Genomic DNA, 72089 nt, shown 5'->3' on the forward strand with positions numbered 1-72089 from the left:
CTCTCTCTCTCTCTCCCTTTCTCTTCCTCTTTCTCTTTTCTGTTCCTACTTCTGTCATGGCCATATCCAATCTACTACTTTCTCTCTCTGCTCTGGACCCTTACATGATGTGGGATTCCCCTCTGTAAGTTGTGAATGCCATCGGTTAATAAAGAAGTTGTTTTGGGCCTATTGCAGTGCAGAATAGGGCAAGGCAAGGTGAGTTTGTCCTCAGGGTCAGGGACATCAATTAGAGATTGATTAGAAATGGTATAGGGTGAAAGTTTTGTAGGCTCAGGGATATCACTGAAAAAAAAAAGAAAAAGAAATTGAATGGGATGACAGGTAGATTAGAGTGAGCTTACTCACACTAATAATATTAGTAACAGAGTGAATACTTGTGAGCTATTATTTATAGACAATTTACATTGGTACAGATTCTTGTATATTGATACAAATTCAAATTATATTTGTTATATTGAATATGCCTCTACTTCTGTTTACAAGATTTGTACACCTATGCAAAGCTATTTTGTCATATTGTGTGCATGCATGTTTCTAACTCTGCTTAAGACATTTTGTATATTGATACAATTTTAGGATATATTTATCATATTGCAATATACATTTCTACCTCTGAACAAGATACTTACACATTGTTTACATTTTGAGGTCATTGTCCTCATTTGCTGCACAGTTGTTTAAAGATTGTTTGATATAATATGAATAGTCTTTAAGCTATACAGGTGTTAAGTATTATAGGTCAAAAGTCATCCATGTTTGTCATACTTACAGTTAAACTAACCAGGTTCTTTAGATACAGAGAGACTGTATTCTACATAGGTAGGTAATCTTCAACCACCTCAGAGAACTTTAGAATATGGCATTTAAATAACTTAGGGTTCTGTCGATGTGAGACACATCTCCTCCTGGCAGCACCAATTACTTCAACAGGAAGATGGGCATCGAAAAGGCTCCTTACAGAGTTTGCTAGCCATTTGGGCAAGAAACTGTGCTTGCCTGGACCACTTGATGTTATGCTGGAAGAACTAGACATGCAGAACCCAAAGAAAAATGACTGTTGAACTTGCCTAAAGGTAAGATGGTCCTTTGGGGTTCATGCTTCATGAATGAGTTTGCCAGACATTCTGCAGCACACAGAAGAAAGTGATTTACAAACTGCCAATATAGGTGGAACTGTCTTTGAAATTTCCTGCTTCATGGAAAATCAGCTGGATACTATTGGTCTTTAGCCTGAAGACGGATGCTCCAATGATACAGAAGATCTTTGGGTGACTGTCCGGGCAGCGAGATGTCTCTGTCAACTCTAGAGTTTTGGAAGTGCTTACAATGCACTTCCTGCTAACTTAGGTAATATTATATCCTTCTGGAGTCTTTGATGGAGTTGAAGAAAGATGGTTATAAAAGATAGATTAGATATAAAACTTTAGACTCACAAAGATAGGATAAATGATAGAATGTTTTCCTTAATTTGCCACATGTAAATGAACAAAATATTGTAATTGTAATTCTTGGTTAATAACTTTTTGTATGTAATTTTACTATGTTAAAATTAAAATCTTCCTTTTTATTTAGACAGAAAATGGGAGATGATGTGGGATTCCGCTCTGTATGTTGTGAATACCTTTGATTAATAAAGAAGCTGCTTTGAGCCTATTGCAGCACAGAGTAGGGCAAGGTGGGAATTCAAAGCAGATAGAGGAGAAGAGAGTAGAAAGGCGAAGCCATACAGCTACGGAAGGAGACAGACACCCAGGAACTTTACCAATAAACCATGAGCCTCATGGTAAAATATAAAATACTAGAAATGGGTTAATTTAAAATATAAAAGCTAGCTAGCAATACGCTTAAGTGATCGGCCAAGCAGTGTTGTAATTAATACAACTTCTGTGTGGCAGTGTAGGAGATGGGGAAACTGTGGAGTTTGATGTTGTTGAAGGAGAAAAGGGTGCGGAGGCAGCAAATGTTACAGGCCCTGGTGGAGTTCCAGTTCAAGGCAGTAAATACGCAGCCGACCGTAACCATTATAGATGCTACCCACGTCGTATGGGGCCTCCACGTAATTATCAGCAGAATTACCAGAATAGTGAGAGTGGGCAAAAGAACGAGGGATCGGAAAGCGCTCCTGAAGGCCAAGCCCAACAACTGGTCCTATCGTAGGCGAAGGTTCCCACCTTACTATTTGCGGAGACCCTATGGGCGTCGACCACAGTATTCCAACCCTCCAGTGCAAGGAGAAGTGATGGAGGGTGCTGACAACCAGGGTGCAGGAGAGCAAGGTAGACCAGTGAGACAGAATGTGTATTGGGGTTACAGACCACGATTTCGCAGGGACCCTCCTCGCCAAAGACAGCCTAGAGAGCATGGCAAAGAAGAGGACAAAGAAAATCAAGGAGACGAGACCCGAGGTCAGCAGCCACCTCAACGTCGGTACCGCCGCAACTTCAATTACCGATGCAGATGCCCAGAGAACCCTAAACCACGAGATGGCAAAGAGATCCACCAGCTGAGAATTCGTCTGCTCCCGAGGCTGAGCAGGGCGGGGCTGAGTAAATGCCGGCTTACCATCTCTACCATCATCCGGTTTGGTCATCCAACAAGAAGAAACAAATATGAAATTCCAGCAATAAGAAATGAACAAAGATTGGAGCCGAAGACCTTAAGTGCTTGCTTTTTGCCCGTTGACCAGATACGCTAGAACTATCTGTATTATCTATGCAGCATGGGCTCTTTATTATTTTTACCTAAAGATGTCTCTTTTTGGTAATGACAAATGTGTTTTTTAAAAAATAGGTCTGGTTTTTCTCAATACACCTTTAATGGTTTTTAAATTGTTTCATATCTGATCAAGTTAAGATTTTTAAGAGCTTCATTTTTAATTTGTAATAAAAAGTTTACAACTTGATTTTTTCAAAAAAAAAGTCAACAAACTGCAAGCACCTGTTAATAAAGGTCTTAAATAATAATAAAAAATGTAAACAAAACTGTTGCCCTCACAACATAGACATTTTCTCCCCTCAGAGCCATTGGTCAGTGGGCCCTGCTTCTGTCAGGAAGAATGGCCTCTCACTCCTCCTCATATGGACCAATCATTCTCTAACCACCCTGAGGCTTTTTAGCACGCCTCCTCAACAGTTTTTCTACTGTAGCACAGCCTGGTCGTAGTACCCATCATAGGGCTGCTGCTGGTCAGAGGGCAGCATGTTTGACTTCCAGATTCAAAAGGACCTTACGTTAACACCATGGAATATGGCCCAAGACTTCCTGCGGTCAAGCCTTTGCCCTTTCCAGCTTCTGTTCTCTGCTCATCCCATTCCACTTTCAGGCTGTCTTTCTCCATTAATACCCTCCCAGCCTCTCTCCGGGATCTGACTCTCCTAATTTGCCCGTTCTATGTTCTTTCTCTTGTCATAAACACTGCCTTCTCTGGTAATTGCGTGCTGCTTTCCCCCACCCATTACTAAAGATCTACTTCTCAGGAAAACTCTGTCCTCTCGCTGACTAGTGTCCAGCTGCTACTTTCCTCCCTGTACCAAACTCCTGTTCCCTATCCAAATCCTTCTTCCTTACCAAGCCTCTGCTCCCTTACCAAACTCCTGCCCTCTCTGCTCTTCCTTCCCTTCACCCTGAGAAGCCTCTGAGTTCTGAACCCCTGTTCACCATTCATTGAGCTGATCTCTAAGTTCACCCATTTCTTTCTCTTTCTTTCTTTCTTTCTTTCTTTCTTTCTTTCTTTCTTTCTTTCTTTCTTTCATTCTTTCATTTTTTTTTCGTTTTTTGAGACAGGATTTCTCTATAGCTTTGTGGCCTGTCTTGAAACTCACTCTGTAGACCAGGCTGGCTTCAAACTCACAGAGATACACCTGCCTCTGACTCCCAAGTGTTGGGATTAAAGGTGTGTGCCATCACTGCCCATTTCTAAAAGAGTAAACTGAGGCCCACAACAATGTTTGTATGTTCCTTCTCCCATCCATGGTTCCAATTGATTTACCAAACACCCCTCCCCAATGGGCACCACTCAACAATGGGCACCACTCAATCTCCTCTACCTGGGGATTGTGTTTGGCTCACAATCTTAAACTCATCTCTATAAGGTAGCTACACTTATGCATGCTTTCTAGGTTTTTCAGCCGCCATGTAATAAGGCCAATAGCTTTCCTACATAAGGCTCAGGAGTTGTTCATTACCAGACCTCCACAGTTGAGTTCATTGATTTGTGAGAAAGTTGTTCATGTAATGTACTTTCTGGATTCTTGTCACCTGCCCAGAAGGGAGACTGGAGATCCCAGCCCCACTGAATCTCAATGCCTGCCCTCTTAGCACAGTCAGAAGCCAACAGTTAAGTGTGTGATAAGAACACCCAAGATCAGTTCTCTCAGGAAATTTCAAGTATCTAATACAACCATTCTCAACCTGTGGGTCGTGACCCCACAGGGGTCACATGTCAGATATCCTGCATATCAGATATTTATATGACAATTCATAACAATAGCAAAACTACAGTCATGAAGTAGCAACGAAAATCATTTTATGGTTGGGGGTCACCACAACACGAGGAACTGTATTAAAGGGGTGCGGCATTAGGAAGGTTAAGAATCACTGATCTAATAGAAAACCATTAGCTATGTAAGCACACTAGACGATTCATCTTATGACTGAAGTCCGGATCTTCTCACTGCATAACAGATCCCCATTTCCCTTCGAATTCTTCCCACGTTCTGATAGACGGTATAAACTTCACCTCTGAGGCCTCCACCTAAAGCCGCCTTTCTAAACAGTCAATGCGGCCCTCCCTCACAGACAGCCACAGTTTTCATTCTGGTTTGAGGACTATAACGTTCTCCGTCTGAGCTGGAAAGTCACCAAAGTGAATCTCTTCTGCCTCTGCTCTGCAGCAGTTACGGCTCTGGTCACTCCGTGGCTGACTCCTTGGCGGGTGATGAAAGCAGCGGTAGCTGATGACAGATATCAGCCTCTTAGGAGGGACCCTCTCAGCCAGCCCTGCCAGCCTGAGGATCTGCTATGATAATCCCCAGCACCGGGCCAAGCCCTGGCGCCCGAGTGGCACCTGCTCGCCCTGGTCAGTCCTTTATCAAGACAGTTAGATGGTATGACAGTTTGTGATTTGCCTTTCGGCTGTCTCTCCAGAATCACCCTCTCTATCTGTCCCCACCTGCTCTGGGAGTCTGGCACTCCACTGACCTATGGCCTTGGCCAATGACGAAGGACGTTGGAGGACAGAGGATAGGAGCCAAGGTTATCTCTCTCCTCGACCCCCTTTCTGCAAGATGAACCAAACTCATTTGCTTCCCAGGGTCTGATGGCCACCTTCCCCCACCCTCAGGCCTAGGCTGTCACAGGCCTGCCATGGCATTCCTGTACACACCCTCCTTGCACCTTTATCCTCTACGGAAGGTGGGGCCATTGCTCACTCTGAAGCAGACAGCAAGGCTAGTGTAGCTTAGCAAACCATGCCGAAAAACCTTCTATTTTTATCCATGCTCTGGAACATGTTAAATATTTAACATTTTTTTCTATTCTTTGAAGGTCAGAGAACTAATCTCTAGTGCCCTCTTGGCCTAGTATTTTTAGGGATGAGACTGTACTTTAGCAACTGTTTAAAACATTTTTCCCATGGCGGTGTCTTTATTTAGGTTTCTCATCAGTCCAATATAACTGATATTTCCTAGAAGCAAAAGTTATCACCTCATTTTCTTAATCATTTAAAATAATTAGCATGCAACCACTTGTAGAATGTCTTTAACTGTTTTTATCGTGGGGAAATTACCATCCAAGAAACAAAGGTTTGTACCATGTTCCAAAGAAGTCACAATTGCTCAGGAAGGAAACGACTTGCGATCTGAGGCGATGGGTCCATGGGTCACACTGTGTTTGAGTTGTTATTTTTAACCACGCAGAAACTTTGTGCCTGTTTCTTCTGCTTGAGAATTTCTGTGTCGTTCTTCCACATGTTGTATTGTAGCAGGCAGATGTCCACTTTTCATAGAATCCCTTGTTGCTAGAATAGACACAGGACCTGAGATTCACCAGTGATATTTGCATAAAGAGACTTAGGGAGTTTAAGCTATGAAGTATGACCCCAGGGATGTTAGCTTAAATCTGAAATCTCTCTCAAGGTTTTGTGTCCCTGGGGGGTGTCACTATTTTAGAGCCTGGAAAGTCTGTGGAGGAGGTATGGCACAGGAGCATGCCTTTGAAGGGTATATTCAGTCCCTGGTCCCTCTCTCGCTCTGTCTCCTGTCACAAGGTGAGCAGACACTGCCACAGGGTCCAGTTATCTCAATGTTTTGCCTCACCATGGATCCAGAATCAATGGAGCCAAGGACCATGGACAAAAACGTCCGACACTGTAAACCAAAGTCAATCCCAGCCCCTCCCAGAATTTACTGGAAATAGTTGTTGGCTGCCACCCTCCCCACCCAACACTTTAAACCAAAGCTTGTCTATGACAAATGTCCTTCAAAGTGCCTTGTCTTGGGGGTGGTCTGGCCCCTCTATCTCCATGACAGGGGAGGTAGAGAACACCCCAAGTGTAAAAAAAAAAAAATCACGTCCTTACAAACAGCTGGAAGGTAGATCATTTCCAACAGCTGTGATTTGTTCACTCTATGAGATAAAAGTGTTTACAATGGGGAAGAGAAGCTTGGAGCCCAGCCACGGGAAGGTTATCAGTGAAAAGCAAGCTCAGCTGGCAGCTCCAGATGACAGCCGAGACCGTGTTAGTATCTGCAGGATGTTGTGAGTGCCTGATTCAGTGGTGTCCTCCCTAGCTATTGCTATTCTTGTACTTGGAAACCTCACTTGAGGGGACTCTCACGCTGTGTGTGTGTCTAGGTCTCTCTCTGTTGGAAATTCCGGCTGATAGCTTCAACAAGGCTTCCCTGGTCAATTTCTTTTGGATGTCTTGAGCACCTAATTCAATGATAGTTTGCTGTCTGTTTATCTAACTGCTACTTGTCATTTATTCTTTATTACTGTGGTTTCCTATATACTTAATAAACCCACTTGTTCCAAACTAAAAGGATGCCAAGTCTGTTCTGAGAGACTTGGCCAGAACCTTGATCATGGATTTTTGGCTTGAATAATCATAAGAAAGTAAGTGTCTGTTGTTTGTCATAATATATTTGATAGTTCTAGCTAGCTAATACATTAATAATATATCATATACTTGTTTCCTGTTTGAATTTGCTGAAACATACTCTGTTGTTCAAAACCAAACACAATAATGCACTTTTTGTGATCACTGAAATGCTTTCCCAACTGATATGGCTGCACTTCTACGACGTTTACTGTAGACAGAAGTTTCTGTCCCACCCAGTCCTGTAGCCGTTTAGTCCCAAAGAAACATATAAAGGCTTATATTATTTATAAACTGTTTATCCTATTAGCTCAGGCGTATTATTAACGAGCTCTTACAACTTAAATTAACCTATAATTCTTGTCCATGTTTAGTCACATGACTTGGTATCTTTTCTCAGTAAATCATTCTCATCTTGCTTCCTTTATGTCTGGCTGATGACTGCCTCTCTGCCTTTACTCTCCCCAGAATTCTCTTAGTCTGGTAACCCCACCTACATTTCCTGCCTGGATACTGGCCAATCTGCATTTTATTAACCTAATATAAGTGACAAATCTTTACAGTGTACAAGAACATTATCCCACAGCAATTTACCTTCTTGAAGATTATAGATATAAACTGAGGACATTTTTTTTTCAAGACAGAGTCTCTCTGTGTAACAGCCCTGGCTGTCCTGGAACTAACTCTGTAGACAAGGCTGGCCTAAACTCACAGAGATCTGCCTGCCTCTGCCTCCCAAGTGCTGGGATTAAAGGCATGTGCCACCACCACCTGGATTAATTTTTTAAAATGAAAAAGAAAATTAAAAAGCAACTTCAAAACACTAGAAAGAGATCAAAACTAGGAAAATTTGGCAGGTGTGGTGTGTGATGCATTGAACCACTTTACACAGCTAGATCTCCCGCATCCTTCTCCAGGGTCTAGCCCATTGAGTTTCCTTGACCCTCCCCACCCATTCCTTCTTCCCAAACCACCAGATTCAGCCCAGGGTCCCCTTTGATTTATCTGACTGTCCTTTCCTGTGCTACAACCAATCCCAAGCTTCTGCCAAGACCCACCCCACCTTCCCACTAACCCATAAGCCCTTCCTTGGCTACATACAACCTTTCCACCCATTCAGATGTTCATGGAGTGAAAGAATTCATATTGTGGAAAATGTCCACACTACCAAAAGCTATTTACAGATTCAATGCAACCACAACCAAAATCTTGATCTCATTCTTCACAGAAATTGGTTGGGGGGAATACCTACTATAAAATTCATATTGAACCACAAGAGACCCTGGATAGCCCGAAAAAAAACCCTGAGCAAAAAGAACAGTGCTGGTTGGATTATCACTCCAGATCTGAAGGTTCTTCCTTGATATAAGACTTTCAATTTAGGGTCTATGCTTTACACTGTGATATATTTGATACTTTGTCTTTGCTACAACTCACCTAAAATGTGAAAAATCCAACTTTATTGTTTAATAAACAAGATGAAATTCCTAGTGCTGCCCCACATTTACTTCGGCATAAGCTGTTAACTGAACTCTCCGGAAGCAAGGTGACTTCTTAAAACGTTCTGCGACGGCGCAAGCTGCAGGAATGAGGTTGATGATCCTCTCCAGCCAGTGGCTTTGCACCTGTTCCCCAGTGTCACTCCGAGCCCTGGACTCTGAGGAAATAGGGCACTGGGTTCCTATGTTGTCAGTGCAGTATCTGAAACCCTAGCTGGCATGCAGGATTTGACCGGGTCATTAGGCCTATTAAGGCTAAGTAAAGTGCAGGGGACTGCTGAGCTATGAGTGTACCCAGGATCACCAGTGTTGATTTAATATGAAAAGAGCAAAATACTGCATCATGCGCCCTCGGGATCATGTAAATTCTTGGGTTTTTAAAATACCATTTCTCCCTCAAAATACACATGATTTTTTGCATACTAACCCTTTTGAAATTGGAACATACCTACAACATTTAGTGAACATATCTCCTTTTCCTGGGAAGATTTTAAGTCAATGGCACCTTTTCTTAGAGCCACACAAGTTAAGGAAACAAAGTGACAGATCCCTCTGCACAAGCCGTAGACTGCTGGCTCCACCCTCAGAGGGAGTTAGCTCGTCTGATAGTGTCCAGGCTCGCAGTCTACTGAGGCTGGGCACAGGAGATCTGCAGGGGCTGAAGGAGAGCAACCCAGCTCCAAGCTGGGACACAGCCCAAAGCAGTCTTAGCTCACTGCACTCTGCCGGCTAGGTTCTCTGGAAATAGCAGGATACTGAGAACTCAGACGAGGGCTCTGAGAAGGTTGACAGAGCTCCAGGAAGGGGAGAAGCACAGATACCTGTTCAATCAGATCCAGCTTGCACTGTTGGTTTTCTTTCCCTCTGCTTTGCCCAGACTAAAGGCCTGAGACCTTGGACTTGCTTAACATCCTCCATAGGAAATGTTGCTATCATTATAGACTCAGCCTCTGAAAGGGGATACAATAAGAAATCAGAACACTAAAGGGTCAAGTCCATCATTTTTGTTTCTCTCTGACTTTCAACCAAATGTGTTTCTAAACATCATGTATTTCTGATCACATTCCATGGTTAAATGTCCTGGCATCACCAAGTACTCTTTTTTTTATATATAACAATCTTATTTTATATACCAATCTCAGCTCCCTCTCCCTCCCCTCCTCCTGCTCCCCCACTTTCCTCCACCTCACTCCCATCCACTCCTCAGAGAAGGTGAAGCCTCCTATGGGGGATCAACAAAGTCTATAAAGTCCTTGCTTGAGGCAGGCCCAACGCACTCCCCAACACACACACACACACACACACACACACACACACACACCGTATCTACGCTGAGCAGGGTATCCCTCCATAGAGAATGGGCTCTAAAAAATCATGCACTATGGACAAATACTAGTTCCACTGCTAGTGGCCCCACAAACTGACCAAGCCACACAGCTGTCACCCACATTCAAAGGGCCTAGTTCGGTCCTATGCAAGTTCCTCTGCTGTCAATCTGGAGTAGGTGAGTTCCCATTTGCTCAGGTCAGCTGTTTCTGTGGGTTTCACCATCATGGTCTTGTCCCCTTTGCTCAGATTATCATTTCTTTCTCTCTATGACTGGACCCCAGGACCAACTACGCTTATATTAACCCACGTTAGTGCAAGCATCGCTTTAAATCGTGTCATTTATTTATCTCGTTCGATTCTCACTATTCTGCAAAAGGAACAAATTTTGATAGTTCTCTTTTCTTAGTTCACTTACTTGGAGGAAACCCTCTGGTTATTTACTACATAGATAAAAAGGAAGAAACTGCAATTCAGTGTGTGTGTGTGTGTGTGTGTGTGTGTGTGTGTGTGTGTCTTGCCCGGGGTCACTCTTGTCAATAAAAGTGAAATCTGTTTTCTGGTACCTGGCCAGAAAACCTTACCTAAAGATAGTACGTATGCCTGGAGTGACTGGTTGTCCTGGCAAAAGACCAAAATGAACCCAAGGTTAACAGTTGAAGGATCAAAGGGAGAAGCAGGCTCGTTCGTCCTGAACTCCTGGTCCTTGGTCTGCCTCCTGGGTAGGGCATGTGACATGGACTATGACTTTCAGCCATATCAGCAGGCTGGTGGTAAGAGGGCAGAAGTCTCCACTCTCGTATCTCTTGATCTTCTGGGAGATATTTTAATTTTCATCCACACAAGACTGTGTCCCAAACCAGAAGGGTTTTGCCTAATTCATCATGCTCCAGGGCCACACAATGGAACCCCTGACAAGCAGAACATTGCAGAGTAAAAGGAAGGGACACCGTGAGTGCTCATGAATTGCAAATACCTCATCATTAAAGGATGCTGCCCTGCTTGGGACCATCTGCTTGATATGCTAGGGCCCAGGACCTCAGGCTAGCAGCATCTGCTGCTTTAATCATTTTACCTCTTAATTAAAGCACAGGCGAAGGGAAGCCAAGCATAATCGTGACCCTGGACATATCGCAGTTTGGTCCTATAGATCGGAGATCACATCCGCCTTGGTTGGGCATGAGTGAGAATACACAGGTGTGCTGCTCACTCAACACATGCGCTCCCCACTGAGATAAAGCAAACAGGGGTTCCTGAATCCCCTCCCATTGATGTGATGGACCATTTTGAAGACATTTTGTTTTGCGGTTTCATTGATCCTTCACTGATGCATCCTTCCTGATGGTTAAGCTGCTGTGCCCTGAGGCAGGTTGGTCAAGCAGTTAATGATCCATAAGTAAACACTTTAGGGCACAGGGGAGATGCTTTTGAAAGGAACCCCACTGCTAATCCTTTTGTACTGCAAAGAGCCCTTTTGTAATGGACACAGACACCCTTTAATTGAACTGTTTGGTAAATTCTAATTTTCATTTCAGTTTTCACAGATATTATCAAAGTGGCAATGTATGGAAATGTATACTCAATGTGTAAACAGCAAACACTAAGTAAACCATAGGCAACATTGTTATTTCTTCATTCACAATGCACCAGCATTATTTTGATCCCAGGTCACTTTTAAAGCTGATCCAGCCATTCTGGGCTTGAGTCTTCCCCTCTTTCCCTTCCCATCAGCCTGTGATCTCTCCAGAGCCTAGCAGGCTATTTCTTTGACTTTGTTGTCCACGTGGCTGCCTTAAGTTGGGTTCTGCACATCAGTGCTTAAGTTAGGAGCGAGATTCATCATCATTTTGTTGTTGTTGTTGATTTATACAACCAGTTATTACAAGTATCATTCTGCACTGGACAAGCACAGTCCTTCTGGGGGAGGTGCACTGCACAGGGCACATCCCTATCTTCAAGGAGAGAGGAGACAAGTACTTGTTTATTTCATTTCCGGGCTCAATAAAATGTCAGTATGAAATGCTATCCATGCTGCAGAAGCACAGCTGGCAACGAAATGGGGTGGGGAAGCCACGGAAGATAGGATCAGCGGAAGCAGCATCCCCAGCGACCTGAGCTAACTCAGACCCACATGTTAGAAGGAGAGAGCTAGGTCTCATGAGTTGACCCTTGACCTCGATAAAAGGTTTTCTGTCATGCGATGATAGGTTGGTTTCTCTGCCGTCACAGTAAGCCAGATCAAGCCGAAGTAAAAAATCAAAAAAAACACAAAAACCAGGTTTATTTGAGCAAAGCGACACCCAGGTGAGCTCTCCAACCCTAGAGATGGAGGTAGGAGAAGTCACGTAACCAAACTAAAGAAGAGAGCTTATATAGCCTATAGGTGAGAGGTGATGAGGTATCTGCCATAAGCCGACTTTATGCCCAAGTATGGTCAAAAGCTGAGCACTTTGGGTGGGTACTTGGGCTGCTGGCAACTTCAGGAGAGGAAAAGAAAATCACTAAGAGGTGCAAAGTGCATAAGGTTGAGAGACATTAAAAGATAGTTTTGTTAATGCAAATTAGAATAGAAAGTAAATTAAGTACAACCTTTGGACTCATCAAGGCAGGTTAGCTATGGAGTATTTTCTCTAAATTTGTCATTTGCTAATGGACTAGATATTATTGATGTATTTGTTGCCTGTTTATATTCTATATAGTTATTGTACTTATTGTATATGCTTTTCTTATACTACTTATAACCTTCTTTTTTATTCTAGACAAAAAAGGGAAATGTGGTGACATTTTATTTGTGTTCTAACAAATACAGCTTACCTGAAGACCAGTGGAGCTAGCCATTCTATAGAGGTACAGACAGACAGGAAGTGATAAGCCTGGGTGGAGAGAGGAATATAAGGTGGGAGGAGACAGGAGCTCAGCCCTTTTATGGCTGAAGACTCAGCAAGGTGAGAGTTGGCTGTGACTTGCTCCTTTGTCTCTCTGATCTTTCAGCATTTACCCTGATATCTGGCTCAGGGTTTTTATTATTAACACCAATTAAAAACCTGTGCAACGGTAATTTTTGTCATCATCATTATTTGTTATATTACAAACAAAACATCACCACACATATGAGCAAAGGTCAATAACTCGCAATTCCCAACTCAGATACAGAGCCACCCCATGTTATTTTATTCCTTCCTTGAATCAAAAACAAATGGCAACCGCAGGCAAGCATAGTCAGTCTAAAAAGACAGCTGATTAGAAGCTCCCACTGCACCCACACGAGCAAGTGAGGAGACCGGCGTTCTTCCCTGCTGGGCTCAGATAGGTCTGCCCAACTCAGAGGCTTTAGAATGATGGCATACTTCTGCCATTCACAACCTGAGACCCCTCCTTCATTGAGAAACCTCAATCAAACCAAAATGCAAAAGGGGCCCTACCACAACAAACACATGGGTAGGCAGTGCTTTTTGTCCCTGTGAGTTGATACCCCACTTAGAGACAGCAGGAGATCCCGCCCAAAGACACCCCAGCCACCTCTTCAACAACAGTAGCAGGGACCAGTGCTGCGACCTAGACATCAAATAAACAACAAACCAAAGTAGCACTGCAGGCCTGTGAAAATTAAATAGTTATTGGAGTCACAGCCTACAGAAGAGGTTAAGATCTACATGCTGGATTTGAATGTCTTAGTGTTCTATTGCTGTGGAGAGATATAGCAACTCTTACTAAGGAAAATATTTAATTGGAACTGGCTTACAGTTTCAGAGGTTTAGTCCATTTTCATCATGGTAGGAAGCATGGAGGTACATAGGCAGACATGGTGCTGCAGAAGGAGCCAAGAGTTCTATATCTGGATCATCAGGCCGCAAGAAAAGAGACTGACTCTGGGCCCAGCTTGAGTTCTAAAACTTCAACTTCCTTCAACATGGCCATACCTTCTAATAGTTGCACTCTTTGGGTTTATGGGGGCCATTTTCATTCAAACCACCACATTGAACAATGGAGCAGTCTACTCAAATTTTTACAAATTTGACCTGTAACTTAATAGCCAGCATAGCTAGGTTAGCAATAAAAAATGTCTTGCCATACCAATAACCAGCAAAGCTTGGTTGATATGTGAGAGATGACAGTTGATATTAACAGAAAGATAAATCAGAGGCTAGAATTATCTGACATGGGTTTTAAAACAATTACCATGAGAATCAACAAGAACATTTGGAACATTCACGAAACAAGACTGTTTCAAAATTCTTGTTAACAAGTGAAATAGGACTGGGAATTGGTTCCATAGTTAAGAGCAATATTGCTCTTGAGAGGACCCAAATTTGATTCCTAGTACCCACTCTGGGAGGCACAGAACCTGTAACTCCAGCTCCAGGAGATGAACACCCTCTTCTGACCTCTACAGGTACCTGCTTTGACATGTACGTATCCCCAACCACATATACACTACACATATACACACAATGAGATCATTCTAAAATCTCAAATATAATATCTTATTAAATAATTATCTCATGAATCAATGTATCATTAAATGATATGAATATTAAGAAAAGAATAAGTGGAAATTGTGGAACCAAGGCACGCAACATCAGAGACAGAGCAGAGAAACACTGCACTTGAGGACAAAGTGACATAACTCATTCAACATGAACACCAGCAAGAAAGTAGGCTAAAATTAAAATGCAGACAAGCAGAGGTTCAGGAAGCTGTGAATAATCTGGAAAAAAAAATCTCAAAATCGGCTCCAGCAGGAGCCTAAAAGGAAAAAAGAAAGAAAAGATTAAAACCCTACTTGAAGAAAGAAGAAAACTCTTCAAAATGAAAAGCACGTCGATTCAGTCATCTAAATTAACTTCAGTAGAATGATCCAAAAAAATCTATACCAAGAAACGTTTACCTGAAATTCTTCATAACTAACATCTAGAGAACAACCAGAGATCGAAAGAACTAACCACACTAGAAGTTCCACACGAATTACAGCTGACTTCCCTTCTGAGACAATTCAGGGCACGGAAAAGTGGAAAAGCTGGGGACTGTTATTCACATGCTGCAAGATTACTGTCACTTACAAAGTCAGTATATATGCTGAGGCGTGGAAATAGCTCAGTGTTTCCTGTTACTGTTGACTGCAGTCTGCTGGCACAAAAATTGATAATTGCTCCTCCACATGCAGATCTCAAGCTTGGATTATGGAAAATGCTTAATTAAGCCAGTCTATATATTTTAGGGATATCTTGACTTCAGAGTGAAAGTTAGAAAATGTATTGCATTGGGAGAGAGGTTATGCTTTTATTTCCACAGTTCTATGAATTTCTTCAAAATTAATAAAGAACAAATTTGGGGAATACCTCTTAGAAATTTTGACTACAGACATGAAAAAACCCAAGAAAAACAAGACAGGTAACATATAGGCTGTTGGAAACACGAGAACTGCTCTGAGACTGGGTGAAACATGATAAATCTTATTGGCTACAGAGTCTTCATGACAATTTGGTTATACAGTCCAAACAGACTTATAATGTTGACAGATGCCTTTACCTGCACCAGCACATACAAGGAACACTACTCAGTCCAATGTGAACATGCTCAGATTGCCCAGTTGCTGATGGGATGTTGAGCCAAAGTGAAGTCGCACAGGAAAATGATAATGGGGTCACGATGGCCTCAGTGATTCCATACACTGAATCAGGGTGTTAAGATAAACATTTGAAGTCCTACTTTCTTCCTTTAGTAAGTTGAAAAAAAAATCTAGAACGTGTTAGCACAGTCTTGAATGACAAGACAAAGTGCAGGTTTGGAGATAAGATGGCAAAATCCCAAGAACATCACTAAATCAATATAAGCTTTGTTCTCACCCAAGACATTCCCTGCAGTGAAGCTTTACTATAGCAACAATGTTCCATGGAGATTTATTATGCGGAAGAATAATCCTTGGGCAAAGTTCAGATATTTCTGGCTTTCAGGTATTCATATGGTCATAACTCTATTTTAGAAGGGGCTGAAGAGCTGGTTTAGAAATAAATATCACTGACTGCTCTTCCAGAGGACCAGGGTCGATCCCCAGCACCTACATGACAACTCACAACCGCCTTTAACTCTAGTCTAAAGTGATCTGATACCCTCCTCTGTACCCCTTCTAGACCCTGTGGGCATTGTATGCATGTGTTGCCCAGACATACATGCAGGCAAAACACCCTTGCACACAAAATAATAAGATAAAAACAAATTTAAACCTTTATACCAATACACTCTCAATAAACAAGCCTTATCTTCAAGTTTACAAACTCCTTTATGGAAGAACTACCTGTATTTTGTCATCTGCCTGGATATCTGTAGTGCACTGTTCATAAATGAGTAAATAAATAACCATTGGCCTACAATCAATTTAGCTGTCTGCTCTGCTCAACTCTTGGCAATTATGTTTTAGTGATACCATGGTTGTGAGCATAAATTTATTAATAATGGAAGGCGATTAAATGCAGGGGATGATTTTGTGATATTTCTATAGTATTTGAAGTGTAACAATTGCCTAATCATAAGCTCTCCTGGTGTTATCCAGCTCCAAGAATGAAGCAGAGCTTGAGGGAACAAGGAAGGGAATTAAAAAACTAAATTAAATAATGTTAAGTCCCAAAGACAAGCTATAATGAGGTAACCCTAGCAATGAGATACAGTGTTGACCATGGCTAGGCATATGTCCCCATTAATCACTTAACACTCAGCCTTGTATACAAGTACCATAAGTACCGGAAAGACTGAATACATGAGAGTTGTACAGTTAGTAAGTGAATGAGCCATGATTTGAAGACCCAATTTCTGAACCCCAGGTTCTAATTCTACCTGCATCTGTATGGCTTTTCATTGCAAGTTAAACAAATTTCTAAAATGAATCAATTCAAGAATGTATATATATTACATATATAACACATTACATATAATTAAATGCATAAATATATAAATGCTAACAATATTTGTTCTTTGGTGTAGAGAAGCCACTAAGAAAACATTTTCTGCCCTTTCAAAGGCAGGCCTTTGAGTGTCTGCACCTCCAAGGACAAAATGAGGCCCAGCACATTTAAGCATTCATTCAGTTACTCAGTCTGCCCGTTTGTAGCTTTTTCTAACTAGCAGGAGAGTTGGAGAGATGTTGGGTCACAGAAACACAGAGTTTTGCACCAGACACTCACTGAACTTTTCATCCTGTGAGGAAACACACATCTTAACTGCAAAATATATACAGTGGTGCAAAGCCCAAATGGAAGAAATTTTAAAAGTTTCTAAGTTCTTCTCAGTCAACTGTCAGCCACCAGGGGGAGACCTTCAGAATGTTTTTGCCTTGTGATCTAGAAACACACACAGAAATCTGGTCAACTCAGTACAAAAGAAAAGCATGCTGGGGCCAGAGAGATACCTCAGTTAAGAGCACCCGCTGCTCTTCCAGAGGACCCAGGTATGATTCCAGCATCCGTATGGTGGCTGATAGCTATTTGTAACTCCAGACCAAGGAATGTAATGCCCTCTCCTGGTCTTGGCAGATGCCAGGTGTGCACATAGACATACATGCCAGTCAAATAGTCATACACACACATGTAAAAATAATGAAGTGGTTTGGGGGGGAAGCATCTTGGGTTTAGTAAAGCTGGGAGGAAAATGTCTACTCCTTCTTGAGTAATCTACTCAGTAGTGGAACAAATGAAACACTCATGGTGTCGGCTTCAAAGGCCAGCAGCCCTTCTCCAGGGGCTAGCGAAAGCTTTACAACGCTGGAGGGTAGGAGGAGCTCACCTCTACTCTGGAGTGAACGGGATTAACATAGACAGTACTGTGTGTCTCACAAGAGTGTTTTCAGGCAACCTGCTTGGTGTTGTTACTATTCTTAGTTTGGCAGAGCCACAGAATTTTCCAGGAACACAGACCAGAATGCAGAGAGCAAAGATGAAAGGAACGGTCCTTATTCTGCACAAATGGCAAGGGCTGCTGGGCTGCTCCAGCCCCAAACCTGAACCCAATGAATATGTATGACTATTGTATAAATAAAATTAAGCTTGAAAGTGAAATGCTTTGAGTAGCCAACTTTTATAATTTCATGATGTACTATGATTATATTACCAACTGGATAATTATTCTTCTACAAAAGCTTACTTTAGTTTTATACATTTAGGGTGTGTGTGTGTGTGTGTGTCGTGCGCACGAACACATAGGAGTATGCTAGAGTGCATGGTGCATGTGTGAAGTTCAGAGGAAAACTTGAGAAAATTAATTATCTCCTTCTACCATGTGGACTCTAGGGATCAAACTCAGGTCACCAGGCTAGGTGGCCAGTGCCCTTATTCACTGAATCTTTTATCTAGCTCTTTTTATAGCACTTTTAAAGTGCCGTTCGGCATCATTATATGGATGCACCATTACACGCATGTATACATATGTGTGTGTGTGTATAATTTCTTTTTTTTTTAAATATATTTATTTATTATGTATACAATAGTCTGTCTGTGTGTCTGCAGGCCAGAAGAGGACACCAGACTCCATTAGAGATGGTTTTGAGCCACCATGTGGTTGCTGGGAATTGAACTCAGGACCTTTGGAAGAGCAGGCAATGCTCTTAACCGCTGAGCCATCTCTCCAGCCCGTGTGTATAATTTCTTGAGAAAGCCTTTTATTATTGTTTCCAGGCTTTCTTCTCTGAAACAGAAGATGGAATAAGAATCTTTGACTCAGCTAAATCTTTGCATGTGGATTTCCTTAGAATAAAACCCCAAAGGTAGGCTTTCTAGACATGAAGATATTGTCATATATAATAATTTTGATACATATTTATGAATTGCCCCTCAAATACACTGTATTAGATTATAATATTGCACTGATATTTCTTCCAATTGCGTATACATTAATGTGTGCTTGAATACAGGTTCCTCAGTAAGAGGAGAAGCATCTTACTTTAATTAGTATTTTTGAACACCTTACTACCTTTTATTATTCTTCACTTGCAAGGTGCCTGGTTACATTTTGCCTTTTTCTTAGTGTTACAGTATGTTCACTATTATTATTTCTGTATAAAGTTAAAATAATAATAATAATAATAATAATAATAATAATAATAATAATAATAATAATAATAAAACTTAGGGGCTGGAAAGGTGGCTGAGCAGTTAAGAGCACTTGCTGCTTTTTCAGAACACGAGTTTGGCTACCAGCATCCATACTGCTTGTCATAGCTGGGGTTTCTATTGCTATGACAGAGCACTATAACAATAAATGACTTAGGGAGGAAAGTGCTTGTTTTGGCTTACAACTCTCAGGTCATAGTCGGACACCGAGAGAAGTCAGCGCAGGAACCTGGAGGCAGGAGCTGATGCAGAGGCCATGAAGGAGTGCTGCTTACTGGCCTGTTCCTCATGACTTGCTCAGTCTGTTGTCTTATACACCACAGGACCACCTGCCAGAGACAGCGCCACTCCTAGCGGACTGGATCCCCCAGCTCAGTCAAGAAAAGGTTCTGCAGACGTACCTAAGGCCAATCTTCAGTCTAACTCTCCCAACTGAGCTAAGTCAGCTGTGTTATAGGCCAATCCTATCTCAGCTGAGAATCCCTCTTCCCAAAGGACTCTAGCTTGTGTCAAACTGACGAAAAGCTAACCAACACAGTGGGCAATCACAGCTTCCTGTTGTGTAGCTCAAGTTCTAGGGCATCTGACTCCCTTCTTCAAGGCTTTGCGAGAAGCTGCACTACACCCAGACACAGACACACGCTATTTCAAAACTTAACACACTTATACACACACACATCCATACACCCCCAGGCTCTATATGTAGTGAGGTACATGAAGTGTCACCCTTCTGTAAGGCACATCGATACACTGTCTACCAGGATGGAACTAGAGAAAAGTACAGAGGCAAGAAGGTCTCTGTGACCGAAACCGCTGAAGCCCTCCAGTGACAGGTGTCTTTCCTCAGACTGCCACCTAAACCTGAGCAAACAGGTCTGGCTAAGTCTCCATCAGGTATCCCCGCATGTCCACTCATTTTTCAAATCTCAGAAGAACTCAGCATTCCTGGCTCTTAAAATCCCTGTCTCTGAGGGCTCTGGTGCCACAGAAAACTTTGGGTAAATAAGTGTGTCATGAGCCATGCTTTTCTCCTGTCACCCAGTCTTTGTCATAGGGGTGTGAGACACCAATCTCACGTAATTGGGAGAAGAGATTGGCTTTTACTCCTCTGTGTATTTTAAAACATGAAATTAGAAGATACATTTCTTAAAAACCGAAAGGGTTCACGGGATGAAAGAAGAAAGCGTGAGGTCAGAGCTAAGTAAGGTACACAGGGCATGTCTCTACTTTGTTCAGATATGAAAATTAAATAGCTATGGGTTCAAGAGTTTTAGGAGTCTAAATGTCATAACAAACAGGGAGAATAAAAAGGTACATGGTCAAGACACTGAAGAAGTGCTTATAATAAAAATTATATAGTTCATGTCAAGGTGGGGTCATTGCAAGATGTTAACTCTTAAAAGTAAAGGCATGGATGAAGGAACATTGCAAAAATGTCAACAAAAAAACAGGATTAACACAGAGTCACGCTACATTCTGAAGGGCACAATTAATTTAAACAAGGAATTCTTAATATAACGACTGTATCATGATATATTTATGATGCTCGTTATATTATTGAATATCTAATATAAGGAAAAAATACTACAGATCAGAGGACCAGTCAGTAAAAAATTATAAACTGAAGGAAAACAGGAAAATACAAGTGCTAAAAATGCAGAAATGATAAAAAAAATAACATTTTTATATCAGATGAGAGAATTAAAGCACTACCAGGCCTAGTCTGGAGAAAAGTTAAAGATAAGAAAGCACAAATGTGCACAATTAAAAGCAATAAAATTGACACAATAAATTAGGGTGACTCTTAGAGGTGTCTACAGTGCTCCACAGAAACAAACTTGAATACAGACAAGGCGGAGTGCTTTCTCTAAAACACACAAAGTATCCAGATACATTAAGAACTCCAAAGTCTACACAAGACACAGACAATGAAACGAGAATTTGAGGGAGGGGTGGGGGTAGCAGTCCCTGCTTGATGACTCCTCAACACCAATCCTATCAAACTTTCAAGAAAACCAGACTTACTCACCGCCCCCTGCTTACATATATTAAAAACAAAACAAAGCAAAACCCTTGAATTTCTGTCTTCAACAGAAAGTCCTGTATGAAGCCCTATCACAGATAGATTCGTCTACTTTAAAACTAGTCAAAATCTGTATTAAAAACAGAAAGCAAAGCAAGCTCAAAACCAAAAGGAAACATGAGGGTTGGGTGGTGGGGTGGTGGATGGGAATGGGATCAAAACCTTCACATGAGGACCAGCCAATCAGAAAACGGGAAAAAACAAACAAACAAACAAACAAACAAACAAAAACCCTAACTCTAGTTTGCCCAAACTAGATATCAGAGATCAGATATTCTTCTGATATCTCCTTTAGGTATTTTCTGGTCCATGAACAGCAGATAAGGCTGTGGAAAAGCCATGTTAAAGGCAGAAAAATTAAGCAAAGAATTAAATTCCCAAAAGAAAAAGAGGTAAACAGATCTCAAGGCTACCAGGACGCATGCCCTGCACAACTGCAGTAGGCAATGTCCGCCCTTCTGGAGACAGTCGCTCCAGGAGGCCCAAGCAAAGCAGAACGCAGTGACTAAAAGGGCAGCTTCTAATCAAAACTGTCCTGCTGTGGATTCCTACGACTGACGTATTTCTCAGAAGTGCTCAGGGTGGGAAGAAAATGACACAAAATCATCCCCTAGGGAGACTCAAGATTCTGCTGGGAAAAAAAAAAAAAGAAAAGAATGTGCTAGCTGTTCATCTCCACAGTTCTGACTTTCTACTGCTCTTTCATAAGGAAGACGACTGCCATCTCTTTAAAAATAAAAATTAAATAAACCGAGAGCCGGAGAGATGGCTCGGTGGTTGAGATCACTTGCTGTTCTTAAAGAGGATCCGAGTTGGGTTCCCAGCACCCATGTCAGGTGGTTCCAGCTCCAGGGGACCCAACACCATCTTCTGGCCTCCATGGGCACCACACAGGTATGCAGAAACCCACACTCAGAGGCACACATATTTCGTTTGTTTGTTTGTTTGTTTGTTTTGAGACAGGGTTTTTCTGTGTAACCCTGGCTGTCCTGGAAGACAGCTCTGTAGACTACACTGGCATGGACTACCAGACCCACACTGACACGTGGGCATCTTCCCAGTATATTGACCTGTGTCTGACCCACAAGCCCCTCACTTACTTTGGAGTTTTGAAATCAGGAAATTTGAAACTTTAGTGTTTTGTTCTTTTTTGAGATTGTTTTGATTAGGTTCTCCTCTGGCTGTTGTCATTCTTTATGATTTTAGAGACAGCTTGCTGGTTGTTAAGTAATTTTTCTTAGCTGACAAACCTCTCTGCTGATGCAATAATCCCAATCAAACCAAATCAGACCGAATTAGAAGATGCCAAGGTTTAATGGATGACAGTACTCCCGGGTGGTCCCCCAGGAAAACACTAAGAGGGGAACAGAGAACCGAAAGACCACGGAAAACCAGGAGACCATGTGTTCAGTCTCTGGGGGGCAGTTTAAATAGCCTGTGGGAGTGGCCTTGACCTTCCCTGGGGAGGATTCACCATTTTGTGGGCTTTCTTGACCCTCCCTGAGTTGGGATCACTGGTTGGTGGACTTTCTTGGAGGTGGAGTTTGGACTGAGGCAACTCCCAGGGGAGGAAGCTTGTGCCAGGAGCTGGGGTGAAGCCCCCAGCTAAACATTCCAGGCATTTTTGAATAAAGATGTTTGGGGCTGAGGTGATGTATTTAACTAAACATGTTGGACTCCTTGTATATATGGATGCCAAGGGGCTGGGGTAAATCTCCCACCCAAACATTTCACACTCTTTGGATAAAGGGGTGCCAGCAAGCTGAGATAAAGCCCCTCAACCAAACATTTTAGACTCCTTAGATAAAGGGGTGCCAGTGAGCTGAGGTGAAGCCCTTCAACCAAACATTTTAGACTCCTTGGATAAAGGAGTGTTAGGGAACTGAGGTGATGCTTTTCACTAAACAGTCCAGACTTTCTTTGGATAAAGGGGGGCCAGCTCAAGTCTGAGTACTTCCTGTGGGCGTGTGGCGACGTGGGAAAAGGGAGAACTGGGAGTTGGTGGCCTCACGCTCAGCAAGAGGTGTGGCTGGAGCAACGTCCAGTTTACTGTCATCCTGGAGCCCTCAGGCGGCTGTTTCTTGAGGGAGATGAGAAGGCAGGTGGCTAGGAGAAAAAATATATTGTTATTATTGGCTCTATGAATGGTGCTAGCCATGGGAAGGGTCATTAACTGCCAGAAAGAACGGGACAGAGAAGTGCCCTGGTTGTACAGGTGAGGTTTGAATGAATAAGTGAGACACAAGAGCTGATATGTCCTTTTAAAACCAGATTTTAGTTGATAGGTGTCCTTGAGCCCGGAGAGTTAGTACCAATGGTGAAGTAACATTGGAGCTGGTGAAGGTGTTGGCATTGTCTGGAGGGTCCTTGGTAAGTTGGTCTTGGCCCAGACAGCAGGAATAATATGCTTAAAAATATGCTTGAAAAATATGCTTAAAAATGGGTGGGGTTAAAATATGTTCTGGAGACTCTTTTACCAGACCAGAATTCTTGATAAAGCAGCAGGACTTGTATATTTAGGTTATTCTTGGCAATTTTTTTTCCCTTTTGGATTGAAGCTACCATCTAGAGTTAGCCGCTATCACTCTAAGGCTTCTGTGGCATTTCTTGTAAGGCAGTTTGCTAACAGAAAACTGCCTTTGTTTTGTTTCTATGAGAAAGTGTTTTGCTTTCATTTTTAAGACATAGCTTTGTTGGATGGAAGACTCTTGGCCGCTAGTCTTTTTGTTTTATTTTGTTTTTTCTTGAAGAATTTCACTAGGCTATCCAATTGCCTGATATCCCTCTTCTGTGGCTCTTCTGGGAAATCAAGTCTTGATTTTTTAATCAATAACTCAAGTAAAATTTTATCCTTCTCAAAAATCTCTGATACAGTTGAATAGCTAAGAGGTTTTGTCAGCTTAAAAGAACAACCACATCAAACAAATTTCAGTAAAACACAAATACAAGTTTTTAAGGTGTGTACCTGGAAGTTATAAAGGTGTGAGGACAAATACAAGTCATCAAATTTCTCTCTCATGCTGCTTTTCATAGTCTTAAAAATACTTTTCATTGTGCAAAAATATCTGTCACAGTCATTCTGCTGCTGTTTAAAACTTATGTTTTCACAAACCCAAAACATTTTTTTGAGTTCCAGGGAGCCAAATTGAAGGATCCACCTTAAACAGATCAGTTACACCCCTCTCAATTTTTTGGTCCTTTTTTTTTTCCTTATCTTAACTTTGTCCTCTGTTCCGCCCATATCTTGAACAGGTGTAAGAGACAACAGACATTTCTATACACTGGACAGGAGCAAAGAGACCATCTATTCCAGGACATGACCAGCACCCAGTCTTCTCAGCCCCCCCCCCAAGACGAGGCCCACAAATAAGCAGGAGAAGTGTCCTGCAGTCTTGAGAATCCACCTTCCCAATTCCTTTAACCTGTTGTGCCTAAACTTCGGCCTTTTTATTATAAAACAAAAAGAAATGGGAATGTAAAGGTCTGCTCTGTCCCTTTAAAGATAAGCCATGCCCACTCCCTCCCCCATCCACCAAGACAAGCTGATCTTCAGCTTCCAGCCTAGGTCCTTCCTCTTCCGGTCTCCCTCTCGAAGTGATAACTTCTGTCTCTCCCTTCTCCCCACTTCTCTCCTTTCTCTCTCTCTCTCTCTCTCTCTCTCTTTCTCTCTCTCTCTGAATCTGTGCCTCTCTCTCTGCTCTTCTCCCTTTCTCCCCTTTCCCTTCCATAACCCACTAAATAAATATCCAACCTTACTCTGCATGGAGTGCCTATCCATGTCTCTGTCTCTCACCCACCACATGGCTCCCTGCAACCACTCGGGGAACTGCACCATCCCTGCCTGGGACTGGTTGCTCTCAGGACCTGCGCTGTGATCTCGGGACCCGCTGCCCACAACTACTTCAGGGACCTGTGGTATAGTCCCATGGTCTGCTACCCACTGCAGCCCCTTGGGGATCCATAGCATTTTACTTTTACCATTACAGTCTGGTTTCCTTTCAGTGCTGTGCTGAAAGCTCTCTGACCAAAGGCGACTTACAGGATGAAAAGGTTTCTTTCCATTCCCAGAACACAGGTTATGTCACTGAGGGAAGTCGGAACAGGAAATCCAGCAGAAACTCGAAGGCCTGCTTGCTCTTCCACACAGCATCACCTTTCTACAAGGCATGTACTGCTAAGGAAGCACAGGAGAAACTAGGATCACTCACATAGGTCATGCTGGGCTAGGTGAAGCACAAACCGTCCTGCCCAGGACATAGTACCACCTGCAGTAGACTGGGCCCACTTACACCAGTGAACAGTCCAAACAGCCTGATCTGGGCAGTTCAAAGGAGATGCCTTTCTCAGGTTAGTGTAGGCCAATGGTTCTCAACATGTGGGCTGCAACCCCTTGGTGGTTGCATATCAGATAGCCCGCATATTAGATATTTACATTTCGATTAATGACTGTAGTAGGAGTGGTGGGCTGTGTTCTGCCCGGATCCCGGCTAGCTTACCCCTGAAATAATTACACTGAAACTGTATTCTTTTAAACACTGCCTGGCCCATTAGTTTCAGCCTCTTATTGGCTAATTCTCACATCTTGCTTTAACCCATATTTAGTAATCTTTGTAGCACCACGAGGTGGTGGCTTACCGGGAAAGATCCTAACCTGTGTCTGTCTCGGAGAGAAGAGTCATGGCAACTGACTAATTGCCTTCTTCCCAGCCTTCTGTTCTGTCTACTCCACCCACCTAAGGACTGGTCTATCAAAAAGGCCAAGGCAGTCTCTTTATTAACCAATGAAAGTAACACATAGACAGATGACCCTCCTCCATCAAATGACCATTGCAAAATTACAGTTATGAAGTAGCAATAAAAATAATTTTATGACTGAGGTCACCATAACATGAGAAACTGTATTAAAGGGTCATGACCTTTGGAAGGTTGAGAACCACTGCTTTAGGCTGTGTTGGTAACAACTAACACTAAGTACCACCTGATGATCAGGAATTCTTTTTATCTCACAGATTTCAGCGATTCCCCCATGTTCTTGTTGATGTGCATTTGGGGATCTCTTTGTGTTTATCATAATTAGTTTGTTCCGCTTACCAAAGGTTTGAAATTTATTGATTGGGAAGCTGGGAAAATATTTTATTAAAATTATGTTTCTAACAACACAGTATCTATTTGGATCTGACTCATAACTTCAGTCTTTGTATTTATAGTCTTTACTTAATGCTGTACTGTAATGCCTTCCTTTCTTGATTATGTTTAACTTTTGTTCTGTGACATCTTCATGATGGCTGCTTAGAAGTCCTGTGTGTGTGTGTGTGTGTGTGTGTGTGTGTGTGTTCTCTTGGATACAGAATGGGTAGCCCATGTCCAAAATTTCTTTTATGTTATTTAAGTTACTTATTGTCAAGAGAAAATGTTAAATAAATGGTACAATATTTGGAGACAGGGTCTACATTCATGCAACTTTTGCTACCATAATTAATAATATTGTTCAATTACAGTATTATTAATGCCATACTGTATATAGTTTATAATAGTCTTTGTTATGAGTATATTTTACAGGGGAGAAGAACATAGTAAACATTAGTCTGGTAATGTCTCCTACTGTCCACTAGGGGGTCCTGGGGCAATATTCCCCATGGGTAAGAAGAAACTATTATACACAGTATCAGCTTTATTTCCAAAGTGCATGGGTTGTATTTTTCATTTTCTTTTCACATCTCATAATTTTGTGTGTAAATACTAAATTTTACTTTGTATATTATAGCAACTATGAGTAGAGAGTCTACTCTCTTACCACTTAGGGCTTTTGGTCATTATTTTCATACTTATTTGCTTAGTGATTGGCTGAATTATTTTGGTGGATCTGTTTCCTGTCTACTGTATGTTTGGTCAGAAGCATCACTGCAGCTCCCTGGCACGCCTTTATACAGAGTCTGGACTGTTAGTTGGGAGCTTCATCCCAGTCCTCTGGCATCTATTTTACAATGTTGAGCCTAAAGTCCCATTTCAAAATTCCCTTCCCTGTGAGTTGCCTCAGTGCAAACTCCACCCCTGAGACCGCCCACCAACTGGTGACTCCTCCCCAGGGAGGGTCAAGACTATTCCCACAGGCTATTTAAACTGCCCCCCCCCAGAGAATGAACACATGCTCTCCTGGTTTCTCATGGTTGTTCTGGTTCTCCTTTCCCTACTCCATGTTTTTCTGAGGGCTACCTGGGACCAATGGCAGCCATTAAACCTGGACATCTTTTAATTTGGTCTAATTTGGTCTGATTGGGATTATAGCATCAGCAGAGAGATTTGTCAGTTAAGAAAAATACTTAACACTGTAATCTGAATACAAAGTGTCACCATCCCCAACTCCCCAAGGCTCATGTGTTGAAGCCTCGATTCCCAGTTGTGGTGCTATTGGAGGGTGATTGGACCATAAGGATGCTACCCATCAATAGATTGGCACACACTGGACTATTAGAAAGTGAGACCTGATTTATGGACAGAGGTCACTGGTGTTGTGGAGTATTTGTACACCGTGTAAAGATATATTGCTATGATTGTTTTACTAAAAAGTTGAAGGGGCCAATAGCTAGGTAATAGGCAGGATTTCCAGGGAGCGAAAGGAAGACGAGGAGAATCCAGGTGCACAGGAGATTCTAGGAGACATGGAGAGATAATAGGAGGTGGAAGATGGAAGAGGGGTCACACCATGTGATAGTACATAGATTAATATAAATAGGTTGATTTAAATTGTAAGAGCTAGTTGGGAACAAGCCTAAGCTTTAGGCCAGGCTTTCATAATTAATAAAAAGTCTCAGTGTCATTATTTGTGAGCTGGCAGTCCAAAGAAAAAGCCGAGTACACACTGGTGCTATGGCTTTAAAGGATATAGCTTGTCCCCATCCCTTATTTCTTCTTTGCTTCCTGCAGCAAGAGGGTAGAGGGGGAAGAAAGCTACATCAAGATTAACATAAAGGAAGCCAGTTGGCAGGCTGTCTTGGAAGCCCTTCCTCACCTGTTTCATACAATAAGAGGAGCATGCTCAAGAAAACCTTCAGCATACAAACATGGGTGAGGCAGGGATGATGGAGGATACTACACAGGGTCATGTGGCTTCTGACCCAGCCCTTTGGGGCTTTTACCTAAGCTCATTTGTCCACGCCCATTCTCAGGAATGTTCTCCCTTTCTTAATCAACCTCTCTAGTTCTATTTCTAACCACATATCCCTGGTCCAGTTTTTGTTGCTAGTCACCCAAGCGGGGATATATCAGCAGGTGCCCAGGACTGAAACCCACACCTGTCACCCTCTCACACAAGCTGTGCCGCTCTGATGTTCTTCTACCTCAGCAGAGGCCCGGACCAGTCACGATGGATCCAGCCAACCATGAACAGAACCCTCGGAAACTGGGCCCAAAGAAGCCAGTTTTTCCACAGTGACAGAAAGTTAACACCACAGTGTTTGCCTCCAGTGTTCTGCAGAGAGGCACATCTCGGGTGTGTCGACAGGCACCCGTGTTGACAGTGGCTCAGGAGGAGGCACGTCTCGGGTGTGTCAGTGGGTGCCCGTGTTGACAGTCGTGTGGGAGAACTCTTTTCGGTCCTTTACCACACCCAGTTGTTAAACTCTACTCATTACCAAAGGAACCCACTACTGTTTCCAACAATGTCCTGGGTTATAAACTGTCCTACAAAGAACTCACCCAGCTTCTGACCCCTTTGAGCAGATAGTTTCCACGGTCAGGGGGTGGCTTGGCTTGGTTCAGACCCCACAGCCTCCTTCTTGTATGTACACCTGAGCTCTCGTTTGCAGCTTGGATTCCTCCCAGATATCTTCGCCGTAACCTTCATTTTCCTTGACAGTGCCTTTGGTCTTCAATTTCTTCACTCCGAGACCAATACAGTCAGTTCCTTAGGGAGAGGAGCTGTTTGCTCTGTGGCCCAGTTTTCCTTCACCCTGGTACTCTTGGAGTCAAGGCTTTCGCGTTTGGAGTAGGAGCAGTCGCAGGCTTCCCTCAGACGGCTCCTCAGCAGTGTTGAGTCAGGTGCCTTGAAGGCCAAAGTCCTATATTATGCCTTCAATGCAACAGCCCCTTTATTTTCAGCTAAACCCTCATGACATGAACTGAGGGAATCCAGAGGCATTCCTGTCCACCACTGTAGTGCTCTATGACTTTGAGCTAAACATGACAAAAAACAAACAAACAAAAACCATGTTCTAGCTCCTTATAGTAACACCTTTAATCTGAAAGTGAGCTCCTTAACTAAGCATGCTCAGAAATGTTCTCCCCCCAAGTTATTTGGGTGTGAATGTGTGTAGCCTCCCAGAATAAGATCGCCAATGCTTCATTTCTCAAGGGAAGGTGCTGCTTTGGAAACAGTTCCCAAGACCGCCTTACTTTCTGCAAGGAATCCATCATTCCCTACTTTCCTGTCTTGGTCATGCTCAGTTCAGTTTTTCTCTCACCAAAGTGAGAACCCACTGCTCACTCCTTCAAGGATCTGAGCTTTGTGAAGAGCAGGAGGCCCCGTCTTCCTGGTTGAAACAGGGCAAGAATGAGAAGGACCCCGTAATCAGAGCACTGAACTCCTGTGCCTCCACCTCAAAAGTGAGCCCGAGTGAGGAAAGGAAGCCCTACCACACACTGCACTCAGCTGGGGCTGGACCTCAGGAGTGGGTAGAAGGGCAGGATCAGTAATGTCAAGAACCAGCTCACCAGAGAAGAAAGCTCTTTGACTGGACACTGGGGAGGTGGAGCCCTGTTTGGCTCTTGCAATTCAGAGTAATCTCAGGCTCAGTGAACTGGAATAAGGGGGGTGTGAGGGAACAATCTTGGTTTGAACAGCAGAGTCTCTCAACTTGGCCACCAAAATTCCCTGCGGGTTCCTATGTAACTTTCCTTGCTATCTGCTTGATACTGTCTGCAGAGTGTTCTTTGTCCGGTTTGACCAAGAAGTGGGTTGGTGGGGCTCCTGGCCCTGTGGACCGAGAGCCAGTCCTCTGCTCTTGTCAAACTTAATTCTTTGGGTAAGGAAAGAACAGCTCTGTAAGACTACAGACATAGTGTGCTCAGGTGATACTGAGCAGATGGTAAGGATTTCCGTGTGGTTTGGGTGTGCCTCCCAAGGGTTCAGAGCCCCTGAACAGCAACGCTCAGGGGCAGAACCTTCAATGGTAGAGCCTTGTGGGAGGCAACTATGTCTCTGGAGGTATCACTCTATCTACGGATTAATGCCAGTCAGTGAGTCAGCTGTCAAGACCACAGGCTGCCATAAAGTAAGGCCACACTACATATCCAGTTCCCCCTTTTATGCAGTCATTTGCCTTTTTACCATGATGTGGTGCGGCTTTGGGGCCCTGATCAGCGACAACACAAATAGGATCCCCCAGTCTTACAACTCACACTGAATAAACCTCTTTTCTTTATGAAGTACCTAGGCTCAGTGTGGGGCAATAGGTGGGTTAGCAAGTCAGTGAGACGGCCCCAGGATGGGGGAGCCACACAGACCTTTCCAACGGAGCTGGTGCCGGGGAAGTCATTTCTAGCATCTTTATTTTAGCCTTCCTCTTCTTGTGAACCTCTAGAGTCAAGAGCAGAGAGTAATGCTTGACTTTTAACCATAGTTGGTACCAGGCTTCTGGAGATGAAACAAATAATCCCAAATAAGTTTTAAAAAATATGACTGTCCTTTGTCTTGGCAGCCTCCCTACCAGGAATTTAACACGAGGGCAAACTTCCAAAACTCACCAATATTCATGCATGAGGCTGTGCATTGAAACATTTGGGGTAATAATAAAAAGCAGGACACAGGCTTGGGACCTATCAATAGGGGATAGTCAATAAGTTTTATACATCTAGATAGTGAAAGAGATCATTAAAATAGAGTACATGTGACATAAATGAGCTCCAGCTTCTACCAGAAAACAAGATACTGAACAGTGTACGTAGTCAGACCACGTGGTGTTTACTTTATAGACATCAGTGTCCTACATAAGCTCCACCCTTTTCCTGGAATAAATCATAAGCAAATACCTTATTTTAGAATCCCTCTATTATTGGTTTCATGGGTATTTATGACAAGAAAATCTGAGGTGGAGGAAAGGTTTTCAAATTTTATTACTCTGTCTAGATATGGCTAGGATGCTATAAGCCTAGGTTTGTACATATTATATATATATATAATCAATGGAATTACTCAGGTGGGGAGAGTTGGGGCCATTGTTAGCTTTCTTCTCTGTGCATGGTCTACACCAATTTAAAGAAAACATTTTAGCATTTTATTTAAACTGTCTTTTAAGACAAACTTTATCGAATGAGTGTTTTTGGGCTACAAGCTTGTGGGGCCAAAGTCCTGATTTTCTCAATTAATCTCACCTGTATCCCATGGCTGGCTGTGGAAATGTGGCCAAAGTCTTTGTGTCATACGCACGTCGAGTACAGATCACTACAGAGCCTCAAATGGGACTCACAGTTCTGCCACAGGTATTCAGGCAGAAGTACCAAGTGGCTGCAGGCAGCTGCCCACTAGGCTCCTGCTACTAAAAACACCAGCCTTACCCAGGCCCTAGTTGGAAATGTAGAACCTCAGGCCTCACAAATATGTGGATATCAGTTGGCATCATCCAGGGTTACCAAGTGACTCAAGAGCACACTGAGGTCTGATGAGCCTGGGGTCATCCTCTTGAGAGACTGATACTGGTCTTAAACAGCAAATCAGTCCTCAAGACAGCAGGCTGTCATAAAATCTGGCCACCTCACACATTCGGCCCCTTCTGTACGCCACCATTTCCTTTCCTGCCGTTTCGTCATGAGGTGATGTTACCATCCTGGACATAGGGAATCCAAGGGTCTGGGGTGGGAGCCCTGTACAACAGGATCTAATGTGCAGATCTGGACCAAAACCCAGATAAGCAAACAGGACTGTTCCACGGTCTCTCAAATATTCCTCTGTGATGACTATGGTAACTATGTCACAGGCTGTTTTCTGGAGTCCAGTCACTATGCTGAGCACTTAGCTCCCATCACCCCCTTTTGTTTCGTACAACCCTAGAGCCTTCACACCAGAATCCACTGCTTATAGACAAGGTAGAGAATGTGCTCCCGTTGGGAGGCAGCAGAGGGCATGCTCTTGCCTCAGCTGCCTACCTTCCATGGTCTTACGCCATCACTCTGGGTTACCTTGCTCCCTAAAGCTCAACAATGGGAATTTTCTCGTTCCTTCTTGGCCTTCAAGTGTAGTTAAAAATAATGGGTCAATAAATGTGGATGACTACATGGCCCAACATACTGCACCATTGCAAAAGGCTGGGGAATAACAGAAGCCTGGAGCTGGGTAACGCGTATGACCTTTGCCCTCCTGATGGGATGAGAGAAGCTCAGCTATTCCTAGTTTACCACCATTACCATTCAAAACACCATTCAGATCAGGACTCAGAGGCCGGTACTGCTCATGCCAATCTCCCCTGCATATGAGCACAATTCTATCAAACCCGTGTTTCCTATACACGCCATCAAAGAGTGGAACTAGCTGAATTCTTGAAGTTCCTTCCAGGCCAGTGACAGCCGGCCCTCTGGCTATACTCCCCAGCTCTGTACAATTGGCAGACATTGTACAGTGAGCATTCAGAATGCTTCCTCTACCTATGAGATGGCTATGATCTCACTCCTGAAGAAACACACTGCAACCAAGTCACTGGCTAGACCTCCCTTTCCACTGCAGCTCTTCACCTCACCTTCACGCGTGCCTTAAACCCATCCATACCCAGGGCCCCACAGAAACCTGGGAGACACAAGTGAGTTACTCTGATGTTTATTTTAATGTATCTTAGTCCACACAGTTGGTATAAAATCAGGAGAAAGAAGCAAAAAAAGAGAAAGGTCTGGAGTCTTAGCATCAGAAGGGCACCGTATATACATCTACAGTTGGTGGCCAATACAAGTCATTGCCAGACAGTCCTTGGGGGCACAGGACACTCTAGACCCAGCAAGCCAGGGAACTCACAGTCCCAAAGGTCTAGACGCTTGTCCTGACGCTCCGACCGTGAGAAAACTGTGGGAGTGATGGAGGCTTTGAGATTTATTTATTGTAGTAATAACAACAGCCTAGCTAGGTACGAAAGCGGTTACGAACCGTTTATATCACACACAATTATTCAGGTCTCCATTCTATATTATGTCATCAAACTGTTAATCGAGTTTCCAGTGAGTGGTTTAAGTGATTAGTAATAACGAGGAATGGTAAATCTATAGCACCATTTCACAGACTCCTTGTCTCCAACTTCTCATTGAAAGGTGTGGCCCTGGTACTCTGCCTACAAGGACGAGTGTCCCAGAGCCACCAGGCACGTTTCTGCGGAGGGCTCTGATCAGGGCGTTTCGTCTGTGAGTGCTTAGGGCTCCACACAGAGATTCGGGCAGTGGATATGCCTGCGAAATGCTCCAGGTCACCCACAGCGTGAAGGCCTTCGGCCATTGGAGGTTTGTCCCCACACTTTGGTTATCCTACGAGGTTGAATGGGAGGGAGGTATCTGATTTTAGATGAAAGGGGCCACGTGGGAGATTTTTATGTCTGAGCAAAACAAAAGATGAAAACAAAAGCAGAGATACTGAACTTGGTTATAGTGTTAAGATGTGAAGTTCTTTAAGATTCAACACGAGGCTGACAGTCAACATAAAAAGCAAACAATCCTATGTACATATATGTAAAAAGTGTTATAAATAGGTTTTATAAACCATAGATATTATATACATCTTCAGCTGACAGCAACCCCCACTCAACCGCGTTCTGTTTGGTTTGACTTGAGCTGGGGTTTGGGGCTAGCTCTTTTTGGTTTGTTGGGTTTGTTTTCTAGTTTCTTTCCTCCCTCCCTGTGTACCCGATGCGCGCTCAGAGCCTAGACGGACGGTGCATCGGGCGCCTCATTCACGTTTCCGTAGGATCACGTAGATGATGCCACTGAGGAGGGCCAGGGGAAAGGCCACCCAGGCCAGGATGTAGGCGAAGCCATAGGAGTACTCAGTGTTGGTATGCCACTCGCTGTGCCTCACTGTGTAGATGGCCGCTGCACTCATCACGCAAAGACCTGGGAGGAGAAAGACGGCAGGTAACTGGGGGTTCACAGCGGACCGTGGCTCTCTGCCACCCGAACCACCCATGGGGCTAGACGGGGAGAATGTTCCTCCTCTGGGTGGACCTCCCAGTGCGGAACTGGGAGGAGACAGCTGGATACAATGTGTGAAAGGAAAACGAGCAATTCCCCCACTTCCAACCTTGGCCGCCCATGCCAAGACCTCTTCTGAGGGTCCTCAGCACACTTTCTGCCTCTTTCTCTTTCTCTCACTGCCACCCTCTCCCAGGCTATTCAAGATGGACAAGGGAGGACTCGGGCTGCAAGATAAGCCCGCCTAGCTCTTCCCAGAAGTGGCTGGGTGTGGATATGCTTGTGAGCCTGTGACCCGCTCTACAGACGGGCAGTGTTGTGCGTGACCAGAAACCAGTGGGACTGAACTGATGGTGCACCACGGGTGACGTCACAGAATAATAGCAAAGGCTTGACACCCTGCTGACCAGAGGGGACCAGAAGCCCTTAGCAATGCTGTCCCATGACCGGAGTGAGAAGGACCTATTGGTGATATGGGGCAGACAAAGTCTTGCAGTGGAGAGGGAGACAGGGAGGAAAACAGTGAGACTGAGAATCAAAGCTGCATGCAGCGGGAGGAGACAGATAAAGAGCAGCTAGCTCCCTTCCACTTGGTGACCCCAGGTCTGAAGCTCAAAATGTTTGGATGGGAGAGTAGCAGGCACACAGGGGGGTCAGGCCACCCCAACTTTTAGTACAGCCACCATGCTCAAGTTTGACCACCTATGCCCATGTGACAGTTGTGCCCCTCCACAGAGAGGGGTCCAATGACATCAGCATCCCAGCCTGGAGCTGGACAAAGGCAGATCTGTTCCCTGCTGAAAACAGAGCCTTTGAGGAGCTCTGAGAGACTATTATAAAGGCAGCAGCTGTGTGGGATTCAGGCAGCTCCAGGGCTCCAGTCCCTGGGCCACCTACAGCTAACCTCACTGCTATTTGAGTTGCTGACAGGCTGGACAGTTCAGCTCTGTTTGAATAAAACAGCAGAAGGGGGGTGATGTCACACAAGCCACCCTGATCAGATTGTCCTTTGGCAGCTCAGAGGAGAATATGCCCACTCAGGTTGCCCCCATTGGAAAAGCCAAACAATAGTCTTGGAATGGCTGTGGGATGGGACCTAGGACCTGCCACGACCTACAGAAAATGCACAGACAGTAAAGTGGTCATGTCACAGGAAGCAGGAAGCCATAGTACTACTGAGGGACAACAGTAGTTTGGATGTCCTGAGACACACTTGCTCAGCCTTGATCCAGGGTCCTCTGTTAGCTTGCCCTGTTGCTCCCTGGGCACCTCTTCCTAGGTATTTGTGACACCATTTGTCACCATTAAATAAAACAAACAGGAAAGGCGGGACTCACTCTGGAGTCCATGGCTTCTGCTATCTTTCTGAACCCCTTAATCACAGTAACTGGGACCAGCCTGACAGACATGGAGTTATACTAAAGAGACAACTGAGTCTCTCAATCAGACTGTTGAAACAATGGACCCCCAAAGAAAGCATTTCCCTAGAAATCTCATGTGAGAGAAGAGAAGGGCACCAGGAGGGGGAGAACTTGTCTCCCAGAAAGAGATTCCATGGGGTTCTAACGGCTTGTCAGAACATCTTCCAAGACGAGTCTGAAATTCAGATAATGATGGGTGAGTGGTGGGTGGGACCACACCTTGACTGGGGCTGCTTAGGTGTGCACATCCATGGCCCTCTATTTGAACTTTGGCTGTTACTCAGGACCTACAGAAGGACTCGGGAGAAAGCAGCTCGTGACCTCTTTGTCCTTCTTCCCGGCGTGGCCACACTGACTAGATCTCCTTTTCCTGTTTTTCATTTTTAATGTGACCCTTTTTAAATTGGATGCTTGAGGAAAGGTGGCCGGACCTGATTTGGAACACAGGCGTGGTCCCCAAGTTTGATAAGATGCCTACTTATCTGAGTTGATTTGGATTCTGCCACGGGGGCACAACTCCCTGGAAACCAGTGGGGATTGAGGGCCTTCCATGTGCCTGCCTGGGGCTGGTTTGCTGCAGGACAATACATAGCCCTCCTAACTTGGTGTCTGTGTGGTTTCCTTCATGCCCTTCCACCTAGTAAAGCCTGACCCAACACAGCAAATGTAAGGATAACAAACACGTTGGAACAGAGGCACTCTGAAAACAGAAATGACCCCAGAACCTAGAAGCAGGATCAGCATGTTCTCCTCTAAGGGGCTTAGAACGTAGAGCTCATGAGCAGGGTTTACTATTAGCGAGAAGGCCCTGGAAGACCTCCCAGCAAGGTCAGGGAGCTTTAACGGCTGCCCATCAAGTCCCCAGGGAGCGCCCACAGAGACATACTGCAGGAGGCTCTCCAGAGTAAAGCCATCTTGCCTGGAGGCAGACAAGCCCACTAAGGAGGTGCTTTTGTTATCCCTGAGGAAACTGCCAAGTCAAGAAGCATGTGATTCAGGGGTAGAGAGCCCGACTGACATTCTCACAGCTGGTTAAACATGGGACTCTGCATCTTTGGCTACACGGAGGGCCAGAATAGGGAGTGTGTCATGGTACCTAGACATAGTCGGGAGTTTATTCTCTGCCTCTCACTCCTCTCCAGTACCCTCCAGTCCCAGTCAATTGGCTAACACCAGACAGAAAGTAGGCATCAATGAAGCAAGAAACTAAGTAGAATCCAGAGACAGAACCGTAAGGTATTCACCCTGTGACAGAAGCTTCTGGGCCTCACACCATACATGCAGGCTACAGGGAGAAGGTGGAAACCTTTCCTGTGTTTGTATGTGTTACCGCAGTCTCGCGCACGCGCGCACACACGCACACACACACACACACACACACACACACACACACACATACACGATGGGGGTTGTGGAGAAAAAGAAAGACAGAGAGAGAGGGGAAAAGCTTCAGGATAAACATCCAATAGTCCAAATCATAAACATCCACCACTCTGGCACCATGTCCTTCAGAAGGTCCGTGTCCTGTATGGTTGTCACCATCCACAACTTACCAGCAAGGATTTGGAAGAATCCGGTGATGTAAAAGCGGCCGCCTTTGGTGAGGGTGAAGAGCTGGCAGAAGAACAGGAACAGAGACAGGACGCTGAAGATGACAGACAGGACCATGGTGGCCTGGACAGACTGCAGCCATTCTAGGGGAAGGAACACTTCGTTAGAAAACCTGGGAATGGCCAGGGAGGACCTTCATGGGCCATGTGAGGCCTAGGTGGCCTGATTCCTGAGAGCCCCCAAGCTGGTGGGAACAGTTAACGTCTGCACTTAGAATATCACCAAGCCACCTTTTCTTGCTGAACCATGGACATTTCTGGAAAGGGCTGTCGGAAAAGTATGTGTCACTGGGAGTTAAGTGCCATTAAAAACACACTGAACTGCCTTCCAATGCTTCTGGCAGATGCGCTGCTCAAACTAGCAGACGGTTCGTGACTTGTATAGTCTAGGTTGTAATTTTCCACTTCACAACACAAAGGTAATGCTCAGTCAGTGAAACCTGTAGTTCACACTTGGAATTCGGAGCCTTTCCTGACTGGCTGTGGGTCACAAGGGAGACAACAGCAGGGAAGGGCAGTGAGAGCCAGCACCCAGTCACCCAGCCACCGCCATGAGCAGAAAGAGCCCATACTGCAAGGTGCAGGGTGCTCAGCCATTGGGTAGCAAGTGTGTCAAACGCATCTTTGACTTAACATTAGTTTAAACTTACAGTGGGTTCCCTGAGCCATAACCCCGTGGTAACCAGGGAGCATCGGTGTGTATACGTGCTACAGGGTCTGAGCCTCGTCCATGACTTCCTAATATTCAAGGACACCACCCCCCACACACACACATATGAGTTTCTGAAGAACTTGGTGGAACCCCTCTATATAGTCCAAAAATAATAGCTCATAACCAATATTCAGGAGGTTGGCATCCCCCAAAGAGAGCCTAGGAATGGCTGTCTGGGCGGGGGGCGCTCTTACAGAAAGCAGGAAGAAAGTGCTAAAGACGAATGGGCATGCCATGTTCTCTGCCAGTTCCGTCCTTTTCTTGGTCAGTCTTGACCATGGTCTTTGGCCTCAGCACAGAGCTGTCTGTGGTGAGTTAAATCACCAGATAGGACCATGGCTTCTGTGTTCCCACTGTTGTCAACCATGCCATGCTTTCAGCCAATATCTCAACTTCCAACTGCAATTCAGGCAAGGGAGGGTATCCCCAGGTCAACATCTGCTGCAAGCTAGTCTGACTTTAGAAGAAATGCAGGAGGAAACAGGCAGGCCTGGGTGTGACAGGGGCACAAGGACAGTGTCCACCAGATGGGTTGTACCATGTCTACCCTACTCTCACCAAAGACGAGAACTGACAGAGAGGGCTTTATCTTCTCAAGCAGTAACTAGTTGGTGTGCAATAGCTTCAAAGTGCACACATCACCCAGCGGTGGCAGACATCTGTAATTCTAACACTGGAAGACAGAGGTGAGTTTCAAGACCAGCCTGAGCTACGGAGAGGGACCCTATCATCAAAAGATGCGTACACCAATGCTTAGCAAACATCCAAAGCTATGGTTTCTGGATTCTTCATAGAAGTTGAGCACCCCTTAACCTAAAAACCTGCACAAAAAGTGCTCTGAAATACGTGAACTTAAAAAGGCAACATACTAATGCTAATTCATGCACAAAATTATTAAACAGACTATATTAAACTATTTTCAGGCTACCTACACCATAATATATGAAATGGATTCTACAATTAGACTTGGGTCTCACAGTCAACACTGCATATATGCAAACATTAAAGGGTTTAAAAGCCTAAGTTTTCAGTATTTCTGGCCCAGAGCATTTTGGATAAGGGACATGAAACTTGTGATGATTAACTGAAGAAGAGGACCCTGCTGTAAGTTCTGAGCAGCTCCGGAGAAATCCTTCAGGTGCAGAACCAGTGAAGCACTTCTAGAGATCCCAATAAGGCTTTGCGGACTCACACTAGCAGCACAGGCAGACGGAAGGAACTCATGCTATATAATCTAGTCTGTTTGTAGTGAAAGCGATTTCCAGAGACGTTCCATGAGCTCAAGGGTCACATCCCTCCAGACTTGCCCTCTTTCACCATAGCAATGCATGCTGCTGCTTTCTCCATTCAGAAAGAAAACAGTGTCTGGGGGGCCAGAAGCACCCCAATTTCACGTCACACAGTCACCACTAACATGTGTGCTGTTAGCATGTGTCCTTTCCTGACGGTGTGGCTTTCTCTGAAGGCTCATTCTGCAATAAAGCTGATGTTATCATAATCCATTAAAACACTATCTACCTCAGTGAGATGACACAGAGGGCACAAATTGAAGGTCCAAATCTAAACCTGGAGCTGTGACTCAGCTGTGGCTGGGACGTGTCCCCCAGGGTGTACAGTCCTAGGGGGCAAGACTGGAGCAGACACTATGTGGGTCTCACTCTCCAGTTCTAAGATCTTTCACCAACACACTGTGAATTACACAGTGTGATAAAACTTGAAATTTTTATGTGTCAAATTTATACAAGTTGGAAAAGTACCGTGGTCTTCACTTATTGACTTTTGAAACCCATGATACAGGAGTGATCTAACCCAAAGCTGGCTCTCCAATCAGAACAGAATTGGGCATCAGGAGATATATTCAGTAAGCATTTCTTGAGCATCCACACTGGCTGTGGGGATAAGACGATGGAGAGACAGTTTTCAACCATAAGCACAAGAGACGGAACCCAGAGATCCACAGAGTAAGACCAACTCTATCCTTGGCCACAACCCATGTGAAGTTACTCAGGAACAGCTCTCTGAGTCAAACCATCCCAGCAAAGGACCCAAGAGATAAAACTAACAGAAATCTGACGACAGTTTTTTAAAAAGAGACCCTAACTAAATGATAAGCAAAATAAAAGATGAATGACAACAGACAAAAACACCGAATCTGAGCCGAAATAGAAAGGTAGCCAAAGAGAAAAGCTTCCCTCTTCCAAGCATGTAAACCACAAAGCCAAGATACAAGGGTCAAGGTTACCCCGACAACAGGAGCTGCCTCAGTGCAGCAGATACACAGGAAATGTATGTTCAAATGATAAAATCTATCAATTATTTTCAAGCTCACATGGGACAGTCTTGTAGACTGTGTATTTCGTATTGGGGGGAAGATGTCTCAGGAAAGCGGGGATGACCTAAGCATAAAATAAAACCAGGAGTTGGACATCAAAACCTAGCCAGGGTCAGGGCCAGGGCTACAGCTGGGAGTATAACGCTTGCCTTGCAAGTGCAATGAGCAGCGGCATCGAAAAATAAAACAGACACCAAAATCCATCTGCACACTTAACAGAGGATTCAGACGATCCTTTAATGGAGCTGAAAGGTAAAAATACCATCAGCAAAGAGGGACACTGTGTCAGATGCAAGAGCTGCGGCCAAAGCGGCCTTCAGAGGACAATGCCTGCCTCTTATGCCTTTACTGGAAAGATACTGAAGAAAGGGGGATTGGATTGTCAACTCAAAAAGCTGGAAAAACAAGAATGACATAAATTCAAAATTAACTGAGTTAGTGCAGATCGATGAAATCGAAGAAATATGACAACATGTGTCTTTAATAAAAACCAGGTGGGGAGAAGCAATCAATATGGAATTGAAGAACAAAAACCTCAACATTAATGATGTTCCTGGACAGAAACACTTGAAGCTGCAAGACTCCAATTTTATCAAAAACAATGAGCAATATGTTATTCTTGCCAATATGTTAACTGGAATTTGGCAAAATGATTCAAAACTAAACGTAAAAGATGACTGTAAGTTTACCGAGTGCTTGCCCAGGCTGCACAAAGCCCCAACTTCGGTCCCCAGTACTGAATAAACCAAGCTCTTCAAACATTCAAGGTCATCCTTGGCTACATAGTAGCAAGTTTAAGGCCAGCCTGGGTTATGTAACATGCTGTCTCAAAAACTTTTTCTTCAAAAAAAGAATAGAAGCAAAAAATAAAAAATAATAGCTAACAAAAAGTTTGAAACAAGCACCAAAACAACAAATAGATAAATAACAATATAAAACAAAGGGAAGAAAGCCAGAACAGTAAACGAAAATGACCAGACATCAAGCATAGACCTCCAGTGTGTGTCCATTACCTTACATGCTCTCTATTAGCAATACAACTAATAAAACATAGCTACAACATACAATTAAGATATTTTACATGCGAAGCTTATAAAGTTTTAGCAATTCAAACCATATGTTCTAGTCATGAACAGAAAATGGTAGAGTTGGGCAGAAGGAAGACTTCCGATGTCTAGACACAAATTCAGTGTACATTAAATACAGTCCACAAACCGTAAGGAAGGAAATGATAGGGGAGGTGTCATTTGGAGTTAGTCTCTAGCTCACGGATCCACAAGATTAAGGTTCAGAGGAATCAAAGGGTCAGATGTTAAATTAAAAAGCCACATGGATATGTGATTCACAAGTGATAAGTATGACGCCAGTAAATATATGAAGATACTCAACCCCACTAGATGCATGGGAAACTCATGAAGAATGTGATACCAGCTTTTATCTACCCAACTGTCAAAGAAAAGATTCTAGAGATAGTATCAGGTCTGGTGAGGGGGCTCAGTGGGTCAAAGCACTTGAAGAATCCAAAGTGGAAGGAGAAACCAGCTCCCAAATCTCCTCCTCTTATGTCCACACAGGTATCATGACAGGTGAGCACAGGCAGTAACAACAGACAGAATTGAAAGTTGATCACATTGCCTGGGTCAACAGGATACACACTGTTCACAGGAACAATGGCAACATAGCCTTTCATACCTAGAGAGCTGAAGGAATATATTTAAAATTTTCAATGTTTAAGACATAATGACTCAAAAAGTTAATGTCTGCATCTAGAAGTAAATACTTGAACATATACTCAACAATATACTTAAAATTTCATCAGCAAAGAATGGCTCTGAAAGTGAGCATGCCACCCGGGAACTGTGGCCAATCAGTCTTCAGAGGACAATCTGCCTCAGATGCCTTTACCAGGGAAATACTAAAACAGAGGGTTTAACTGTCAACTCCAAAAGCTAGAAAAACAAGAATGAAATACACCCAAAACTAACTGAGTTAGGAGAGATTCAGGAAGTCAAGCAGGATGCTCCGCAGTAGGGTCATTCCTCTCAGAAGAAATAATGAATCAGCGTATCTCCTACAATGTCTTACCTACAGTCAGTCTCCCACAATAATGAACTAGACTATCAACCTACAACGGACCTGCAGCACTTGAAAAATGACAAATTAAGATAGCAGTACCTTTATAAGAGCTCGAGACAGTAAGGAGTAAAATACGCACACATGTGTGCACAGAGTCATGATGTAAACACACCAAACAATAGTCCTTGCTACACTACATCCCTACAGAAAAGAAACCAAGATCTATCAGTCCCATGCCGGGAATCCCCCAGGAACTTCGGTTATAATGAGGGGGAGTTTGGTTAAATCTGTTCACTGGATCTGTATCTTCTGGTTTACTTTTCATTAAAAGAGAATGTACTCTTCACCTAAATGAAGCCTTCACATCCACAGACTCAACCAGAGAGGCAGAAGATGCTTTTAAAAGCTCTGCCTGTCGTGTGCACGCCGTCTTCCCTTACCCGCACTCCCTGAAGAGTACACGACCACGACAACTATTTACCCAGGCTCCACACTGCACTGCTGTTAAGCTATCGGAACACACAGAGTATGTGCAAAGGTTATGCACAAATATAACTACCCCACTGAGTGTGAGGAGCTTGAGTTTGTGAGGATTTGGGCATTAGGCTGGGAACAAATCCACACTTCATAATGAAAAGCAACTGGACATGTATTAGGTGAACATTAAACAAGTTTAAAAATTACAAGGTAAAGAAGATACGGCAGTATCAATAGCGAGGGTTGGGTTTCCAAAACTTCAAAGGACTGCAGGATTCTGGGCATAGAGGAAAGAGATCCACTTGTCATCAAGTGCCATCCATCAGGTGTTAACCAAGGACAGCCCAGGATAAGCAGAGCCAGGCCCTGGGGACAGCAGCCTCCATGACAGTCCCAAGACCGGCTCGGCCCACTGGCTGCTCAAAGGGAAAAGCCCGCAATGCCCTAAAAGGGCTGCCCAGCTACCCTACCATTTCTCTCAGCCAGAATCACTCTCAGACTTAGAACAGAGGGGTGGCTAGGGCAGAGGGGTGGGTGCTTGAGCCCATGTAAGAACAGGCTCAGGCAATGATGAGCAAAGCCAGGCTCCGCCTAGCAGCCATGTGTGTGTGTGTTCTCATTGGAATAGCCCTGAAGTGGCTCTGCTGCCACCTATTTAACTTGTCCCTTGACTCTCTGAGAATTGAATTGCCCTTCTCTAGCTTGATTTACTATCCCAGGTCATAGGGTTGCAATGATTCAGACTGCAGTGAAAGTCCTGTTAAAGGAGGGTACAGAAGTTGGTCCATGTGACTTTGGGGTTCAATCTCTTGGAAGGGGGAGGAAGAAGAAAAGGAAGGAGAAATAGGAAGGGAGGGAGGGAGGGAGGGAGAATCAAGCAAGCAATGGGAAAGAATGAAAGAACATTGGCAAAGAAAGTCAGCCCCACTCACACAGACGGTGCTAGCAGCAGAGAGACAACCTTTTATATGTAGTGACTGGAGGGTCCATCCTAGCTAGGCACCTCCATTCAGGTCACAAAGTGGTGTGCTGGGGACCACAGAATTTACAGAAGTGATGCAACCCGGGCACCAACCAGAGCTCCAAAAAGCGTTCTGACTTAATTTTGATTTCCCTGTGTTTTTCACCCCAGCACAGCAGCACTGTGAAGCATCAGCAGACCAGTGTCTGTCTACCCAGCAAGCTGACTGCAGTGACCTGGCAGATTAAGCTCTGGGGGGTCAGTGAGCCTCAGCTGGAAGCACATAAACCAGTGGGTGCGGCTGACTTATCCGATAAACCCTTATTTAGTAAATCAAGTGGTGGCTTTACTTTGGCCTCCAAAGTTAGTTTCCCACATTTGCTAGAGCAAAGCAAGAGGCTGGTGTTGACAGTAGAGAGAAACAGAAGCGGGGAGAAGGCTGTCCATCTGAAACTTGTTTCCAGTGAACTGCAAAGGCCGGCGTGGTAATGCCCTGCTCCCCACTAACTGTGAGCCTACAATAAATGCATATATAACTCAAGGAAACCTCTTGTCGCTCTCCAGTGCTCTCTTAGTAAAGAATTCAAAGGAGATACCTGGGGAATTATCGGCGCTCAGTCTAAGCCAATCTCAACCCTTGGTACTGAACCAGAGGGAAAAGCCTGCATGCTCTCGACAGGTCTGCTGCTCCAAGGAGATGCCAGGCGTCAGGGCTACAGACAACTTTCTGTTTGGGGCTGTGGCGACAGACAGACCCATTCCCCAGGGAACACAGAGGATGGTAGAGCTGGCTCACCCCGGCTTCCGTTCAAGGTCAGATTCCTGCCCAGAGACAGCTGAACAGAGAAGGAAATACATCTGCCCCCTCGACTATATTCTTAGCCCAGAGCCTACAGTCTAGATGGCGAAGGGCTCAGAAAACACCAACAGTTCATCTGCCTCTGTCATTATCAGCACGGAGTCAACCTCTACCCCTGACCTCCGGTTTCCCCATTGGGCAATTTGTGAATGGTTTTCTGATTCCAGAGAGAGCGCTCACCGGAGTCTAGAATGTAGCTGAGTAGACTGGTGACTTACTTAGCCTGCTCGATGATATGGGTTTGGTCTTCAGGGCCACCAAAACCAATTATAAACAGTAAGTAGTTACGTTGAAAATGTGAAAATGTAAGGTAGATAAGGTAGAACACAAACTGGGGACACGGAAGAAAGCCACCGGAGAAGGGGTAAATCACAAAGGCAGGAGTCAGTGCCTCCCATAGGCACAGTGCTGCACTCTTTTCAAAGTCACATGGCGACCCCCAGAGCAGGACCCCCACCCCCCAAATCTCCAACCCACCACCATCACACAAAAATCACCATTTTCCCTGATTTCTCATGAATGCCATTCCAGAACTCGCTGGATTTCCAAGCAGCCTCCACCCTCAACAATGTGGCCTCTGTTTACCCTACGCCCACCAGCTTGGTGGCCCAGAGTCCGGTGTGGGTCCTGTCCTAGGACCTCCGCCCCTACCCCAGCAGTTTGACTTGAGAATCGGGACTCAAGCTAACTTTTCCCATGACCCCTGTAGCAAGCATATCACATAGAAAATCAAGACGCGACCCTGGGGCTCGCAGAGACCGGGAAGGCTCACCTCTGCTGAGATCTTTGCAGCTGGTGATTACGGAGGTGTTTTAGTGGGAGCAACTTGCAGGTGGACATTAGTGGACACAAAGTGTCCGCTGTGGGGTAGAAAGAACCCTCACATCAAGGGACTCTAATGACATCTGACAGCAGGTCACATATGTCACTAATACAAAATTCCAAAATGTTAAAAATATCCAGAGCTTGACACAGTAGGGAGTTCTTCACCTGACTCAGAGTGATAGGTACACTGAATACGTGGCCATTCATCTTTGGGCTATGAATATAAGTTGTATATAAATATATGTCATGTTTAGATCTAGATCCCTCACCAACGAGAGTTAATGCATATGCAAGTGTTCCAACATCTAAAGACACCCTAAATCAGAGCCGCCTCCAGATGCAGACCCTTTGACTAAGATGCTCACTTCACATAAGCACTCAGTGAACTGCACTCCTAATTAAGAGGTTTGTGCAAGATATATCAACTAGTTGTACGCTCCAATACCCACGCTCTTCTGCGCACTGGGTCTTGGACTGGCACAGGGATTCCTATGTGCCCCTTGTTAGGAAGCTGGAGAAACAGGAAGATCTGCAGAAAATGTTTACTCCAAGACTTAATCAATAAGTTGATACCAAGGGGGTGGGATGGCATGAGTTTCATACTTAGGCATATTAGTCTCTCTCTCTCTCTGGACACTCACAGTATGTAGTGAATTACTACAGGCCCCAAGGAGTTGTGCTCTTGTTGAAAAAACAATAATAAAAGAATGAATAACTTATGAAGCTTAATATTTTTTTAAATCATTGACCATAGTACCCACTTGAAATCACTGAGTCTGGCCACAGAAGAGAGAGAGGCAGATTAAAGTGCACAGCGTGAGCCATATGAATGCAGACAGGGGGTGGCTGGGCTATCTCTGCAACCTTTGAGTTTTACAGGATTTCTTTATACAAGAAAGACCAAAATCCTCCAGCTCCCCCAGCAGGTAAAAAAGGCCACCATGGAGGTTACAGTCCCCACACTCACCAGGAACAGAATGCCACCCACTCTTTCCTATGCACAAAGCCCTTCTGTGCTCCCCAGGTCCCCTGATGATGTATGCAATCCCCAAGAGCAAGCTCAAGGGTCAGCCACCTCCTTGGGTCCACCTATATGACAATTACACCCTGGATGTGCAGAGGCCCTGGGACCTGTGCAGTGAGGACTCTGACTGTGTGCCCTACCTTAGCACAGGTGACTGGTAAGACATCAGGGCACCTGCCAATCTGCCCTGTTTGCTAGAGATAGACCAGTATAAGAGAGCATGGATTCCTGGAACTTCAGTGACTTCTTTTTCCACTGCAATGCACTGAAGAGCCAGAAAAGTCAACAATGTACTTGAATGCCTTCCCTGGCACCGTTTCAATTTGGAAACCACAGAAGGGAGAGGAGGGGGAGGGAAGATGCTGTGGCATGGAGAGACAGCTTGGCTAAGCCAAACCCACAGGTTCTCTTCACACTTGCTGCCTGCCCAGACCACGCGGTGGGAACCCTGGAATAGTCTCACTAGCTCCAGAGAAGCCACAGAAAGGAGCCAACGAAACTCCAGTCCTCCACTATTTGAAGACTTGTCAACAGTTGCTGTCACACCCCGTGCTGGTGCAAAGGTCACTTCTTGAGGGTGATCAATGGGACATAGTGAGCCCAAGTCTAGAAAAATGACACAGGGGAATGCAACCTGGAGTGATTGCCCCAGGAGACAGAAGCTGTGGACTGAACAAGGGAATTTTTCAAAAGACTCATGGGCTTTTTCTCCCATCCCAGGTTGCCCATCCCAAGATTCCCTCCTTTGCAGATCCCCATTAACCTCTATCCAAGGCTCAGCTCAGCAGTGTTCCTCCTTTGCCCCCTCTTCTGCACTTCAGCCTCAGGACCCTGAATACCCTCCCTCACAGATTCAGGATGTCCAATTGTAGCGATCCAGCGAGACTGGTCCCCAGGGACTGCTAAATCCAAAAGGGACCTTGCTGACACTGCTAATGAGCAAATCTGATCCTGGCTTCCATCCTCCGATGCCCCATCTCATTTCTATCTCCTGCCCCACAAACCTAGACATCATTTCTAACCATGCTTCCACAAACCCTACATCTAATGCAGCGCCTAAAGCTATGACGAGTCCGTCCCCTCCTCCACTCCTCCTACAGCCGAGCCTCTACCAATGTCCTACACTCTAATGTGGGTTGAATGTGGAACTCTAACAAGAAGGCCTGGCATAGTGCTTACATCATCGTTGTCACCAGGGCTGTCACTATCCGTCATCCCCGGTCTGGACCATCACAACAGTTCCTCACTGGTCCTTTGCCTTTCCCCGAAACTAATTTTCAAAATACCCACCCTCCACTGTGAACAAAGGGGCGTTTTATGACCAGTTGCTTCTTCCTCCTCGGGGACAACAGTCTACCTTGTTTCTTCAACTTTCTAAACACAACTTCTGCTCTCAGGATTGTTTCTTAATTATAACCAGGTCCCTCAACCAACTGTGAGCTCCATAGGGCAGAGACCTGGTCCTTCCTATGTCTCCAAGTGCACAATTTCTGGAACCAAGGCTATGGTACAGGAAGGCCTCCACATACATTAAGAACATGTGGCTGCAACTCACTAGTTTCTCCTCAGAGAGGAAAAACTTTTCTTGGAAGCGGGGTGCTCCCTATCACTAGCAAGGTAAACACACAGAAGGCTTATTGCAGAGGTGTCTCTAGACGGATGGGGAAAGCAGTAGAGAGCCAGAGGCTCTTGCATGCCAGCAGCTGTATTTTCAGCCCCTAGGCCCAAGCATCTTCCTCTCACATGCCCTCAAGTCAAGCCATGACCAAGCACTCTCCCTATTCCTAAAATGTAAAGGATATTTTCAGGACTCCAGGGAAACCCCAAGAATGTAGCTGATATCATATCTTGTGATACAGTATCATGCTAACCATAATAATTGGTTATTATGAAGCCGTGACGCACTGCGCTATCTGTGAATGTGCTGCACTCCTGGGCTCAGGCAATCCTCTCACATCAGCCTCAGCTTTTAAACAGCAAAGACTGTGTATGTTCCATATTAACGCCTACATACTGTCATCTGATTAAAAAAAAAAGTCAGGAGATCAAATATCACATCCCATTCCCTGATTCCTTTTCCTGCCAGAGAACCTATGAGATCCTGTAAAGTCAAGACCCATTGCTGCAGTGGAATTCTGGGTTGGTCTGGGGAGCCACAAAAATGTTATACTGTGAACCGTGAGCCCATAAATGCAGAGGGCCTTTGGGTTTCCTGAAGTCTGACCTGAAGCTGAGCCACAACAAGGATATGGTCTGGTGCCCTTGCCAAAATGAGTGTCATCACATGGCCGAGTGAGATGAAGTCTGGCATCATTTTGGAGGCAGAGACAAAAGAGACCACCAGGGGTTTTCGGGGGGAACTGATGCTGGCAGGACAGATGTTTTCCTGTTTCCAGCCCTGGCAATGCCACCCACAACATAGAGACTGCTGTGAGTTTGTTGCTGTCCTTTAGAATGGAAAAGAAGGACAAGGAAGTCTTACTGGCTTCAGGTCTGAGCCCCAGGCATCCTCTGAGACAGGGAGGTCCTCTGCAGCTGAGAGGGCCAATTTTGCCAGAGGGCTTATAGGCATCTCCAACCACTACGAAGGCATTGGGGGTGTGGTTATTCCCTTCATGTTCTGGGTTGAACAGACACTTTCTAAAGTCGAAGATGTGTCAAGAATGAGCATATTTTTTTTTGTCATCATGGCCCTCATCCTCCAACACAACAGAGCAATTCTTAAGTGGATATGAGTCTAGTCACACCAAAGGCCAAGTTCTTCTGTGCCTGACTGACCTCAGCTGTGTTCAATGAGGAAGCCAAGGCCAGGTTAAGCCCTTCTAACCCTCAGGCACCCAAGCAGCCTGGGATCCGACCCTTCTGCTCCAGATCAGGTTCACACAGATGAAATCTAGGTTTGGTGAACGCTTCTATGCATTTTTTAAAAATGGAAATTCAAAACACAAGGCACAGACCTGAGTCAGGGTTCCTCAACTCCTCACGGGGGCTTGGAGAAAGGCTAGCACCCACCAGAGCCTGGCACCCACCAGAGCCTGAGTTTACAGATCATGCTTATCTGAAAGCCACGGTCCCAGTCACCTCTGCCTCCTGGTGATGCTGTGGACACCACCCTCTCTGGTCCTGTCCACCATGTACCCTCTAATATAAAGTCCTTTTGGCAAATGTTTTCTGATTGCAAAAATAAAGGTCTCCAGGAGGAAATAAGTAAGGCAGAAAAGGTTTTTAAAAATTAAAAAAAAAGGTGTTAAGAATCAATTAGCCAGACATTTTTGGGGTTCCTGGTAAGATCTGCATGATGAATTCTTCTAGAAGAAAACAGACCCTGAGAGTCTAGGAGCAGACAGAGTTTCAGCAGAGTGGGGAGGTTGGAAGTGCTTCCAGAGACACAGACAGCTCTTTGCTGGAGTCTGGAAGACTCTTTGGACACGCCCCATTCTGGCCCCACTCCATTGTTCTGCTCTCTTCCCCTGTGATCTTGTGCTCAGTGCTCCCCTTGCCTAGAGCCTCTCCCAGACAGTCACACAGTTTACTCCAGGGTCATTCTTAAGGGGTCAACCTCCAACTGCTAACCCCTGCACCCCCCCCCCCCCACACACACACCCTCAAACACACACTGCAGGCCCTCAGGCTCCCAATTTACCTTTCAGGTTCCTGCATGACTCCGGATGCTGCCCCTCCCCCCATAACCTGAGCTCCCTGGATGGCTGCCCAATGCACCGTGAGCCCTTCTGCTCCCCTCTCTTCTCTGTGTCACACCATAGGTGCAACAACAGCTCCAGTGAAATGCTGGGGAGGGAGAAGAGTAAGGAAGAGAGGTAGGAAGTGGACGGAAGCAAGGAGAATTCTGAAGAGGGGTGTTTCCATCCAAGGGACAAGGGGAATGCTGAAATTCTATGATGAAAGGAAGAGCCATGGGTGAGGAAGAGGCCCTTCCAAACAATTCCCCTGGACCATGCCAAGGCTGTCACTTGGAAATGAAGGCCAATGGGGCCCCAGGAAGCTTAGAAAACTGAGCGATGGAGCCAGGTTTTATTCTTAAAAACTGTGCCCTGGATTGAGCTTGGAAAACCTATCCCAGAGGATCAAGTACAGATATACAGTATCTAGTCTGAAGCCGCCTTGGTGGCTCTGACATGCGGGGAACTGTGACTACAGACATCAGAGGATGGGAAGATTTATGAAAAGGGCCTCTGAGAAGGAGGAGGAGTGTACATAGGGCAGACTCCAGCTCTTGGGAAGGCTGGGCGGTGGAGCGCTGTCCACCAAGATACTAGAAGGTAGGAAAAAAAAAATAGTCAAAGAGGGAGGTGCAGGTTGACTCTGGAAATGGTGACTTGGGTGGGCCCTCTTAAACTCTGCAGAACTCTCTGGCAGGTGGCCGAAAACAAGTCTGACATTTGGAAGAGAGGAATATACTGAAAAAAAAAAATGAGGACTCAAAGGTACTGACAAAGGACTCTCAGATTTCACTATACTTGAGGAGGAAGAGGGAAATGGAGGAAGAGAACAAGCAAAATAAGGGAAAGGAAGGAGGAAGGGAAAGAGATGGAAGAGGAGGGAGAAAGATGGAGGGGGAGAGAGGGAAGGAGGGAAGGGACAAAGGTGGAGGGGGACAGAGATACGGAGGGAGGAAAGAAGAAAAGGAACGAGGGAAAGAGAGAGAAAGAGGGACATTTTTGACACAATCCTACTCCATTTCTCTGCCTTCTTGTAAATGAGCAAGGTATGATTGGTAACTGAGCTCCAACAAAAGGAAGAAACAAACATGTGCTTCCAGGCACATCCCATCCAAAGGGGCAAGGGTGAGATGGCTAGAACTCCAGCAGCCTTTACACTCATGTCAGATGAGAACCAACCCCAAAATATGGCAAAGAAATGAGCTAGAAAGTATCTAACTCCCTAAAAATGTTGTGATGGAACCCATGTATCTCCCAAGGCTGCTGTGCTCTGACTTCATTGGAAGAGGGGTAAATAAACTCATTTGCAGCACTAACATTTGAAGAGGTTCTACCCAATGGAGTTAATCCTCACACTAACCAGAACTCGAGCCAACTGGTCTACCATGCCCCGTCTTCTTGCAGTAGGCCATTGTCCAGACAGAGCATACCTCCCCGCTTGCCTGTATTTACTTAAATCCTGCCTGCCCTTTGGAGAAGGGATCATATTCTGCCTCCCACTGTAGACTGCCCTTCCACTTCCTCCTGAACTCAGGCACGGTTTGTCTGCCCCCTCTCCTCGGGCACCTGGCCTGGTGTGTCTTAACAGTGAGTGACTCATGCCCCCACACTCAGTGAGCTTCAGCATCAGCAGGGGCAAGGTCCCTGACTGCCAAGGCCAAGAGCTCCTGAGCCTTGGGGTGGGTCCCACAGAGCCAGTTCACCTCTGCCTACTGCAGGGATTGAGCAGGGCAGGGGCCAGAAAGTAAGTGAATCAGTGTAGAAAAACCTGAGAGGGTAAGAAGGGGTTGAGGGCCCATGAAGAACATGTAAAACTAGACCCAGCACAAAGAGATAGCTTTGCAAAGAGACGTGATTCACCTTTGGGCTCGATAGGATAGCTATTGGGCTGCCCAGAGTACACACTAGCAGTCCACACCCATATAGCAGTGGCTTCTATGACAACAGAGCAGCCCCACCCCTACCCCGGAGAGAGAGTAGAGCTTTAATGACCTTTTAGAGAACGAGCAGGTTGGAGCTAAAACAGTGGCTTGTGGCCACGGTGTCCCAGCTACACAAGGGAGCTGAAGGACATGGAATCCCTTGAACCCAAGAATTCAAGACCAACCTCGGTGGCAGAAAAACCCCAAGGGGAGGTAGGAAGCCTGTCATATAAAGGGACATTACGTGCTTGGAACACAATCTTATCAAATCACTATCAATAATGATTACCTCAAAGAGAATGCCTCCAACATTCTAAGAACAAACACAACTCATTTAATTCGGAGAACAATTATACACACCGTTCATTCAAGAAGGTAGCCCAATGCTTTCAAAGTAACTTTGTAACTCTCTGTTGTGGCATAATTTATCACTGGATACCATGGACCAGGCAAAGCAGGCCCAGGGGACTGATCCCTTGGAGCTTAGTCTGTAACATGCTGACACACCTGGAAGGCCTCAGCCAGGTAATTACTACTTGGGAAGTGTAAATGGAAACTCCTAATTCAGAATAAGTCCAAGTGGAAGCAAGCCCAGCTTCTTGGGGCCTTTTCTGAATGCTTCTAAAGCCTATTATTGTCGGGGCTATGACCTGGGGTTCCCAGAAAAGCCATCAAAGAAGACTTGGAACACATTAACAAACTGAGCAGAAGCACTGTGGGATAGCCCAGGAAGATGGAGTTGTCAGACACGGAGAAGTTGAGAAGCAAGTTTCCTCTTTGAAACAGCACCAGTGTCTCTTTAATATGTGCTTCTGGCACCGAGGAACAGCTATTTATTGTGCAGGAAGATGCAGTGTGGGCCAAGTAACGGGTTACCCAGCTGTACCTTCCATTCTCTCTAGCAGATGGGCTTGTGCACAGCTTAGCAGTGCCTCTGCCTCCTCGTTTCAGCTGAAACTCAGGCGGTTTTAATATGCCTGCCAAAACTGTTCCCTTCCGGGCCTGAGAGCCTTGAATTCTGTGCCAATCCCACGTGGCCAGATGCCACTTGGGGACAGCGCCTGTGGACACCAGGCCCAAGGGCCCAGAGAAAGCTGACTTTTGCAGGCTGTCTTGCCCCTTAACGATCACTAGGCGTCAGTGGTGAGGCAAAAGACACCCAGCCTGAAAGCGCAGGGAACTTCTGCCAGCCCTTAAGGCTGAAGCAGTTGAAACCTGATTCTGTGGCTTTGGGGGACCAAGAGCAGTCTCATCTCTTTCTCAGGCACTCGTGAACAATATTCATTTAGTTGGTCGCCAACTCACCATGCAACCTCTAGGATGGTTTCAATTTAGTGTGCCCCGCACCCCCAGATGAAGGACTACCCATTTCAAAAGGACTGGGGTCTTTGTTGTGTCCCCAGCTCCAGAACTGGGAAATTGTAAAACAGCCTTTCGCCTCTCCTCCCTGTGCATATGTTACCAGGTGCCGCTGAGCAAAGGTCTTTCATTTGCTACACTTCAGCCTACTCTATAGGAAGGGAGAAATCAGCGAAGGAACTGGACTGCACCTAGCTGAGAGTCACTTCACTGTCTGACCTGTGGGGCTGGATAATAACCAATCCCTCTCACTGACTGTGGCATCTTCAACGAAACATAAGAGAGCCGTTTACAGAAAGACGGAAGCCGTCCTTAACTGGCCTTTCAAAGTCAGAATTCCAGGTCTTCCTGGGCCCAGGACCCATCCTTGGGAACATAAGATCAAGCCTTGGCAGAAATCTCATGACTACACCTCCACCAGAGCTCTACACAGCTGCTGAGCACTCCCAGTGGTCCCTCGATTTCAATCCTCAGCCTGGTTTCCAACACCCCACAGTCAAAGATGGTGAGAGCGTAGGAGAAATACAGTCTGTGATGGAAGGTCTACAGTCTCAGCTTATGATGCTAAATGGTACCACTGAGGCCCAAGACCTAGGAAGGCAGTCTGGTAACTGGGATGAGGGCAAACCTGGCCAGACCATCTTCAGGAAATCTTAACTGTCTAACGCTGCAGTGGGAAGATGCAGGACATTTCTGATGGAGACGGTCACCAAACCAAACATGTCTGCAATATCACCTGTTGCCATGGGATCTGCTTTAGGTGAACTGGCATGCTACCTCCTCTGTTTAACTGTGTTCGAATTGCTTGACCCACTTCGAGCATTACACAAAGCCACAAAGCGATTAGAGCAAGCTGAGGGCGTGGCTAAGGCAGAGTCACAGGAATACTGAAGTCTCCCTCATGAGACAACTGGCCCTGCCTCTCAGGTCAGTTTCACAGACCTGCGACACATTCCACCCCACCCAGTAGGGGCTTTCTAGACCAGAGCCCCAAGAACTGATGTTTTCAGGTGCTAAAGAAGAGCCCTTGGGACCACTGGAGCAGAGCGCCAAACTAGTCTCTCACCGTTCACTGACGACGCGGAGCAATGTTGGACAGATCGAGAGATGGATGTGGTACAATTCTGCCAGAGATCAGTTCTGTGTCCATTGCCCACGAACCATTCCTGGAAACAATAAGACACTCCCATTAGTGAAGCGGCGAGGAGAGGAATAAATAAAACCAGCAGGGTGAGGATAGCAGAGCAGCCATCCTCTGTAGGCCTGCCCCACCCCACTTGGTGAGACCAGCACAGGCCACTCCTCAGTCTGCCTCACCCATCACCTGGAGACCTGACCCCACCCCTACCCCACCCCACCCCCAACCCTGGTCCTTCCCCCGCAAGCACAGGCTACTCCCTGGTAAAGTTAACAATTGTGACCCAGGAATGAGAGGTGCCAGCCTGACACAGATATTTGTAGAGTGGGAGCACTGTCTTGTGTGTGAGAAGCACTTTGGAAGTAGAAAGCTCTTACACACACACAGATACCCACACATGCACAGGCTACTGCATGAAGAGGTGGGTGGCATAGTAGGAACGAGACACTTGCCCAAGGACAATGTTCTCAAGCTCCACCGCAGCACGTGGACACCTCCTGGGAGTCATTCCTAGTCCCAACCTCTATAAGCCCACTTCTTCACATATTTATTTCTTGGGTGAGCGTGGAGGGGTCAGGGTCTTAGGTAGCCCAGGCTGTCCTCAAACTCTCTAGGTAGCCAAGGATGACCCTGAGCTTCCAACCCTTCTGCTTCTACCTCAGGAAGGGCTGAAATTACAGGTATGCACTACCATACACAGGTTCATGCCAAGCTAGGATCTGAACCCAGGCTTCACGCATGCTCGCCAAGCACTGAGCCAGCGGAGCTTATCATACCTACTGCTATCAAGATTAGCATCAACCATAGTCACAATTAAGATCCCGTTAACAATAAAGCAATCTACAAATCCCAAACCTACTTCTCAGAACCCACACTTCCACCTTGCCTTACATTAAGGCGTTAAAGCCGGAAGCATACATCTTCATAGACAAAAACGTAAACTTAAAAGAATTAATCCACTGTGTTTGACAGTTTCCTAACACGTTTTCCCTGCCCAGCTCCTATCAGTGGAGGGCAGTCCGGCAAGATACGACAGGCCTGCTGCAATACTGGCCAGAAACTTGCAAACATTTTTCCAGGTAAGTCGATTTTAACTTGATAACTCCAAGTCCTAACGAGTTTTATAAAAGAAACAGCTCGTCTGAGCTATGATTTGGGGAAAGAAGATTTTCGAAATTGCCCACTTAGCTCAAAGAGGCTACGTCAAGGTAAAGAAAGCAGTCCAATCTTATCAACCGGAGGCCAAGAATCATGGATCTGCCCTGCAGTCAGTCCCTTTGGCTTAAAGGCCTGAGCAGCGAAGTTCTTCCCGTCCTTGCTCACTTCCTATCCTACCCCTAAGTCTGGCCCGACTTTCTCAAAGGACTGAAAAGAAGCGGGAGGTCAGAAAGTGCAAAACCAAATGTCCCTGGGCCTCTGCGATAGATGTTCAGCCCTCTGCAAAATCATTCCAGTTTGGCACTTGGAGAAGCACCTGGGATTCCAGAGTAAGAATAGCTGCCGCCCCTCGAGGAGCCTCCCCTGCCCGCCTGCACTCACGCTGACGATGGTGGAGACGAACAGCAACACTAGCACAGCGACGTGGAGGAACAGGATCCCCAACAACAGTAGGAGCATGGTGACTGGGAGTTGGGCTCGGGCTTGGTGGAGCGGTGCCTGCACAGAGAAGGAGGCGGGTGTGAGGCCAGTGGCCCTAGCCCGGGGGCCCAGCTGGCCGGGAGGGGGCAGCAGCCGCCATCCCTATCCCCGCCCAGCGTCCGCCCGCGTTCTAACATCTTTTGCCTTTGGAACAAAACAAGCAAGTGGTACGCACGTCTCGATCACCCCAGGAGGCGCGCGGAGGAGAGGAGTTTCCAGAAGGATGAGCCGAGGCCACACGGGGAGCCTCTTGGGGCTCGTGGGACTCGGGAGGCCACAGAGGCTATGTCCCTGCCCGAGTCACAGGGCGGATTCCCCCGAGGGCGGGAGGTTCAACGGGTGGCGCCAGGATTGTAGTCAGCGGCCTGGGGTCGCCCGCTGCCTGAGGCTGGTTTCCCAGACCCCAGCGTGCCTCGCGTTCCGTTACTTGCCTCCAAGTTTCCACCGGGTTTTGCCAGCTGAGAGGAGCCGCCCCGCCCGGGGATCGGCCTAGACGCTGGCAGCTCCCGGATCGGGAGAGCGGGCGGGCTGGAGGACTGCCCGGCTCCGGAGCTTCCCGCGCGCGCGGGGCTCCGCGCCTTTCCTGCGCCCCAGGGGGCTAAGGGTCTTGAGCCCGGCAAGCTCCACGCTCCCCCCACACCCCACAACGCTCCCACGGACAACTAGGCTGAGCCCGCCGCGGGCAGGGCCCCTACGTGTACCCTGGCCAGTTTTCCACCCCGAGTGGATGCGCCAAGAGCCCTATCCTGGGGTGCCACTGACTGGCGGGAAGGAGGTTGTATCAAATGGCTGACTGAGTCTGAGAAGTCCCGCAGGTCAGAGTTGGCGAGACATGTTTCTGCGGTCCGGAGATCCTATCCCCCCACCCTTCACAGATTTTAGAGAGCTAAAGCTTGGGTGATCTGATAGCGAATGTGTACAGCTATGAAAGACTGGCTGCAGCTGGGTGGACCAGTTAAGGACAGAACCTTGGGCCAAGGAGACTTCAAAATAGTTTTGACAAGTATTCTGTCCCAGACACTCCATTTTCCTCCCAAGGAACACATCAAAAACAAAAACCCAGGAATGCACAGATGATATAAATAGGATTTTTTCCATACTTTCCAGAAAAATTAAAATGACATCGGATGGCTTCAAGTAGCAGGGAGCAAGAGCAGATAAGGCCCGTGGCTAGGATCTGAAGGGCCAGAGGTCTGGGATTACATCCTAGGTATTTTAACAGTACATCTCCTGGAAAGAATCGCGTGATCGCCCCAGCCACCTTCTATCCAGACACTGCCACCACCCTCGGTAGGCTAGAAAAGAAGCAGGCAGGGGTCTTGGAGCTCCCGCCACAAGACGGCCCTGTGGAGGGCTGAAGCCCGGTCACCACTCTAGGCGCACTACCTCCAGACGATGCCCAGGTTTATCCCCCACCTCCTTCACTTTCCCTACCAACTTACTTGGAGTTCAAAGGGACAGCTGTCTCAGAGCAGAGTGGCCTCAGGCACAAACTCCGGTGCGACCTCTGGCTTGCTGGCGACAGCTGTGCTGTGGGGTTGCGTGCACGCAAAGCAAGGGGGCAGTGGGAGGCTCCCGGCGTTCCCCTTTAACGGGAACTACGCCCTGTTTGCGTCGCTGCAGAAGGGTGTGTCCCGGGGTCAGCGTGTGCGGGAGGGCGGGCCTCCCCGAGGAGAGGGGGCAGGCGGGCGGGGCGCCGACTGCCCCAGACAGTTACTTGGACTTAAAGACACCTCCGGAAAAGCAGATCTCTGCAAACCCTCTACTTTTTATTCGAAGCTGGAGCCCCCTGGGCTTCTCACTTCCCACCTCCTCTAGCTCTGTGGTACTTAGACCCTGTTGACCAGTAACTCGTACCTTCGTCCCCCACTCTCAACCTACATAAGTAAAGCTTGCCCCGCATCATGCCGCATGTGCACAGTCTGGGCGCACCCAAGCGGACCATGCCTATGCGGGGACTGTGGCTAGATCCCCTCTCCTTCTGGCAACCGGGACCTCTGGGACTTTGCACACCTGGCTTCTGGATCTTAATTGGGCTTGTCCTCAGAACACCCATCCTGGCTATGCTATCTCTATTTGTACCTAGAAAGTGTGCCGGCTTCCAGGGATTCAGGAGACATATCTAGAGGACCCTGCTGGGACCAGAATTGGCGGGGGGGGGGGGGTCACTGACAAAGAGACAAGGAGTCCTAGGATCTGGCTCCTCCTAACTTTGGCAAACCCAGATTACAACCGCATATAAGCTTAGGGTGAAGTTTGCCTGAGGCAATCTGGCCTAGCTCCCAGTCTTGGCTGGAGTCCTGACCACGGGGGTAGGGGGTGAGGGAACTGGCCATCTGAGGAGGTGCGGAAGAGCGGAAGAGCGGCCAGAGAAACTAGCTGATTCATAGCCGCCTGAGTGTGGCCCTCCCAGAGTCATAGAGGGAGAGGCTAGGCAGCCCTTGTTGGAGATGTGCCCAAGTAGCCATCAGATCACCTATGTCAGCCGACTGAGCAAGGAGCCAATACGTTAAAGGTCTCTGCCCGCACATCCACACCCTCCCTACCTATTATGAGTCGTGTGTCATAAAGCCCTAGATGACTCAAATAGTTCCATGTTATTTTGTTATTTGAAGGTAGTCATCATTTGAACGCATTGTCTATTCTTGCTTATTAAATAAAAAATGAATTTGAAGGACTCTTCAGACAAGGATCTTTTAAATTTTCTTAGCAGATTAAAGAGAACACTCGTGAAATTCTTATCCAAATGACCCGTCTATGCCGGGTGTTCAACCTGGGCTTGGCACACAGCGGGACGAGAGGAGCTGTGGGGGCCGTGGCTGAGGTCGGGGCTCTGTGCTCAGGCACACCTAATCAGCCCGCTTCCTCCTGTTGTGAGCGTTCCTTGTGTTAGTGTTTTCAGTGTCGCTGGGAAGAGCTATTTGCGCCCGCACTGAAGGGTGTAGTGATCCATCAAGAAGACATGCTCAGAGCCCTTAGCGGTGTGTCTGGAACAAAATACAGGTCCAGGCCACAAACGCACCACTATGATAAGAACGCCACATTTAATATTCACAGCCCTACAAGGCAGGCCTATCTACCTCCGGACTACAATACATTAGAATGTCCAGAGTTATACAGCTACACGAGAGTGTATGTGACCGGAGAAGGACTGAGAAAATGGAGCTAAGTCTTCTGTTTTATGGTCATTTTCATGTTGAGTGTGTCCTAGAAGTCACTGCACTCTTACTTACTTAAAACCCTGTTTGTTCTGAGCCTTTTCGGTGGCACTGCATTTAGCTCAGGATTCTCTTCCCTTCCTGTTAAGGGAGCTTCGAAAGGCCGTCTAATATTCATCTGGGGGAGGGGACGGTTGTAGGTGCATCCACACTCTGCCCTTCCCACACTCTGCCCTTCCCCAACTCTGTATTTCAGTCAATAATCGCCTGGGTCATAGCCACACCAGACCCAGCTGCCAGAAAGGTGACCCCATCTGTCCCTTGCTGCCTCTTGCTTCCTGGCCAGCTCCCAGTGCTACAGAAGAAATGCTACTGAGGAAGTACTGTACAAGCATGGCCACACCCAGAACCTGCTGGCCACAGGTGGAAAGGGCCATGCCCCAGCCCCGCTGACCCACTATGCCATTACTGCTGCTTGCACTACGGCAGGGGCATCTAGGTCCCCCTTTCCCTTCCAATTTGGATGTATTCAGGTTCGAGATGCTCTCAACCCACTCTCTTGCTTCCCCGGTCAAATACCCATCTGGATTTTAACCAAGAACTTAAGGACTCCCGAGTTCCTGTCGCTTTCAGTACCTATGTGCTGTCTCCATTACAGTCATTTCCATTTGCAAGTTTCAGTGGACGGGAACTGAGCCGCGCTATAACATACAACACCACCCAGAGGCATCATTTGCCAATAAAACTCACCAGAACAACAGTGTACCGCCTTCCTCTATCCGGATTTCTTTGCAGTCAAATGCAAAGGGTGGAAGGCAAGCCCTGCCCACAGGACAGCAGATGCCCACAGCTGCCACAGGTCTGAGCTCTGCTGCTTCCAGCCAGGCTCCCTGAGATGTTCTCTGGTGGAGCTCCCTGTAACTGAAGCTGGACTAGGCGTCTTTCCAGTTTATTCAGGGGCCGGTCCAATGCTGGGATATGTCATGGTGGCCTGAGAGATTCTCAGCCTCTACTATTTAAAGAGACAGTGTCCACTGTGTAGCCTCTGAAAGAGAGTGATCCCAAGAGGCCCTGCAGGAAATGAAGAGCTTGGAATGAATTTGGGATGTTCCTGAAGCCAAGAGTCCAGGGCTCCTCTCCCTGGAAACACTAGCCTATCTACAAGCAAGGAGGTCCAGTCCATTCTCAGTAGGCTCTCAGTAACTCTGTGGTGTCTGCAAGATCAAAATCTACTGTGCAATGGGCATATGCACACAGCATTAACTGCAAGAAAACAAGCATCCTTCTACAGCACTCCAACGTGGCACAAATCACCCCCTCAGTGCATCACACCAGGGAACCGAACATGGATGTCAGTGTTACACAAGTCAGCTCCATTTTGCTGGGTGCCCAGTTAGCAAGGGTTCATGCTACCTGCTCTTTCTGCCGTGAATCCCTCTGCTCCAATATACCATGCTGACATACCATGACAACATACATCCCATGCTGGTAGTGCATTAGAATGGAAGTTAGGGAAATATGTCTTCCAGGTGTCTTGAATGTGTCTTCCTCAAATCACTATTAATACTGACCTTTGTGAGGTCATTCACTTCAAGTAAACAACCCCCTGCAGGAAAGGGTTCTGACCTATCAGGCAAGCTAGTTGAGAAGTTGAGAACTTGGCAAATGGTGTTCATTGCATTTTTTCCAACTTACCCCACTCCTTCCATCTCATAAGAAGGGTCCCCATCAAGTGCTTTGATAAAAGAATATATCTTTGATAGAAGATAAAGGGAAGAGATTTAATCGAATATATTTCCTGGAATCCTGGCAACTCCCCAAGGTCTTATGTCATAGACCCCCACTCTGAATCAACCCAAAGAGTTTGAGGAAGTTCTTGTCTCCCGTAGAGACCTTACATCTCATTGGGCTCTCTCTCAAGGAGCAAGTCCAAATGGTTCAATTGCTCCGCTCACCGCCAACAGTCTTCTGGCTCCCCCAAAGCACTTCTTTGTCCCTTTGCTTAGCTATTTCTATTTTCCCAGCCCCTGTTCTCTGCCTGACTGCTGCTTAGAAGCAACTGAGAACTTTGCCAATGATCTCATCATGCCAGGGATGCTGACATTAGTGGTAAGGGATGGGAGTCAGAAACAGGTCGCTTGTCAGGTTCTGCTTCTCCAGCATGTCACATTGTCCAGCTGGGTGTGCTGGAGTTAGTGCACTCTTGCTTCTCCTTCCAGCTTCCCTCTGTGGTTCAGTCCAAACTGGATCAAAGCTCTGGGTGAGCTACCTTATTATGCAAGTTATGGGTTAGTCTTGCAAGGTGAACCCAGGCAGGGGTATGGGCAAGCGGGCCCAACCAAGTCCTCTTCTGACATGGTCTGTACAGTTCTGGAAAGCAGGCCACACACCTTGCTTGGACCTGTTCAGACATCCCCCTAGTGGGTACTCCCATGATTAAATTGAAGATTGTAAGGCAGAGGCTATTGGACCTCAGTTCAGGACAAAATGGTCACATCAGGGAAGATTATTTATGACCTCAAAGCCTGAAATTTGAGGAAGACTGAGGGTAAGGCCTGAGGGCCTGGATTTTATATCTGGATCAATCAGGTCAGCTGGTCCCTCCCTCCGTGTGCCACTCTTCTCTATACCCAACTGTTCAACCTGTGTCTCTTTTGGTCCCTCCAATCTCAGTAGCCAGGCCCTGAAAGACCTGCTGCCAATCTGCTCCATCCACACTTGCCTTCATCCATCAGGACTGAGTTGTCTGTCTCCTCTCCCCAGAGCCACCCAAAGAAAAGGTCTGGTTCTTTCATTCTTCTGTAAGTAGCTATCTCCTCTCCCAGCCACGAAGAACATCCCATTGGGCCATTTGCCACAATAATCACATAGACTAGTCACCCAATCATGTTTATCATGGTGGATGTTGCCTTGCTTTACACATAGAGAAAATAAGCCGTGCCATGTCACCAAGGAGACAGTGAAGGTACCCCAGATTGGCTAATTCTACCAGCTGAACATTTTGGCTGCAGTTGAGTTTGAGTCTCTCAGGAGTAATTGCTCCCCTCCCCCCGCCCCAGAAGTCATAGACTAAAATTATAGCATCAGCCATTCATATCTACCAGATGCCTAGTAAGACCAAGAACCACCCTGAGCATTTCATCTGCATCAAACCACTAATCTTTGCAGGGACTTATAAAATGGGTACCAGTATCACCCTCTTTTATAAGAAGGGGCGTAGCATGACAGCAAGTGGCTCTACTGTAGAGCCCACTCTTAGGACCCATTCTGTCTTACTCCTTGCTACATCTAGAATATTCCTAGCACCTCTTTAACACTGGGTTTCTGTCAACTTTCTATCATTCAATTTCCTTTTTCATGAAAGATACGCTTTATATACATTTTGCACTCACATTTCTTTTTCCATTAAAAGTGAAGACTATATCAGTCCCCTTGGCATCCAACCTCATTCTACAGCCAAGCCAGGTACTTCTGCATTGAAGGAAATCCGTATCACACACATCTACCTAACACCTGTACCAGGGCAATGTCCAGAAGAAACAGTTGATTCCACGAGACTGTCACTGCTGTCCTTGTGGAGAAGGACTCCAGCAGACTCCGGAGGAGGAAGCCCTTCGTGCATTTGGCAACTGATAAAATGCTGTTGTCTGCAGCATCCTACCCAGAAGGAAGCATTATAACCATTTCCATGTTAAGGAGCTGAGGCATGAAAAGTCCACATGTCTTTCCCGGGATCAGCTCCCAAAAGCCAGGCCGGGACAGAAGGCCAGATCCCTGCTTCCCAAACCTCTGGCTTTCCACTCTGTACACTTCCCAAGAGCAAAGTAGAGGTGAGTCTGAACTTGACACGTGTCCAGATGATGAAGTGGTCACGGAAGCATCTATCCCCATCACTAACTGGACAGTGTTCACACAGCAAAGGGAGCCTGTGCTGCCTCACAGCAGCCTGTGTGGGAGTCCTTAGCCCAACCCGGATGCAGCTGGTCTGGAAGGGTTCTCAAGAGTCAACTCGCTGGCTCTGAATGCGTTTATATTGTTCTGACCTTGTGCAACAGCAGCTGATTAGAAGAACAAGCAAAGGGAAAGGAGGATGGAAGGAAGGAATAAGATTAAGTGTGACTTCCATTGATCTCTCCGTCAATGCCCAAGTTTGAAACTATGTCATGTCCAAGACCCTGGAAGATGGGAAGACATCCTAGAAAAACAAAGAAGCAGTCAGAAACCATCCTAACACACACACATGCCACACACGACACCACATACATACATGCCACATGTGTGCTCACACTCATACCACATACATACCACACACACACATCATACACACTGCATGTTCACATACCACACAGACACACAGACACACACACACACACACACACACCCTAACCTGGCAAGTTGCAGTTTTATCTCAGAATAAAGTACGTCTTCAGCTCCTTCACCTGTGGGAGACAGAAAGCACAGAATACTTATGTTGCAGACATAAAAAAAACCCTACAGAGTACAAAAGACTATTTGTCCCTGAATGTGTTGTTGCTTAGGGAAGCCGGATTCCAGAGATGCAAGTAGAGGAGAGAAAGCTGCCTTTCTCTGCGAGCCCATGAGCTGGCAGAGAGCAATGGGCGAGAGAAGGTCAGAAACAGACACGCATTTGCAATGCCGAAGCGTTTCTAGAACTCCTAAGTGTTCTTAGGACTTCTGTTCTAAGTGTTCTGCAGGCTTCTGTTCCAGCAGAACTGGGGAAGGGAGCGGTCTTGCTGCAGTAATGAGGGAAGGCGGCAATGATGCACTGTCCAGGCTCCTGCAGACCAGTCACAGTTCTTCGAAAGACAGTCTGGACTTACGAGTCGTAGAGAGAGGTGACAGGAAAGTCTACTTACCCCGAGGGGATGCTTGAGTCAGGCACTCCAAAGAATGGTCATTCACCTCCAGCAACTGGAAAAGCAACCCATTACGGTCCCATGGTGTCTGGTTCCGTGTGCACCTCTGAGCCTGAGGAACAGCGGCTGGTTTGAACATGAACCTCAAGGCAGATGTTTTCTCCATCTGAGATCCTCCAACTACTTCGCAAGTGTGAAACCTTAGCTGCACCAGGAAGGTCACAGGTCAAACCCTTTTAAGAGGTTCAAAAGAAAAGTGAGAGACATTTCCAGCAGGTTTCCTCTTCATTGTTTTGGACCAGGAAATACCTAATCCAAGGAAGTTTAGTGGCAAGCTGTGGAGATTGTTTCAAAATTTGAGCTCATAATTTTAGAAGTTTATTTGAAAATAGTCCTGGATATGTGAAAAACTGGCTATCAAATGTATTAATTATGTCATGAATAAAAAAGTCATGAATATTCAGTAAATTTTGGTATAGTCATAGGCTCAGCTAGTATAGGAATCTTAAAAGTATTATATAGGGAGAGAATATGAAATGCAGAGACATACATAATATATGCAATTTTATACTCGTAATTTTATAGTGTTAATTTACTGAGTACTTTTTGTGTATCAGTGCTAAATATCTCATTTAATACATAATTGGTAGACAGTCATTCCTAAATATAAACTTTGGCCATCAGATCACATTCTTAAATACTCAACTCCATCAAATGGACAGCTTTGTTTGGTTTTTATTTTTATTTTCTTAAGGTGTTGAGGATTGAACCCAGGCCCTTTCACATGCTAAGCAAGCACTCTACCCCTGAGCTACATTCCCAATTCTCTGTTCTCTTTTAAGGTTCTCGTTTGTTCATTTGTTTGTTTTAAAATTGAGGCGGGGTCTTACTAAGTTGCCCAACCTGGCCTTTGACTCACTCTGTAACCCAACAAGACTTGAACTTGCAGTCCTTCTGCCTCAGTCTCAGAAGCGGCTAGAATTATAGGCCTGTGTCTCCAAGCTCAACACATATGTGTCTCACACAGCCCCACAGTAACAGCAGTGAGGGCAAAACCCGTGATTACGTGGAGCTGGGAGAATGCAGCATAGCTGACCTCTGTAAGTGTCGCGTGTTGTGGTCGAGACGATCATTCCAAACCCAGAGATTCACAGGCTGAGACGTTGTCAGTGGAGGAACCTGTAGGACCCTCATGGAAAGATGCTGAGTCAGTGGGGCCTGGGAGGCACATGGGAGCCCAGCCCCACAACCTCTTTCTGCTTCTTGGCTGCCTTGAGGTAAGCATCTTTCCCAGTGTGCATGCGCCCGCACGCCATAGTACTCTGTCTCATCCTCACCATTGGTGCTAATGCCGTAGCCAGCCAACCTTGGCCTGCAATTCCTGAATCCTCCCTGTCCATTGATAGCAGCAGATATTTTGATTCGGCAATGGAAGTGTGATGAACAAAGACACTGCGTTTCCATGCTCTGACATAAAATAAGAGAGGCCGCTGGAGAGAGCTAAGCACAACTCAGAGCTAATTGTAGTGAAAGACCATATAGCTCAGCCTCAGGCCTCCAGCACACTGGAGCGGTGGTTTGCTGGCAGGAGTGGAGGAAACACAAACTGAGCCCACTCCAGGGAAGGAGGGAGAGGGCCAGCAGCCAGGTCTTGCTCGTCTTGCATCTAGACACAGAGGTAGGAAATTATTGAATTTCACAATGTTGATGGTAAAGCGCTAAGATGTGTATATATTACGAGTTTGAAGAAAAGGAACCCAGAATTCGCTGACTGAACCCAGAATTCACTAGGTGAGGAACACGGTGTAATGAGAATAAGCCCCAGCATGTGGCGAGGTGCACAATTCCGATGACTGAAATGGTATGGAAAATGGTGGTTAGTTTTGCTGACAGGGGAGAGCCCTGTGTGGTAGCCATGGTTTACCACCTACTACCATGGTGACTTGTTCTTAGCTTCCCCCTCTCCCTTGCTCAAGGCCCAGCCACACAGTATGTGTCCATACTGATATGCAAATATTAACCCCCGCATTCCTATACCTTGTGAATGTCTCCATTGCTAGGAGACCTAGGAGCTTTGTGAGTGTTTTCATGAATCTTCCCCAGGGACCGGCTACATGACATGTCCTCCCGCCTTAGTTCTATCTAGTCTTGGGTCACTTACTATGCAACTATGTTCCTGGGAAAAGACTGGATTCCAAAGCAACTCCTAAATGTACCGAGCCACAGAACTGCTCTCGGGTTATCTCCAGGACTCAAGATCACTAAATATCACTGTTGAAAACACCGGCCTACATGACCTGTCCTGGCACTAACGCTATAGGCTTCATCAGTGAGGAAAAGGACTTATGGTTATCTCAAAAAATCAAAAGGCAGATTTCTAGGCGGGAGGCATTGGCTAAAGACTCTCAACCAGCGGACTTTCTCAAGATAGGAAACACCAAGCATCAATAGTACCCAACACTGAGAAGTTCCAAACAGATTCGCAGGTGTGGAGTTGGGGAGGTGTGTCTGGGGTCATACAGTGATCACATGTAGGGAGCATGAAGGCCCTTGCCCCCACAGACATCCAGAGAAAGCAGAAACGTCAATCACACAAGGGTGTCTCCTCAAAGAAGGACAGACCAGCTCTTCCATCCCCAAGGCTGGGAATTGGAGGTGACTAACAGTCTGCTGATCTGTGTTATCTGGTGGGCCAGGCCATACCAAGCTCCTGCAGCCAGGACCAGGGATGGCTAGTAATCTAAATGACTTTTACAGCCCAGCCAGGGCTCCCCCAAGCTCCCACATCCAGGACCAGAGATTCCTAACAGTCTAAATGACCCTTATCTGTATAGCCAGAGGCTCCTTCAGGCTCCCATGATCAGAACCAGAGGTGGCTAATAGACCAAATGACCTCTCAGCTATCTGTATGACCAAAACAAGGCCAGACCCTGCCCTGGGCCCTTAACCTAGCACAGACAGCCTATCTCTAGGACTTGTTTTCTCGGAAGAAATGACAGGTACCCCGAGTCAAGTTTTGATGTAATCATACCTTTTTGCACACTGGGGATTGTGTTACACCAGGAACACTTTTTTTTTCCAAATTATACTGTTTAAACTTGTTTGGAATAAACTGCCAGAGATGAGACTCTTTAGGAGTCTTGAACTAGGCTGAGGAACTCGGTTTGAACCTAGTTTTCATTCTGATGCCTTCACGATTCTCTCTTCCCTGCCTGGACGCCAGCAAGCATGGTCCCCTTCATCAACACAGAATGACAATGTCGCCAGGGGTTTCTGCATCTGCCCTCAGAGGTTTCCTCCCCATTTCACACAGTTTCATTTCAGTGAGTGGCCTTGGTGTGGTCTTTCACAGAACCCAGCGAAGATGGCACAATCAATGAGCCAGGGATGGCCTTTGCGCATTGGGTTGGTTAGTTCACGGGGTTGTTCTGAGTTCATTAGCTCAGAAGTCTACTGGTTTCAAATTTAAAACTTTATACATTTGGGGATGGACTTTCACCTATGGGCAAAACAGAGCCTTACAGTTGTAAGACCACAAGCTGCCATGGCCCTTCAGAGTTCTCTGATGCAGAGGACTGTTGAATGATATTGACATTACTCAGACAGGTATGGCCCCTGTCTGATAGCCACTGCCCCAAGAGCTCCCTATCCCCACCCTTTGGGCTACAGCCCCTGTAAACCTCATGCTACTAAGACTATTTCCTGCAACCCTGTCCATACGTTGTCAACAGACTCTGGCATGGCCTACCATTTCTCTTCATGGATATTTTTAAAACCCTGTCCCCAAAGCCCTTTGAGTGAAGCCTCGCACATGGATGGGGATGGTAGAACACAGAGGATCCCTAGATCTGGGACAAGAACTCAACGATGTCCCCAAGGCAATTCCCAGAGGAACTGAGTGTTAAGGTCCTGTCATCCCACAGTTTCTTCCAACAACCCAGCAGAAGAATTTCTGCCTCCAGTGCTATGTTAGAAAAATCAATGACTACTGTCTTAATTTGCACTCTATTGCTGTGATAAAACATGAAGCAAACCCAGCTCTTGGAGAAAAGGGTTTATTTCATCACACAACTCTTAGGTCACACTCCATCCCTGACAGAAGCCAAGGCAGGAACCTGGAGGAAGGACTGAAGCAGAGACCACCGAGGGATGCTGCTTACAGGCTTGCTCTGGAGAAGGAACCTTCCCTAGAGCATGCTGAAGATGAGAGCAGGGGCTTCATGGATTGGGGCTAGGAAAAGGATGCCCAGGAGCACACAGCTGTATATAAGCTGGTGGAAGTCCATGAGATCGGTCCTCCCGGATGATGCTGCAGGCATGCGCCCTCCCCGTGAAACGAGAGTCATTCTCACTCTCCGGCTTCAGGATCTGGTCTTCAATCCTGATGCCTCCACACACCGTATGTGAATTCCTGGGTGGAGCTGAAACAGGCCAGCCATCTACTAGAAGCTTCACACTAAAGTATCAGTTTCCTGTCTACGCCAGCGCTGTCTTCCATCAAGGAAACAAAAGCCAGCCACATGGTCCTCCTTACTAAGTTCGCGGGACTCTGCTGGCTTCTTCCACGGTGAGAGAGAGCTGACTTTTTCCAGATGGTGACTAAGTGTATCTGGCATCCACGGCGCTCCAAAGAGCCAGGCTCGGGGACAAGTGTGCTTTGAACATCTCCAGCTCAACTATGTGAAGAGAAGGAAGACCGAAGGCCTCTTAAAACAATGTTCATTCGATAGATAATCATTGAGCAGCAACTGTAGCTAGGAACAGACAACACTGTTCGGCCCTTCCACCTTCTCTGTAAAAATAGCCACAGATGATTACCGTCCCTCCGTGCACACTTCGCTCAAGAGATGGAGTCTGAGTTGGCGACTGTCCATGCTAGGGTGATATTAACACAGTAGAGGCTGGGGCAGGAAGCCGAGACAAGCCTCTGGAGAGTAAGATGCAACATGACAAGAGATTCCCAACCCCAACCACCTCCGTTAAGATCCTCCAAGAAAAGTGCACCAGAGTCTGGCCTGGAGCAGAGGGAGGCCAGTGAAAGCCAAATGAGAATTGTTGAGTGCCAATCATGTGCTGTTTCAGCCAGGAAGTTTGGAGGGGGGTTATTTGTTACACAGCACAAAGTAGCTGATACATTAATAATCCTTAATCTGGGGATAGGTGCCAACCACGTTACATGTAGAAGCAGGATGGTATGTCAGTGGAGACAGAGGCGATGTCTCCTACAGTAGCAAACTGATTTCTTCTTGTTCCTGTGTCTCTGAGGTTTCGAAAATTGACTTTAAGAGTTGATTCAGCCACATCTCCGAAGAAAGAGAGTGTCAGAAAGACCTAGAAGCTTCCTGAGGTCCCACGGTAATTGCTAGGCTTATAGAGCCTCTCAGACATTTCTGAGAATCTAGTTATTCTCTGGAGAAGCTTGTGAATCTGGAGAGTCCTGTAGGTTTGTGGTGTGTTCTGAGGCTCAGTGGAGAGCAAGACTTTGCAGTGAAGTTGTTACTACTGTGTGCTTGCTCTTTATTTCTAAATCATCGTAATTAGTTACTCGAGCCTGCAGGGCATGGGAGACAGACATGCCCACTAAATGTCATGAGACATCAGAATGCTAAAGAACTGGAGAGGAGGGGAGGAGGAAGGGGAGGAGGAGGAGGTGGTGATGGTACCTAACTTCTTTCTTCTGCATCTCTGCTTGCCTCTGAGGGGTCTAAAACAGTCTTAGGAGCTCTCACAGATCTTATGTGCAGCGTGCATCTTGAGAAGTGTCGCTGGAAAATGAGCTGAAGATGACGTTCCATGTGCGTCATCTCAGACCCGGGGTCATGACACTACGTCTAGGTCACATACTAGATTGTTAACACTGTTCTTTGAACATGGAACCAAGTGACATTTCTTCAATCTGCATGGCAAGTCCTGTGGGAAACCAAACAAGAAAAGGCTGATGAAGCACAGGATCCTTTGGTTAGAAAAGACACTCAACACTAGGAACAAGAAGTCTCAGCGCTTAGCTCTTCTCCGGCTAGAAGCGGGAGCAGCAAGCATAGCTCTTTGGCTGTACGCAGGCCTCCCTTCTTTCCTGAAAGCTGCTTCAAGGCTGCTGGATGAGGTCTGACAAGGAAATGTGGGGCATCCATGGACTGGACTACAAGAAACATGACCCTCAGATGCCCAAGACAGCTGAGATTTGGCATGCAGATGGATCCCACACACAGCACAGCGACACCAGGCTTTTGACTCTTCTCAGCTCCAGGAAGTTGCGGGTTTCTTCTTGTAGCACCAGGACCTCGGTGGTATGAACTTGCCACAGACTCATCCAATTCATTTGTTTCGTACTCGGGCAACCATTCTTTGTGGGTAAATATCCAGTGTTGTAGCTGTTCTATGCGTTTTGTCTGCTGTGTTTGTGTGGTGTGTCTAGTAAGAGAGTAGATACTGTCTCTATTACTCACTTGGCCAGATTCCCCTCTGGCTTTTGGGGTTGCAGGTCAGCACACGACTCCCCTCTGGACATCTGATCTGAGACTCCACCCTCCCACCTTCCCACCCCTCCCACCCTCCCCACCCCCCCACCCCCCCCACCCCCCCACTCCACCCCCGTGAATCTCCTCCTGACATCTCCCACCTGGTATGGCACATGACACACAGACTGGATGCTAAGGAGAGATACTTTCTGAGCACGGCACGACTTTCTCACTGGTGCCCATGAATGCTGTCTTTTCTCTCAAATGCTTCTCCTTTCTGAATATAAAGAATTGCTGTCTCAGAGATTCATTTCTTTTAATTAATATATTCATATAAATTCCTGCTAGCTTTGTGTCAGGGTAGTTCTTCGCAACTGCACTGAGATGGGGGTAACATGTAACAGTGCTGAAGGCGGCCACAGAAAACCAAGCTGCTCTGCCATGTAACAGTTCCTCCCCAAATTGAAACACTTCATCTTCTGGGCAGACCCCCTTAAGACAGAAAGTAAACAACTCAAAATAACTTCAGGAAGTTCCTGAAACTGACGTAAATGCTCTCAGATATGCAAAGCTGCAAAGAAAACTCGTAGGCCATCCAACCAGTCTGGAAGAAGCAGAAATCAGCCAGGCTGCCTCAAAGAGGCTCAGAACACCGGAAAAGGCAAGCCGGAAAGGACACTCTCCAGCCTGCCGACTGCCTGCAGCCTGTGCAGTGTGCTCCAGGTTCCCAGCTTTGTGAGCTGTCACCGTGCCTGGGTGGACCTGGTGATGCCGCTGTCTTTGAGTCATATCTGTCCCTGTAAATAACCTCTCACCTATATTCTTGTGAGTAACGCCAATAAAACTCATTGGATCATCAAATTGGACTTGAGTGTGTCATCCGAACTTCAGTCTCTTGTGGGCTCCTTTCCTGGGGTGAGTCAGCGTGTGTGTTGTGATTCCCCAGGGACTCTCTGAGGCATGACTGATGAGAAGGCAGAGAGACTCGACTTCCTAGTGACTTGTTCTGCTTCTTACCCTCAAGTCCACATCTGACACTGTGCCCCGTCGAGCAGTTCATATTGTATCCCAGAAAAATCAACGTCTCCGCATGTCACAGGCCCATGAACGTCTCGCAGATTGCTGACACCACGAATGGCAAGGGATGGGTCTAGTTATCTTTTATTGCCTTTATTTATTACGTTCTTCCCTCTAGGTTTTACGTTCATGAATGACTGAGGCCTCTTTGAACTGTTTTGGGGGGTATGCCAAGTTAGAGTACGTGAAATAAAATAGATATTTGTTGTGTGAATGAACGCACAG

The 72089-nt window shown here is 46.0% G+C and overlaps 1 protein-coding gene and 1 pseudogene across 2 annotated transcripts; one reads left to right on the forward strand and one right to left on the reverse strand.

Annotated features, from left to right (window-relative positions):
• LOC125409571 (Y-box-binding protein 1 pseudogene) overlaps window positions 1–2903 on the forward strand; it is a 4144-nt pseudogene extending 1241 nt beyond the window's left edge.
• Window positions 2904–32892: 29989 nt separating this feature from the next.
• Window positions 32893–60358, reverse strand: Pmp22 (peripheral myelin protein 22). Of its 2 annotated transcripts, none has more exons than XM_048448251.3 (5): window positions 60203–60358; window positions 56196–56312; window positions 54585–54684; window positions 37235–37375; window positions 32893–34182 (listed from the first exon to the last, which is right to left on the reverse strand). In XM_048448251.3, the coding sequence occupies exons 2-5, from the start codon at window positions 56271–56273 to the stop codon at window positions 34019–34021; spliced, it is 483 nt and encodes a 160-aa protein (XP_048304208.1). In that variant the 5' UTR covers window positions 56274–56312; window positions 60203–60358; the 3' UTR covers window positions 32893–34018. The 2 variants fall into 2 exon arrangements, with proteins under 2 accessions (XP_048304208.1, XP_048304207.1); XM_048448250.3 differs by lacking the exon at window positions 60203–60358 and adding an exon at window positions 57737–57895.
• Window positions 60359–72089: the final 11731 nt, after the last annotated feature.

Source organism: Myodes glareolus, chromosome 9, assembly GCF_982192425.1.
Source record: "Myodes glareolus chromosome 9, mMyoGla1.1, whole genome shotgun sequence".
Lineage (NCBI taxonomy): Eukaryota > Metazoa > Chordata > Mammalia > Rodentia > Cricetidae > Myodes > Myodes glareolus.

Excerpts from the sequence above, each read along its gene's own strand:
- Pmp22 (XM_048448251.3), bottom strand. The coding sequence starts at position 56,273 with ATGCTCCTACTGTTGTTGGGGATCCTGTTCCTCCACGTCGCTGTGCTA. Across the intron at positions 37,376-54,584 it reads CTCCGCGTCGTCAGTGAACG|AATGGCTGCAGTCTGTCCAG; the intron begins GTGAGAGACTAG and ends TCCTTCCCCTAG. Across the intron at positions 34,183-37,234 it reads ATTCTTCCAAATCCTTGCTG|GTCTTTGCGTGATGAGTGCA; the intron begins GTAAGTTGTGGA and ends TTCTCCTCCCAG.